The sequence below is a fragment of the Hippopotamus amphibius genome, chromosome 13, assembly GCF_030028045.1.
Source record: "Hippopotamus amphibius kiboko isolate mHipAmp2 chromosome 13, mHipAmp2.hap2, whole genome shotgun sequence".
Taxonomy (NCBI): Eukaryota; Metazoa; Chordata; class Mammalia; order Artiodactyla; family Hippopotamidae; genus Hippopotamus; species Hippopotamus amphibius.
The window spans coordinates 62,012,313-62,084,401 of NC_080198.1; positions in this window are offsets into that span (position 1 = coordinate 62,012,313).

The window sequence follows — 72,089 nt, forward strand, 5'->3', positions numbered from 1 at the left end:
TGATTTTAGCTCAGTGAAGCCTGTTTCAGACCTGTGACCTACAGAAACGTAAGAAAGATGCTGGATCTATGTTGTTTTAGGCCACTAAATTTATGGCACTTTGTTACTGTGGTATTTGGAAACCAGTACAAGTTGGAAACAGAAATATAATGTTTTAAACTGTAAATTGAATTGAATGGTTTCTACATCTGAGGAATGAAGGATCTTGTTAAAGGAAAATTAAGAATAAAAAGGGTATATATGGACTTTGTCTTTTTTAGGGTTCACAAATGAGTTCATTTTCTTTCCCAGTTCTTTCAGGCTGGTGTACATAATTCAGCTGGCAGATTTTTATCCATGATTGGAGAATAGCATACATTTGTTCTGTTGTCTTCTTAAGGTTTCTTTTAGAACCCTTGTGGCCTGGTTTGTTTAAAAACATACAAGTTTCCACTCTATTTCTATCAATTCAGGGTTGTGCCTTAGGAACTTTGTTTCTTTTCTTTCAAAAAAATCTGTGAAATGGGAGTAATGCTACTCATGTCCTAGGTAAAGCTGGGATTTTTCTCTTTGAAGACAATGTGGTAGAAAAATTCATTTGCATGTTTAGTTTTTTTACAATAGAGAGAGCTAATATATAAGAAAATCCTGATGCTTTGATCTTATTCATTGACAAACTGGTTTTCTAGAACTACCTTGTTTTCTTTTTCATTGTTTCTGTTCATACATTAAATTTGCTTTATTTGGGATTATTTGGGTTCACTGCTATTTTCATGACAGCTAAAAGGACTATAGTAGTGACCTGATTCAACTGTGGTTATAATAGCCTCCATCCTTTGTTTCCTGGGTCCCTCTCAGCAGTCATACTGAAAGCAGTTTTATTAAGACCACGCACATTTGATTTCTTGGAAAGATTCCTGGAAACATTGTCCCATGAACATTACCAAAATCTGTAGCTGATACACGAAGGTCTTACTCAGATTCAAGCAACAGGGTAAGCTGGCACAGCTGGCAAACAGGCCAACTGCACACAACAATATGTCCTCTAGTTATTAGCTCTACACAGTGGCTGATTAGTTTTCTTGCAGGAGTTACACCAAATGGTGTCACTATTCTACGGGTGAACTATAGGTGCTTTGTAATTGTGACTTTTTGTCTTTAATGTAACATGATGTGCAGCTTTTAAAATTGAACCTTCATTTTAGTCAAACGAGATGCTTGCCTTCCTTTCACGTCTGACATGAGGATTAGAAACCTTACAAACTATAGAGACTCATTACTGTTATGTTAATGGATAAATTAACAAGTGATAGATTAAATTCCAGTAGTTGGTGCATGGATTTATGACAGTATTTATAAAAAACAACCTAAATTTGTTAATGGCTAGAAATTCTACTCTATAGCATGTCAGTAACTTAACTTTATTTGGATGCCTTTCATCTGGCATCCAAAGATATGTTGAACAGTTTTGTTTAATGCCAGTGTTGTATAATAAAGTGTTTGGCTGACCTTTGTCCCTGGTTCCTGGAATTTCCCAAGCAATAGGAGTATTTTTGCTATTAATGGTGGACACCTGGGACCACACCCAAGTTTGTGCTAACAAGGTGACTCATGGTAGCCCTAGGTAGTTTCAGCATGGGGAATGGCCATGCTGAAAATATCAGCCATGTGACTAGAGGACTGCTGCTTTGAACCACATGATATAGGCCCGACCTGCTGACATCCTAACCTTGGGAGGAAAGGGGAGCTAGAAACTGAGTTTAGTTACACAGCTGATGATGATGCAATCAATCATGCCTCCATAATGAAATTCCAATAAAACTCTGGATGTCTGAAGTTTGGATGAGCTCCCTGGGTGGTGATGCATATCAGTGTGCCAAGAGGACAGCGTGTCTTGAGGATGCAAAAGCTTTGCACTTGGGAACCTCCCAGATCTCACCCTGTGTACATTTTCATTTGGCTGACTCTCATTTATATTTTTTAATAATAAAACTGTAATCGTGAGTATAACATTTTCCTGAGTTCTGTGAGTCATCTCAGCCAAGTATTGAGGTTGAGGAGATAGTGGGAACCCCTGAACTTGTAGACAGTTGGTCAGAAGTGTAGGTAGTCTGGGGACCCCAGAGATGGTAGCTGGTGTCCAAAGTGAGGAGAATTTTGTGAAGGACTGTGCCCTTAACCTGTGAAATTTAACTTAGCTCCAGGTAATTAGTATCAGAATTGGGTTAGAGCCAATTAGAACTTCATACATACAAATAATATATTTATGCATATCTGCATCATAGTGTCAATTTTGCTATTTCAATTTAGAATTTTGATATTTATTTTTTATGCTGATACATAATATACTGACCTAACATGTTTTAAAAACATTTTCATTTCAGTAAATTTTAAATAATTCTTTAGTAAAAAAGCATGTGGCAAGGAATTATCCTAGTCTTTTGATGAAGCTAAAATTGTTTGTTCTTTGATTATTCAAATGTCCGCTTCCATTCACTGCAAAATTTGACTGGGAATTGCTGGGATGGTTGCTTGGTAATCTAATAAGGCACTGATATACATAGTGTTGCTAGGTTAAGGTCAACCACTTACCTCATCATATCCTAAATCAATATCTGTATCTTGGACTCTGGGACTGTTATGATGACAGAATTGTTTGTGCTGTGATTATTATCCAAATGCCTGGTACCATTCATTATAATTGTTAGAATTAAGCACTAAAAATTTGCCTGATATTCTTTTAAATTGAAACAAAATGGTCATGATTCAGATACTAGTACTACCTTTACTATTGAAGAGGAAATTGAGGCATAGGAAATTTATGTAAATTGTGGAAGTTACGTAAGTGGGTGGCACAGCCATTATCAATCCCAGTTTGCCTTGCTGTGTCCTTGACCACTGAACATTTCATTGGCCAGTTGTGTTTACATCTTACATGTATAAGGTGATGCTGATTTTTAGACACTGTTGTAATGAAAATAAAATTGGATACATTGGATTCGGTGTGAGTGATTCATTTTTAGTTTACAGAGCATCTGTCATGTGTCAGATACTGGGCAGGTACTGGGGATACAACTCTAGATAAGCAGACTTGTTTCACTTTACTTCAGGGCAGCTACATGTGGGACTATTTGCACCAGGTGTTCCTGTCAGACCTAGCCTCTTCCAACGCACTCACACATTGAGAAGATCTGGGTTTGGCTTTTTTGTGCCTTTTATGTGTGTGGGGAAAAGGCATGAAAAGTTAAAAGGAGAAGGTGAAAGAAGCAAAATCAATTCAATCAGACTAGAAAAATACAATTAAAAAACTGGGTAAAACTGATGACATTCTTTGTTCACATTCTCATGTCCTATTTTTTTAATCCTTTGCATTAGAAAAGTCAATCAATCAACTTAAATTTAAATGGGATTTTATAGTTCTGAGATTGTGTTACCAGAACATTCTCATATTTGAGTCCTAAGCATTATTTCAGCTTATGTCTTTATTTCTATTTAATTTTTCCCTCACTTGCCCATTTGAGATCATTGAGGCCCCAAATTCTGGCTCTCCCACTACCCCAAATTCCCTAATTACCATAACTTAATAGTTTTGACTTTCTTTCTCTGTCTCTCACCCTCACACAGAAACACACACACACAGACACACAATTGAGGAGAAGCTGATTTTTCAGATAGGGCAGTATATAAAACTACTTCAAACATAAATTGTTTTTGAGTCACTATAGGGACTCAATGTCAAATTTATGTCACAAGAAGACTTGAAAATAAAATCTAGAAAATATTTAGCTATTATGAGTTGCCTCTTTGGTGCAGTGTTATATATACGCTTAAATTTTGTGTCTTCATGAGATTGGAGGTTCTTTTTAATCTAAATGTAATACTTATGTGTGTGATAGTGATTATTGTACATATTTGACCAGTGGGATTATTATATTTTAAATTATTTATTTAGAATTTGTGTAAGTACTCTATATCGGCATAGGGAAATTGGCCCAATAAATTGTCAATTCAAAAAATCCATTTTATGCCATTTGTTTCAAGAAATTATTGTTATTTTGAAATTTATCTGGGATCTGCACATGTTAACTGAAGTGGGTAATTGAAATAGTTAACTGAATTACTCCAGAAGAGTATATCTTAATCAACTTTATATATTTTTATTTGATTTTTTACCTGTTTGGCCCAATTATTTGGATAATATTTTAAGGCATTAGTTTCAATTCCTATATACGTAAACATGACAATGTATTTTTTAACATTTTTTTATACCATGTGGGATTCCATTTAAGGATTATTATTAAAATAAACAAAATAATATTATCTCAAAGCTAAAAGGCAAATATAAAGTACTTTAGTAATATTTAATTTAATGAAATTAATATTATCTCAAAGCCAAAAGATAAATCTGTAGGGCTTTAGCAATAGTCCATTTAAGCTTACTTTTCTAAATGTTCATTAAAAAAAAACTTTGGGAGAGGATCAAAGGAAGATGTATCACACGTTTCTATTCCCTTCAACTTTCCTCTCACGTCAATAAAATACAGGTAGGTGTATGTGCTGTGGGGGAGGCAGGGCACATTGGTGGAACTTAGAAGGCTTGCTTTTCACGGTGTATCTGGGAAGAAACACATTTGGTGGGGGATTTTTCCGTGATGGTGATATACTATTTCTTGAGCTAAGTGATAGAAAAATGTTCACTAGTTTTTCATTATATGTTTATACATTGTTTTCTTTTGTCTTGATGCACTATATCACATAATTTTTAAAAGAAAGCAAAAATGTAATTTTAGTAAAGGGAATAAAACAAAACCAGACAAATAGAGAGATGCTGATGGTGTTTGGTGGGACAACAGTATAAAAATAGCAATTCTTTTATTTTTTTCTGTGTTTGATGCAATTTCAAGCAGAATAGCAGTGGTTTAAAAAATTAGATAAAACTATAAAATTTATATAAAAGAATAAATGTCCTAGAATAATGAAGAAAGGTATGCGAGAGAAGACTATAAAGTGGAATTTGCCTTGCCTGACAGTGAAACTTACTACTGAATCATTATAACCAAAACAGCATGGCATTGGCACAGATCAGTTGAACACAATAGGAATCCAAACAGAAAATCAAGGCATAAGGAGACTAAAAGTAATGGAAAAGTGGTATTACATTTTAGTGGGGAAAGAATAAGTTATTTAAAGAAGAATGCTGACATAGTCGATTATCTATCTGGCAACAACTTGAACAGAGCCAGGGTTTCAGAGCATCAAAGGTAAAAACTCTAATAAAAAAATAAATTGTGTAACTGTTAGCCCAATATAGAGATCTTTCTAAACAAGCTAGGAAACTGAGAAAAGATAAGTGTATTTGAGAATGAAGAATTAAAAATTTGGATGTTAAGACTACACCAAAGCCAAAAGGCGAGCTGGTGTTTGGGAAAGATTACGTTGTCTGTGACGGTCAGTATTTTTAACATGCCAATGCCTCTTGTAAATCGAAAAGATAGAAGTCATAGTTGAAAAAAATGGCTTTAGAATATGTCTGTGTGTAACATTCTGTCTGTATGGAATTATCCCAAAATTATTCACCATATTGGAACTCATATCACCATTCATGGCATTAAATTTATTAAGATAACACATGTGCATATGTATTTCTTTATGATCTAGCCTTTATTTTTATTTAAGCATGATCAGCATATAACGTTATAGTAGTTTCAGGTGTACAACCTGATGATTCTATATTTGTATACATTGTGAAATCATCACCGCCATAAGTCTAGTTACTGTCACCATACATAGTTAGAGAAAAAAAAAAACTTTTTAAAATTTCCTCTTGTGGTAAGGACTTTTACTCTCTGAGCAACTTTCAAATATGTAATACAGTATTATTAGCTATAGTCACCGTGCTGTACACTACATCCCCATAACTTATTTATTTTATAACTGAAAGTGTGTACCTTTTGATCCCTTTCACCCATTTTGCCCAACCCCCAGTCCCCTAACCTCTGGCAACAACAAATCTGTTTTCTGTATCTATGAGCTTGATTCCTTCCTTCCTTTCTTGCCGAGACCAGCTCGGCGACTCGAGGTGAGTGACGGGTGCCGCAAGCTTATGAAGAAGACACAGACTGAAGAGAAAAGTGGGACCGGGGGGCTCAAGACCTCTCGGATCAAGAGCCCTGCTGACTCATCCCAGGTTGCTTTTATTGAGTTCGTGGGCTAACATTCTCAGGTTACACCCATAAACAATCAAAGGCCTCACATGACTGAGGCAATTATCTTTGTTTACTTCCTGGGTCCGAGTTGAGCAGGTGTGGATTTGAGCTGGGGGTGGAGAGCAAAACAGCCCTGGGGGCAGGAGACCTCTCTCAGATATTGGGGGTCTGTGCCCCACCCGTGTTGTCCCCTCTGCGACTGTGCCTGTCTTAGGTTGTTCCTCCCTTGAGGAATCTTACCCGTCTCTGGCTAACCAGTCATCCTCCAGGGCCAAACAGGGTGATATAAGGAAGGTTCTATGCACCACCCCTGTTGGCCCCTCTGCGGCTGTGCCTGTCTTAGGTTGTTCCTCCTCTGAGGAATCTTACCCGTCTTTGGCTAACCAGCCATCCTTCAGGGCCAAACAGGGTGATATTAGTCTCCACGCCCCGCACCCTCAGCTCCTCCACTGCTCAAGCAGGACATTCTGAATCCCATCGCTCGGCCCACATACTTCAACACTTTCAATGCTTCAAAAAGGTTCCAGAATGTCTTCCCACACTTTCTTCCTTCCTTCTTTCCTTCTTTCAACTCCACGTATAAGATATTCGTCTTTCTCTTTCTGACTTATTTCACTTAGCATCATGCCCTCAAAGTCCATTCATGTTGCTGCAAATGGCAGGATTACAGTCTTTTTTATGGCTGAATATTATTCCATTATATATACTTGCAGGTTTCCCCAATATCTGAAAGTAGAATGTTCCTGTTAAAGACCACATAAGTGGAAATGGCATAAAGTGAAACAATTCCTTTTTTTTCATAAAATCGAAAATCCTCTTTGGATATCTTTTGTATAACAAAAAGAAGTACTAATGTAGGTATTTTGTAAAAGTGAAGTGGTGAAAGCAAACTTTCTAAAAGTGGGGGTTACTTATACCACATTTTATTTATTCATTCATCCATCAGTGGGCAGGTAGGCTGTTTCCATATCTTGGCTAATGTAAATGTGGTGAAATAACTTGGAGTGGATATATCTTTTTGAATTGGTGTGTTCATTTTCTTTGGATGAATAAACGGAAGTTGGATTGCTCAGTGATCTGGTACTTCTATTTTTAATTTTTTGAGGCAGCTTTACAGTGTTTTCCATACTGACTGCACTGATTTACATTCCCAATAACAGTGTACAAGAGTTCCCTTTACTCCACATTGTTATTGTCTTTTTGATAATAGCCATTCTAACAGGTGTGAGGTATCACATTGTGGTTTTGATTTTCATTCCCATGATGATTAGTGATGTTGAGCATCTTTTCATGTGCCTGTTTGCCATCTTGTTATCTTTGGGAAAATGTCTATTTAGCTCCTCATTTATTAATCAGATTGTTTTTATTTATTGAGTTGTATCAGTTCTTTACATATTTTGGATATTAACCCCTTATCAGATATATGATTGGCAAATATTTTCTCCCATCCAGTAGGTTGTCTTTTCATTTAGTTGATAATTTCCTTTGCTGTGTAGAAGTTTTTTAGTATTTAGTAGTCCCACTTGTTTGGTTATGTTTTTATTGCCTTTGGTTTGGAGTCAGATCCAAAAAATCATTGCCAAGGTCTTGTCAAGAAGCTTACTGCCTATGTTTTCTTCCAGGAGTTTTATAGTTTCAGGTCTATATTCAAGTTTTTAATCCATTTTAAGTTAATTTTTGTGTATGGCAGAAGATAGTAGTCTAGTTTCATTCTTTTGTATGTGGCAGTTCATTTTCCCCGAGACCATTTTTTGAAAAGATTGTCCTTTTCACAGTGGATATTGTTACCCTCTTTCTTGTAAATTAATAGCACATACATGTGTGTTTTTTTTTCCTATGGTTTTTTCCTCTGTTCCATTGACCTATGTGTTTTTAGGCCAGTACTATACTGTTTTGATTGCTATAGCTTTGTAATATAGTCTGAAAGCAGGATATGAGATGACTCCAGCTTTGTTCTTCTTTCTGAAGATTTCTTTTCTTTGGGGTCTTTTGTGGTTCTGTACAAATTTTAGGGTTGTTTGTTCTATTTCTGTGAAAAATGCCTTTGGAATTTTTCTTTGAACTTATATATTGCTTTGGATAGAATGGACATTTTAACAACGTTAATTCTTCCAATTGATGGGCACAGAATATCTTTCCACTTATTTGCTTCAGTTTCTTTCATGAACATCTTATTGCTTTCATTTTCCAGGTTTTTTATGTCCTTGATTAAATATATTCTTAGGTATTTTGTTCTTTTTATGCAATTGTAAATGAAATTGATTTCTTAATTTATATTTCTGATAGTTCATTTTAGTCTATAGAAATGCAAGATTTTTGTACATTGATTTTGTGCTCTGAAATTTTATTAAATTCATTTGTTCTAACAGTTTTTTGGTGGAGGCTTTAGCATTTTCTATGTTTAAAATTATCTGCAAATAGTGACAATTTTACTTCTTCCTTTTCAACTTGGATATCTTTCATTTCATGCCTAATTACTCTGGCTAGGACTTCCAATATTATCTTGAATAAAGGTGGTGAGAGTGGACATCCTTGTCTTTTATTCTGATCTTAGAAGAAAAGGTTTTATCTTTTCATCTTAGTATGATGTTAGCTGTGGGTTTGTCATACATGGGCTTTATTTTGTTGAGCTACATTCTCTCTATACCCACTTTGTTGAGAATTTTTATCATAAAGGGACATTGAATTTTTTCAAATGTTTTTCAGCATCTGTTGAGAAGGATAAACTATGTTTTTATCCTTCATTTTGTTAATAGGATATATCATAATGATTGATTTGTGGATGTTGATCCACCCTTGCATCCCTAGAAGAAATCCCACTTGATCATGGTGAATGATCCTTTTAATGTTTGTTGAATTTGATTTGCTAATGTTTTGTTGAGGATTTTTGCATCTATATTTCTCAGGGATATTGGCCTGTAATTTCCTTTTCTTGTGGTGTCCTTGTCAGATTTCAGTATCAGGTTAATGCATTATAAAATGAGTTTGGAAACTTTTCCTCCTCTTTTATTTTTTGGAAGAGTTTGAGAAAGATTGGTGTTATTCTTCTTTGAATGTTTGGTAGAATTCACCTGTGATGCTGTATGGCCTGGAATTTTGTTTGTTGGGAGCTTTTAGGTTACTTATGCAATTTCATTACTAGTAATGGATCTATTTGGATTTTCTGTTTTTTCATGATTCATTCTTAGTGGGTTGTATGTTACTGTGAATTTATTCATTTCTTCTAGGCTGCCGATTTTATTGGCATATAATTATTTATAATTCTTATGATCCTTCCCATTTCTATGGTATCATGTATCATTTGTAATCTGTAAACTCTTACATTTCCAGTTTTGTTTATTTGAGCACTCTCTCTTTTTCTCTTGGTCAGTTCAGCTAAATATTTGTCATTTTGTTTATCTTTTCAAAGAGCTAGCTCTTAGTTTCATTGATCTTTTCTATTTCCATTTTAATTTCTATTTCATTTACGTCTGCTCTGACCTCTGTTATTTCCTGCCTTCTAGTAACTTTTGGGTTTTGTTTGTTCTTCTTTTTCTAATTCCTTGAGGTACAAAATTATATTGTTTATTTGAGACTTTTCTTATTTATTGAGGAAGGAATGTAATGCTATGAATTTCCCTCTTAGAACTACTTTTCTTGTACCCCGTAAATTTTGGTATATTATATTTCCATTTTCTTTTGTCTCGATTGCTTTTGATTTCTTCTTTGATTTCTTCAGTAACCCATTCATTGTTCAGTAGTATGTTGTTTAATCTTTGTGTATGTGTGAATTTTCCAGTTGCGATTGACTTCTAGATTTACATCATTGTGGTTGGTAAAGATCTTTGATATGGTTTCAACCTTAAATTTATTGAAACTTATTTTGTGGCTTAACATATTATCTCTCCTGGAGAATATTCCATGGTCGCTTGAGAAGAATGTATATTCTGCTGCTTTTGGATGGAATGTTCTGTATATATTAAGACTGTTAGATATAATGTGTTATTTAAGACTGATGTTTTGTTGGTGATTTTCTCTGGATGATCTATCCATTGCTGTAAGGGGGAATTAGAGTCCTCCATTATTATTGTATTTCTGCCTCTTTCTCTCCTTAGGTTATTTATATATTTAGGTCCTCATATATTGGGTGCATAAATATTTACAAGTGTCATAACCTTTTGTTGCACTGACCCCTTTATTATTATGTAATGCCCATCTTTGTATTTTATTATACTTTTTGTTTTAACTTCTATTTTGTCTGATATAATTATAGCTACCCCAGATGCTTTCTTTTTGTTTTCATTTTCATGGAACATCTTTTTCTGTCCCTTTCAATTTATGTGTGTCCTTACATTTGAAGTGTCTTGTAGGCAGCATATAGATGGGTCATGTTTTTATCCATTTATCTATTCTCTGTTTTTGATTGGAGAATTTAGTTCATTTACATTTAAAGTAATTGTTGATATGTATGTACTTATTGCCATTTAAAAATTGTTTTCTGGTTGTTTTTCAGTTCCTCTCTGTTCCTTTATTCTTCCCTTGCTCTGTTCCTTTGTGGTTTTATGACTTTCATAGGTGGTATGCTTAGATTCATTTCTTATTATGTTTTGTGTATCTAGTATAGATATTTCTGTGTGGTTACCATGAGTTTTACATATAACAACCTATGTTTATATAATGGTCTATTTTAAGTTAGTAACAACTTAAATTTGACACATTCCAAAATGCTACATTTTTACTCTCCTCACCTTCAAGTTTTGATTTTGATGTTACATTTTACATCTTTTTATTTTGTGTACCCCTTAAGTAATTATTGTAGTTTTACACACTTTTATTACTTTTGGTTTTAACTTTAATACTAGCTTTATAAATGATTACTATATATTTATATACGCCTCATATATTTACCTTTACCGGTAAGATTTATACTTTTATATGTTATTACTAATTAGTGCCTCTTTTTTAGCTTAAAAATGTCCCTTTACCTTTTCTTGTAAGGCTGGTTTATTGGTGATAACTCCCTTGGCTTTATCATGTCTGGAAAATTCTTTATCTCTCCTTCAATTTGAATGATAACATTGCCAGGTAGAGTATTCTTGGTTGAAAGATTTTTCTTTCAGCACTTTAAATATATCATGCCACTCTCTTCTGACCTGCAAAGTTTGTGCTGAAAAATCTGATTGTATTCTTATGGAGGTTTTCTTATGAGTAACAAGTTGTTTTTCTCTTACTGCTTTTAAGATTCACTCTTTAGATTCTGACATCTTAATTATAATGTGTCTTGGTGTGGATCTCTTTGTTCATCTAATTAATACGTCTCTGGGCTTCCTTAATCTGGATGTCTGTTTTTTTCCCTAGGTTAGGGAAGTTTTCAGCCATTATTTTTTTCAAATAAATTTTCTCTCTCTCTCTCACTTTGCTGAGTATCCTATAATGCAAGTATTAATCTGATTGATGTTGTCCCATAAGTCCCTTAAGCTATCTTGACTTTTTCAAATTCTTTTTCTCATTTTGCTGCTCTGATTAAGTGAGTTTCAGTGCTAAAGGTCTTGGACACACAAATAAGCCTCTTTCTCAGAACTCTCCAAATGTTACAGTTCATGGGACCCATGGAATGTAAGACTCCCTGGCCTCTAGAGCCTGGCATTTAAGGTGGGGGGGCCCTGGGTTGCAAACTCAGGCAGATATGTATAAAAGCTCCCCTGCAGGAGATACTGTTTCTGTGGAGCGTGGCAGAAGCAGAGTGCAGAGATGGCACATCTCAAGCAAAAAAAGAAAAAAAGGAGAAAAGAAAAAAAAAGAAGAATGTTGTCCACTGGCTTTAGCACGGCTAAGGAGTACACCAAGATGGCACTGCTGGCTGAAGTTTAAAGATGCCAAGGAGAAAGGAAAGTGGTGCCTGCTGCCCACTGGCTTTAGTAAGGTAGAGGGACAATGTGAAAATGGCATCTGCCAGTGCCTCACCCCCTGGAGAGTATCCCAACAGGCCTGTGCCCTGACAGTGAACACTTTAAGGTTAGCAAATGAATCTCTTTCACATGTAGCCTGAGCACTTTTTAAACCGCTGCTTTTGCACCAAGCCCTGGGGTGAGTGGGTCTGCTCTCAAGCCCTTTAAAAGCAGAATCTCAGCTTGCTACAGCCCTTTGGGTCTTGTCGACATGAGCCCAATTTGGTTTTCAGAGCCAGATGTTTTGGGGGCTCATCTTTCATGTTCTGGTCTGGAGTTATGGTGACTGATGTGGAGAATGAACCTTTTTTTCCTCAGGGAGATGATCTGGATTTTTAAATTTCCTCCTGATTATGGGTTGCTGCACCAGAGGTGAGGTTTATGGTAAGATTGTCTCTTGGACTCTCCTAGCCACCTTAACGTAGCCCTTTTCTCATTTGATGTTGAGGAGCTGTTCAGATAGTTTTCAGGTCTTTTTTCAGAGAGAACTATTCCCTATGTGGCTGTAGATTTGGCATGTCCATGGGAACAGGTGAGTTCAGGATTTTCCTACATTGCCATCTTGGGCCATTTCTCTCCATTTATCCATTATTTTAAAATGCCAGATATAGAGAGTATTGATAATATTTCAGTTGAATATTGACAACAGAGTTTATAACTTTTGCCACAACTAAACAGTTACCAACATGATAACCATGCCAATACATATTTTTCCTAATAAAGCAATGAAATAGTCAAGATTAAATCAGTGTTTTAGAAGGAAGCATGGTAATAAAGTTGGAAGATATATAAGATATTTCATTCATCAGAGGGTTAAAGGTAGTCCCTGGTGTGTTTAAAAATCTTCTAATCAGAAGGATGAACACTGTTTCATATGGAATAGCTTGAAGAGTTTCAAAATGCTGTAATTGATACAGTATAAGGGGAAAAATAACCTTTCTATTGAATGACAGAGCTCCAATTACAATAATCTCATCTATTTCATTTATGAGTGGTGTTTGAGTAATATTGTCAAGATGGTGAAAAATATTTAAATATATCCATGTAATGAACTGTAGTTAAGTGAGTTTTCATCCTCATAATGAAGTCTTATTGGTGACATATAAAATGTTCATAAGCATTGAAACAGTCATACAGTAAATGTCTTTCAAAATTATTGATGATGGCAAAAGTGTTACTAATATATAAAATAGTTAAGTTATTTCACATAAAAATTTTTTTTCCAATGTAATCCAATTTCATTGCTTACACTAGAAGCATTATACAAGGTATGATTGCTCACTACGTATGTTTTCAGTCCATTTAGAACACTAGCACCAGGTCTTTTAGGAATTCATCGTATACTTTGACACCTCTTGATCTAAGGAATCTAAGTGAAAGATTCAACAAATTAGTGAATGTTAGTTTTAATTCTATTAAAATATGATTGACTATTTGATTATTTCATATATTGTGCACCAATCTCATTCTGTACATGGTTAGATGGCTCTCCAAAGTAAATTAAAAATTTTAAGAATTTGAGAGAAGGACGTCAAGGTGGCAGAGTAAGAAGATACTGAGCTCACCTACCCCCACAAATACATCAAAAAATAAATCAATAAGTGGAATAATTCTCACTGAAGACAGACTGGAGACTGGCAGAAGGAGTCTTCTACAGTCTGTCACACAGAGTCAGGTAGGAGGGGAAGAGAAATGATGAGGTCGGGACCCATGCCCCTAGGAGGGCACACAGAATAGGAAGCCTGGATATCTCCCTAGGGAGTGAGAGATTCAAACCACATATTGGGCAGCTCTGCTCTGGGGTCCGACCGTGGGAAGATGAATCTTTTTGCTGGATTGAAAACCAGTGGAACTTACAAGACAGCTGTAAGAAACTGGGACTGTGCTCACAAAGAGCTTGCCTACTCCTTGGAATAAGGTGGAGGAAGTAGATTGAACTGCCTATGGCTCTGGCCAGTTTTCTGTGACTGTTTCAATGTGCTCACCCAGACCTCACCAAGCACCTGCCCTGACCCCTCTAGCTTGTGGTGCAGTCCCTCACTAGGGTGACGATTACAATAAAGAGTAAGAATTTATAGGAAAAGGAAAAATCCTGCTAGTAAAGTCAAATATATAATAAAGTCTGTATTTCAGCCACTTAAAATGAGCTAGTATGAAGATTAAAAGACAAAAATTGTAGAATCAGCTATACAATAAACAGTTAAGAGAGAGATATGAAAATGTAAAGGATGACATCAAAATGCAAAATGTGGGGGAGGGGAGCGTAATATGTAGATATTATAGAATGTGTTTGAACTTAAATGACTATCAGTTTCAAACAAGTAGCTATAGTTATAGGTCAACATATGTGAACTCCAGGGTAACTACAAAACTTATAGATATATACATAAACTAGAGAGAAAGGAATACGTGCATACCGCTTAAGAAAATCATCAAATATCAAGGAAAGATACTAAAAGAAGAATAAAAGAACAGAGAAGAACTATAAAAACAACCAGAAAACAAGTAACAAAATGGCAATGAGTACATACTTACCAAGAATCTCTTCAAATGCCAATGGACTAAATGCTTCAATCGTGAGGCATAGGGTGAGTGATTAGATTAAAAAAAAAGAAAAAAGAAAAAACCAAGAAAAAAAGACTTATCTCTATGCTGCTTACAAGCGACTCCCTCCAGAGCTCAAGACACAAATAGATAAAAGTGAGAGGGTAGAAAAAGATATTTCATACAAATGAAATGACAAGAAAGCTGGGGTACCAACACTCATATCAAAGTAGACATTAAAATAAAGTCTGTAACAGAAGACAAAGGCATTATAAAATGAGATAAATTCAAGAAGAGGATATAACATATGATAACATATATGAATCTAATATAGGAACACCTAAATATATAAAGCAAATATTTGCAGACATAAAGGGAAAAAATGACAATAATCCAATAGTAGAGGAGTTTAAAACCCCATTTACATCAATGGACAGATGATCTAAGCAGAAAATCAATAAGGAAACAGTGGCCTTAAATAACATCATTATACCAGTTAAACTACACCACACACACACACACACACACACACACACACACACACACACACACACAGTGCATTCCATCCAAATACAGCAGAATACACAAAACAAGTCTCAACAAATTTAAGAGGATAGAAGTAAAATAAAGCATTTTTCTGACCTCAGTGTTATGAATCTAGAAATCAGTTACAGGAAGAAAAATGGGAAAAGTACAAACACCTGGAGACTAAACAACATGCTACTAAGAAACCAATGGGTCAATGAAGAAACTAAAGAGTTAACTAGAAAATATCTTGAGACAAATGAAAATAAAAATGCAAGTTTCAATAATCTATGGGATGCAGCAAAAGCAGTTTTAAGAGGGAAGTTTATAGTGATACAGGCCTGCCTCAAGAAAGAAGAAAAATATCAACCTAACTTACCATCTAAAGGAATTAGAAAGTGAAGAACAAATGAAGCTTAAAGTCAGCAGGAGAAAGGACATCATAAAGATCAGAGAGAAAATAAATAAAACACAAACCAAGGAAAAAAAGTAGAAAAGATTTTTTTGTTGTTGTCAAACCAAGAGCTGTGTTTTTTTGAAAAGATAAAATTGGTAAGCCTTTTGCAAGGCTCATCAAGAAAAAGAGAGAGAAGATCCACTAAAACAAAATAAGAAATGAAAGGAGAAATTGCAACTGGTATCACATAGATAAAAGATATATAAGGGAATAATGTGAACAGTTATATGCCAACAAATTGGACAACCTAGAAGAAAAGCATAGATTTCTAGAAACACACAATCTTCCAAGACTGAATAAAGAAAAAGTGGACAATCTGAACAGAATAATTACTAGTAGTGATGTTGAATTTGTAATCAAAATCTCCCAGCAAACAAAAGTGCAGGACTGGATGGCTTCAGAGGGGAAATCTTCCAAACATATAAAGAGCTAATACCTATCCTTCTCAAACTATTCCAAAAAATTGAGGAGGAGGAAAGAAAACACTCTTAAATTCATTCTATGAGACCACCATAACTCTGATCCCAAAACCAGCCAAAGAAACTACAAAGAAAAGAAAATTATAAGCCAATACCCTGATTAATGTAGATGCAATATCTTCAGTGAAATATTAGCAAACCAAATTCAACAGTATGTAAAAAGGACTATACACCATGATCAAGTGGGTTTTATTCCAAGGATGCTAGGATGGTTTAATATCCACAAAGTAATCAGTGTGACACACTGCATTAACAAAAAGGTAAACATCACATGATTATCTCAATAGACACAGAAAAAGCATGTGATAAAATTCAACATCTGTTCATGGTAAAAACTCATGGAAGTTCTTATAGAAGGAACATGATAAAGGCCATATACGACAGTCCAACAGCTAACACCATACTCAATGGGAAAAAGCTGAAAGCTTTTCCTCTGAAATAAGAAACAGGAGAAGGATGCCCACTTTTGTCACGTCTATTTAACATAGTGTTGGAAGTCTAGACACAGCATTCAGACAAGAAAATAAATAAAAGGTATTGAAATTGGAAGGGAAGATGTAAAACTATCACTATTTGCAGATGACATGATACAATATATGAAAAAAGCTAGTGTCTTCACCAAAAATTATTAGAACTAATAAATGAAATCAGTAAAGTTTTAGGATACAAGATTAAGGTACAGAAATCTGTTGCTTTTCTATATAGAAGAACTATCAGAAAGAGAAAGCAAGAAAATAATACTGTTTGAAATCATTTCAAAAAAATAAAATACCTAAGACTAAACCTAACCTAGGAGGTGAAAGACCTATACTCTGAAAACTGTAAGACATTGATGAAGGAAATAGAAGATGATACAAAGAAATTGCTATCCCATGTTCATGAATAATTTTGTTGGCATCAATATTACCCAAAGCAATCTATTGAATTAATGCAAGTCCTATCAAAATATCTATGACATTTATCATAGGACTAGGACAAATAATCCTAGAATTTATATTAAACTACAAAATACTTGAATAGCCAAAACAATTTTGAGAAAAAAGAACAAAGGTGGAGGTATCATGCTCCCTGAGTTCAGACTATACTACAAAGTTACAGTCATTAATACAGTATGGCACTGGCAGTTAGATCAATGAAACAGAATAGAGAGCTCAGAAATAAACTCACACACTTATGGCCAATGACTCTATAACAAAGGAGGCAAGAATATACAGTTGGGAAAAGACAATCTTTTCAATAAGTTGTGCTATGAAAACTGGAGAGCTACATGTGTAAGAATGAAGTTAGAACATTTTCTCACCATGTATACAATAATAAACTCAAAATGGATTAAAGACCTAAATGGTACTTCTGTCTTGGTCAATGTTGTTTTCCTCTCTTTAAATCACATACAAATAAAGAGGATTATGTAATTTATCTTTACATTAGTTTTGTTCTACTGTTAACCTTTAATCTTCCCAAACTTTCTGTACAGATGGCTTTTCTTCTTTTCTTATGTTTAAAGTTATTCATTTTAAGTAGGTGCAAGCATGTAACTATCATGGTTTTGTTTAGGATAGCTATTCCCAACATTTTTGTGTTGATATGCATGTTATGTGTTAGAAATACTTTTATTTCTGTATGTGTATTGCAATGTAAAATTATATATGTAAATAGTTGATATTATCTATGACTATAATTTCAAAATGGCAAAAAATTACAGTTAATTTCAGGATGATGAAGGATGCAGTACTACATATTTCTAATAACAGCTGGGTACATATATAAGTTTTAAAACTATTCAGGAAAAAACACAGCAGGAAAAAATTTTTAGGTAGAAATTTAAATGAGGCATTTGAACAAAATAGATCCAAATGCTCTATACTAAAGCACACCACTATATAAAATTATAATCTGAAAGAAGATTGAAAGAACTTTTTGTAACTGAAGAGAAAGGAAAAAATAGAGTTACTCATTTTAAACTAGCACCAAAGTTATGTATTTGGCAGGAAGAAGAATGAGTTGTCAGTTTGAATTCCTGGTTAAAATCGCTGTCATACGTGTATGCCTCATGTGATCATTCTCATTAACAAATATCAGTCCAATTGAAAGAGACACAAAATGCTTGTGAGGTGTAAATATAGGCATAAGTCAGATATTGAGTAGAATATTGGTTATGTCCCCCCTCTGGCAGCCATGAGAGTGGGCCTCATAAAGCTCCAACTGCAGGTGCGTAATTGAAAGAAGGTTTCAGCTGCCCTACTGTGGAATCTGTAAGGCATTTGCACAGAGGTTGTGCTCCCCATGGGCTATTGCTAGTGTGTAACAGCACAGGGGGAATGCTAAGGCAGGCCTGTTCCAGGGCTTCTCTGATGAGTGCCTGTGGCTCGGACTCCCAGATACCCTTGTGGAAGCTTCCTTGAACTACAGGGCAAACACTTCCACCAAACCTTCCTTTTGTCTCTCCTTCACTTAGAGTCAGGCTTGTATCAGGTCTTGGTGTCTCTCCCAGTCTCCCCTGGCTCCCTCCCCATTTCATCACACAGGCATTTTCCTTAATAAAATCCTTGCATGTTTAATCCCATCTTGGATCTGCTTTCTAGGAGGACCAGGACTAATATTTCCCCTTATTTTGATGAAATTGCACATTAAACTGGTCTCATAAAAGTCTAACACAAATAGAATTTTTGAGTATTTTTAATTTCTTTGACCTTTAAAGTAATTATTTCAGGTGGTAGTTTTGAACCTTTTTGTTCATTCTCTGAAGGAATCTAATTACATCCCTGGGATGGCAAATATCACTCATCATTATATGTTTTGGCTCAGCAAAGTAGGTTCTATTGTTACTTCTTTTTTAAAAGTAGGGGGCAATGTCTTTTTTTGGTTAACTACTAAAGCCATTATCACCATTCATTACATATAGTGAAGTTTATGTAGTTTTAAGTTACACTGAGGGTATTGGGAGGTTTTTATGATGATTGCTCTGAAATGGAAGATTGGGCTACAAGATGTTATTATTTTTCTCAAAGCCATGCAGGTTAACAATGCATCTGACGGGACGTCAGGAGTCATCAGTGTGAATTTAGGTAGAAACAAAAGCCTGAATGAGCTAGATATATTTACAAATAAAAATACTATCTTTTCAGTTGGGCAGTTAAAACAATGATCACTTTATTAGTCTGTCTGGAGTTGTCAGGAGAATTTGAACACTTTTAAGACCAAATTCTCTGTTTTATTAATTTTTTCCTCATGATTGATACTCATATTTTTTTCATTGTCAGTGGAATATCCTTATTTCTCCATTCTTCCCAGATTAATATATATGTCAGAAATACAATGATGAATTTAAGTGAGATGGTAAATGTGTGTTTGAGGACATGTAAGTTTAGAAAAGTCCCTAGGGATTCGTAAGGTTCAAGAAAGAGGATGGCCATGGATCAGAAAGAATTCATGGAATCAGTTTTAGTTTTGTAGTTATCTAAAGTGAACTCCTAAATCTATTGTCAGGGAATATGAAAGAGCAAAATCAAGTCTACTATATGGTGTAAAAGAGACGATGGCTTTAACTCCCAACACTTAGCGATTAACCACTCAAGCCTCCTTATGTAATGAGAGATAGTTAAAGGGAGTGAGACTGTGTTTCAGATCCACATGTGAACAATATATTTATGTTATGCTGGAGTAACTCTGACTTATTGAGTATTCTAGCATTGACTTTTATGAGCAGACTCCTTACTGATTTTATAAAATTATGTCCAATATGGAATATAAATTTTAATTATGAAAACTTACATGATTCTTTTTTGAATGGATGGTACCCATTTTCTCTTGCTATTCATGCTTTTTAGTGTCTTAATTATAACATTACTGATATAATGCAAGTATGGGATTGATACCTGCAATTGTGTGCCTCCTTGAATTTTGCATCCTGGGTGCCTTACTTCCTTCACCCTAGTCTCAGCCCTGTCGTTATCCTCTCTGTTATGACACTATTTGGCAGGATTAACTTGCTGAAGGGTAGTTTACCCTATATCATTATATCTCAGTTCCTTGACTTGACAGATGCCTCATCCAGTAACCTTTCTTTTCATTTGCTTGTTTTTATGGTCATACCATAGACTTTGTTACTACCAAAGAGTACACCGCTTCCAAAACATAGATGCCAAGCATCCCATTTTTTATTAACTCTACTAACTTTATAGCTCACTCACTTTCTCTAGTATCCTCACTGGATGAATTCTTATGCCTAATTGAGAAATTTAATATTATTGTCCCCATCATACTTTTTCTCATGTGTTCATTTTCCCCTTTTCCATGCTTAGAGCCATTTGCTAAAATCATTACCTTGCATGTATCTACATTTCTCCATCATCTAAATTTACCAAACCCCTATCATGGTTAAACCTGAGTCGTCTTCTCCAAACTTGTAACCAACAGATGGTCATACTGAAAAAACCTCAACCAACCAATAAACAGAACTCAGTGGAGTGGTCTCATTTTTCACAGATTTCAAGCTTTCTCTCAGCTCTGTCCAGTTGTTCAACTACATTTCCCTAGTCAACTTTTCTCCTATGCTTCAACATTTATTTTACAGTTTCACCTTGTCAAACCTTCAACATCTATTGCTTATTCTTCACTCTCAGCTAATAAAGCAGTCAGAACATAAACCTCATCTTAATTTATTATCCTTAATTTGTCAATTTCCCTTTATTTCTGTTCATATTCTCAGCCTTCTATTATGACGAACTGCTTCAGAATCTATTTAAGACCATTCCTTTGTTGTATTCCCATATCCTTACTTAAGGATTTTACTTTTGAATTACCTCCTCTATGTCTTGTATCATCAGTTTCTTCTTTTGACTGAATCAGTCCATTAGTATACCATATGCCATAATAATTATGATCTTAAAAATTAAAGAAACCTGTCCTTGACTTTACATCTATATCCAGCTGTTTTATATTTATTTCTTCCCCTTTAGAACAAAACTCCTTGAAAAGTTTTATACTTGTACCAATTTTATACTTGTACTCAGTGAGAAAATGAGTATTATATACTAGGGATTAATTATAGGAATTATGGGGAGGGGAGAAACTGGGAAACAAGACTACAAAAAGAGTTGGAAGATCATAGAAAAGTCATTAATCACTCTCCTGAAACACTGGTGTGGGTGAACAAGTCAGAGACTCCTGGAAAGCCAGACATGTCTAACTGCCAGAGTGGGGCCATGGAGCAGAACTAAAGGAGATGTCCATGGAAGGCTGTTGCCTCTGGACCTGGTGGTTGGTCCGAGATTGCTATTGGTCAGCAGGGCTTGCAGTTTAGGAGGAAGAACTACCTGTGGAAAAATAAGAGAGTGAGGACAAGCTGGTATAGGTTGCCAAATTCTGTGTCTGTCTCTCATTACATCTAACTCTGATAACCTTCAGAGAGTAATGGTTACTGCTTCATTTTGCATGCGTTTCTCTTTTGTCCAGCTCTAATGCAGAATCATATAGAGAATGGGTTTTGTAAAGCATAGTTCCAAATTACTCAAGTCACCACAGTACAAAAGCTCCATAGCACTCATTGTATCAACTTTCCTCCTTTCCATTATTGCTTATTCATATCAACATTTTATTTCCATTGTGTCATTAAGTTTTTATTAAGTTTACCTGTGAATTCATATCATAAAATTCAATGATCATTTCTCTCTCTTTTTAAATGATGATCTTTTTTTTTTAAATTAATTAATTTATTTATTTATTGGCTGCATTGGGTCTTTGTTGCTGCACACAGGCTTTCTCTAGCTGCGGTGAGTGTGGGCTACTCTTCATTGTGGTGCATGGGCTCCTCATTGTGGTGGCTTCTCTTGTTACAGAGCACAGGCTCTAGGTGTGCCGGGCTTCAGTAGTTGTGGCACTAGGGCTCAAGAGTTGTGGCTCATGGGCTCTAGAGCGCAAGCTCAATAGTTGTGGCGCATGGGCTTAGTTGCTCCACTGCATGTGGAATCTTCCTGGGGCAGGGATCGAACCCATGTCCCCTGAATTGGCAGGCAGATTCTTAACCACTGCGCCACGTAGGAAGCCCTCAATGATAATTTCTTCTTTTTTTAAATTTTTTAAATTTTTTAACTTTTTATTTTTTTATTTTTTAAAATAATCTGCATATATTTAGAGTGTACAATTTGGTATCCCAATCTCCCAATTCATTCCCCCCCCAACCCTCCCTGCTTTCCCCACTTGGTGTTCATATGTTTGTTCTCTACATCTGTGTCTCTATTTCTGCCTTGCAAACCAGTTGATTTGTACCATTTTTCTATACTCCACATATATGTGTTAATATACAATATTTGTTTTTCTTTTTCTGACTCACTTCACTCTGTATGACAGTCTCTAGGTCCATCCATGTCTCTAGAAATGTCCCAGTTTCATTGCTTTTTACAGCTGAGTAATATTCCATTGTATGTATGTACCACATCTTCTTTATCCATTCATCTGTTGATGGACATTTAGGTTGCTTCCATGTCCTGGCTATTGTAAATAGTGCTGCAATGAACATTGGAGTGCATGTGTCTTTTTGAATTATGGTGTTCTCTGGGTATATGCCCAGCAGTGGGATTGCTGGGTCATATGGTGTTCTATTTTTAGTTTTTCAAGGAACCTCCATACTGTTCTCCATAGTGGCTGTATCAATTTACATTCCCACCAGCAATGCAACAGCGTTCCTTTGTCTCCACACCCTTTCCAGCATTTCCTGTTTGTCGGTTTTCTGATGATGCCCATTCTAGTAGTTTTGATTTGCATTTCTTTAATAATTAGTGATGTTGCGCAGCTTTTCATGTGCCTCTTGGCCATCCATATGTCTTTTTTGGAGAAATGCCTATTTAGGTCTTCTGCCCATTTTTTGATTGGGTTGTTTGTTTTTTTGATATTGAGCTGGGTGAACTGTTTATATATCTTGGAGATTAATCATTTGTCTGTTGATTCATTTGCAAATATTTTTTCCCATTGTGAAGGTTGTCTTGTGGTCTTGCTTATACTTTCCTTTGCTGTGCAGAAGCTTTGAAGTTTCATTAGGTCCCACTTATTTATTTTTGTTTTTATTTCCATTATTCTAGGGGGTGGATTAAAAAAGATCTTGCTGTTATTTACATTGAAGAGTGTTCTTCCTATGTTTTCCTCTAAGAGTTTTATAGTGTCTGGCCTTACATGTAGGTCTTTAATCCATTTGGAGTTTATTTTTGTGTATGGTGTTAGGAAGTGTCCTAATTTCATTCTTTTCCATGTAGCTGTCCAGTTTTCCCAGCACCACTTATTGAAGAGGCTGCCTTTTCTCCATTGTATATCCTTGCCTACTTTGTCATAGATTAGTTGACCATAATTTATCTCTGGGCTTTCTATTCTGTTCCATTGATCTATATTTCTGTTTTTGTGCCAGTACCATACTGTCTTGATCACGGTAGCCTTGTTGTATAGCCTGAAGTTGGGAAGCCTGATTCCACCAACTCTGTCATTCCTTCTCAAGATTGCTTTAGCTATTCGGGGTCTTATGCATTTCCATATAAATCATAAAATTTCTTATTCTAGTTCTGTGAAAAATGCCATTGGTAATTTGATCGGGATTGCATTGAATCTGTAAATTGCTTTGGGTAGTATAGTCATTTTCACAATGTTGATTCTTCCAATCCAAAAACATGGTATGTCCCTCCATCTGTTTGTGTCGTCTTTGATTTCTTTCATGAGTGTCTTATAGTTTTCTGAATACAGGTCTTTTACCTCCTTGGTTAGGTTTATTCTTGGTATTTTATTCTTTCTGTTGCAATGTTGAATGGGATTGTTTCCTTAATTTCTCTTGCTGATCTTTCATTGTTGGTGTATAGAAATGCAAGAGATTTCTGTGTGTTAATTTTGTATCCTGCAGCTTTACCAAATTCATTGATTAGCTCGAGTAGTTTTCTGGTGGCATCTTTAGGATTTTCTATGTATAGTATCATGTCATCTGCAAACAGTGACAGTTTTACTTCTTCTTTTCCAATTTGGATTCCTTTTATTTCTTTTTCTTCTCTGATGGCTGTGGCAAGGACTTCCAAAACTATGTTGAATAGTAGTGGCGAGAGTGGACATCCTTGTCTTGTTCCTGATCTTAGAGGGAATGCTTCCAGTTTTTCCCCATTGAGAATGATGTTTGCTGTGTGTTTGTCATATATGGCCTTTATTATGTTGAGGTAGGTTCCCTTTATGCCCACCTTCTGGAAAGTTTTTTATCCTAAATGGGTGTTGAATGTTGTCAAAAGCTTTTTCTGCATCTATTGAGATGATCATGTGGTTTTTATCCTTCAATTTGTTAATATCGTGTATCACAATGATTGATTTGCGTATCTTGAAGAATCCTTGCATTCTAGGGGTAAACCCCACTTGATCATGGTGTATAATTTTTTTTTAAGAACTTTTATTGAGATACAGTTAGCAGACAATAAACAGCATATATTTAGAGTGTACAATTTGGTATCCCAATCTCCCAGTTCACTCCCCCCCAACCCTCCCCGCTTTCCCCACTTGGTATCCATGTGTTTGTTCTCTACACCTGTCTCTCTGTTTCTGCCTTGCATTTCCTCTTTCATAGCTGTTAGCATTTGCCTTATGTATTGAGGTGCTCCTATATTGGGTGCATATATATTTATAATTATCTCCTCTTCTTGGATTGATCCCTTGATCTTTATGTAATATCCTTTCTTGTCTCTTGTAATACTTTTTATTTTAAAGTCTATTTTATATGGTATGAGTATCACTACTCCAGCTTTCTTTTGATTTCCATTTGCATGGAATATCTTTTTCCATCCCCTCACTTTCAGTCTGTATGTGTCCCTAGGTCTGAAGTGGAGACAGCATATATATGGGTCTTGTTTTTGTATCCATTCAGCCAGTCTGTGTCTTCTGGTTGGGGCATTAAGTCCATTTACATTCAAGGTGATTATCAATATGTATGTTCCTATTACCATTTTCTTAATTGTTTTGTGTTTGTTTTTGTAGGTCCTTTTCTTCTCTTATGTTTCCCACTTAGAGAAGTTCCTTTAGCATTTGTTGTAGGGCTGGTTTGGTGGTGCTGAATTCTCTTAGCTGTTGCTTGTCTGTAAAGCTTTTGATTTCTCTGTCAAATCTGAATGAGATCCTTGCTGGCTAGAGTATTCTTGGTTGTAGCTTCTTCCCTTTCATCACTTGAAATGTATCGTGCCACTCCCTTCTGGCTTGCAGAGTTTTTGCTGAGAAATCAGCTGTTAACCTTATGGGAGTTCCCTTGTATGTTATTTGCCGTTTTTCCCTTGTTGCTTTTAATAACTTTTCTCTGTCTTTAATTTTTGTCAATTTGACTACTATATGTCTTGGTGTGTTTCTCCTTGGGTTTCTCCTGCCTGGGACTCTCTGCGCTTCCTGGACTTGGGTAGCTGTTTCCTTTCCCATGTTAGGGAAGTTTCAACTATAATCTCTTCCAGTATTTTCTCAGGTCCTTTCTCTCTCTCTTCTCCTTCTGGAACCCCTATATTGCGAATGTTGGTGCGTTTAACGTTGTCCCAGAGGTCTCTTAGGCTGTCTTCAGTTCTTTTCATTCTTTTTTCCTTATTCTTTTCCGCATCAGTGATTATCACCATTCTGTCTTCTAGGTCACTTATTTGCCCTTCTGCCTCAGTTAATCTGCTATTGGTTCCTTCTAGTGTATTTTTCTTTTCAGTTATTCTGTTGCATATCTCTGTTTGTTTGTTCTTTACTTCTTCTAGGTCTTTGGTAAAGTTTTCGATCTTTGCATTCAGTCTTTTTTCAAAGTCCTGGATCATCTTCACTATCATTATTCTGAATTCTTTTTCTGGAAGGGTGCCTATCTCTCCTCTTCATTTAGTTGTTTTTCTGGTGTTTTATCTTGTCCCTTCATCTGGTACAAAGTCTTTTGCCTTTTCATTTTCTCTGTCTTTCTGTGGCTGTGATTTTCAGTTCCACAAGTGAAATACTGCTGAGACTGCTTGATTCTGCTGTCTGCCCTCTTGTGGAGGAAGCTGTCTAGGAGGTTCGTGGGTGCTTCCTGATGGGAGGGACTGATGGTGGGTAGGGCTGGGTGGGTGTAGTTCAGTAAAGCTTTAATCCGATTTGGTGGGTGGAGCTCAGTGACACTTTAATCTGCTTGTCTGTGAATGTGTGGAACTGTGTTCCCACCCTGGTGGTTGTTTGGCCTGAGGCGACCCAGCCCTGGAGCTTACAGGCTCTTTGGTGGAGCTAATGGTGAACTCTGGAAGGGCTCACACCAGTGAGCTCTTCTCAGAACCCCTGCTGTCAGTGCCCCTGTCTCCTTGGTGAGCCACAGCTGCCCCCAACCTCTGCAGGCAACCCTCCAACACCAGCAGGTAGGTCTGGTTCAGTCTCGTATGGGGTCACTGCTCCTTCCCCCTGGGTCCTGGTGAGCACACTTTTTAGTGTGCCCTTCTAGAGTGGAGTCTCTGTTTTCCCCAGTCCTGTGGAGATCCTGCAGTCAAATCCCGCTGGCTTTCAAAGTCTGATTCTCTGGGGATTCCTCCTTCCATTGCTGTACCCCCAGGTTAGGAAGCCTGACATGAGGCTCAGAACCCTGATGACTTCTGCAGTATAACTGTTCTCCAACTTGTGGGTCACCCACCTAGCATTTATGGGATTTGATTTTAATGTGATTGCGCCCCTCCTGCCATCTCATTGCGGCTTCTCCTTTGTCCCTCAATGATAATTTCTTAAACATTTTGTTCATTAACCTTCCAGCTGCGCAGCTGGATATAATCTTCCAAGATGCAGTTCTTGAAATAATCCTTTCCTTTGATTCACGGATATATAGTATCCTGTATTTCTTCTTCCTCATTAGTTGGACCCTTCCATTCTTCTTCGCAGGTGTTTTTCCTCTCCTGACCTCTGTCTGTTGGAATGTCCTATGCTTACTTAGTCCACACCTTCTTTTCTACCTGCTATCACTCTACAAATGATCTTTCTAATTCCCATTGTTTAAATATCATGTATATCCTGATAAACACTCATATTTATAGTTAGTTTAACTACTTGTTGCTTCTCAAGTATATCAAGATCATGATTATATTTTGGGTTTTATCCTTTTTGAACTCTGATACTCTTGCTCAACTTACCCTTCTTGAAACTTTTTCTTTCTTTGGATTCTGGGATTCCATTTCTTCTAGTTTACCTTTTTTTTTTTTTTTTTTTTGGCCACTCTTCTAAAATTTCTTGTGGTCCCTTGGGTATGCCTGTAGTGGGCCTAGTGCAGAAGATGCTGAAATTGGGTCCATCTGTGACAAGATAGACCCTTTCTTAACACTGGGGGCATTACTTTAATATAGTAGGTTTGGATTGGTGAGGAAAGGCACAAAAGTAAATTAAGTTTTGAGAAGTTATTTTAATATCGTGAATGCTCTCTCCCATTTATATTGGTTTAGCTGATATTAATTATGGTAGGAATAGTGCAATATCAGAAATCATGAGAAATCTTGGGTAACCTACTAAATTTCTGCTCCAGAACTGTGCGTGATGAGTAGAATATGATCCAGGAAATGCACCTTAAGCTTTTATGATATTCTTATCCAAATCAGTTACCAATGTGCCAGGAAAGTTCTCTTGCTCTTTATTCAATAAAAGCTATCATCACTACTGCAAACTTTCATGGGATATACAGTTTGGTAAAATAGTTTAACCTAAGGTATTGTAGTCTGGATAATGGTAAAATACATTAGTATTAACCCAACTAGGCAACAGTCTTAAGTTCTTCTTAAGTTTTATAATATACTTTCAGTACTCAGCAGCAAGAAGTGAATGATATGAGGATTTCATTCACTGTGGCAAGATTTATAGAGGAGGTAATTAAAAATGCTTTTTATTATGGAAGTTTGTGTGTCTAAGGTTGATCTTTTTAATTTTTTCTTTTATTTTTTTTCGGTTCCCACAACTAAGAGTATTATGACATTTGGCAGTCTATGGAAATAAATTTGAGTTTGGAATTAGAGAAGGGGAACCTCCATATTAGCAGTAATAGTCTTGGTAATGAGATACTCAGGTGTAAATGAGATTAATTTTGTTTTCATATAGCATTAGTAAATATTGTTTCTCATAAACAAAGTTAGTAACATGTTTTAAAAGATACAATATCATGCCCTTAAAGGATGGTTGCATCTCGGAAGACCATTCAATAGACTATCATAATGTGAACTGTCAGCAATTATATTCTAAACAAAGCAGAATTCTTATTGAAAACGCATCTCCTGCAGCATTTTCCTAAGCTCTGTGAGAGTAGAGCAGCTGTCTCTTACAAACTCTCCAGTCATTCCAGAAACAATGGTGTATGCTTTGGCTTCTTAAACTCAAGTTGTTTCTGTATCAGATTACTGCTTTGCAAATGAGCAGCATTTTTTCTGCTGAGTTCTTGCGGTCTAATATTAATACATTTTCAAAATGGGAACCCGATGGATTAGATCATTTTCCTAGGTTTGTATCCCAAGGGATATCTAACCTATGTTGCTTGTTTTAATTAAATTACCACTTTTTCCATATGATTAAATGCCTGAATAATGAAGACTTATGGGACTAAATTTTAATGCACCATATATTAACATGAGCAATGGTGGGGGGGGGGGCATGTGATTTTACTTTAAATAAAATATTTCAGTAGCAAATGTTTCACCTCTTCTCTTTATTTTCCAAAAGCAAATGAGAGTTTCAGCACTGCAGAGCACCAACCAGTGGAGCCTTCTGCAGTGGCATTCAGTGAATGGGAAAGAGCATCTTTGAGATTTTCTTTTAGACCTTGGAATATGAAAGGAGATTCTGGGTATGGGCCAGTGTTTTTGGAGTAATAAAAAGGCTGACTCCTTTTCCTACTGGAATAGGACAACGTGCCTTTTTTTTTCTTGCCACATGTCAGGTATGTTTTACATCAGCTGTGTAGACCTATCAGCCCATTAGTAGTCATGGGGTATCTAATAAGAAAATTGTATACAACCACTCTAAATTTCAACAAAAGTTTGTACAATCTTTTTTTTCTTTGCTAGTATCATCATGATAGCCTCAAAGTCAAAAATATTTAGGCGAAAAGGGAAAAATATATCTTGATTTGTACTTCAGAAACATTCCCTAAACTGTGGTTATTAGGCTAAAAATAAATCCTTTGAAACTGTAGTAAATTCTGTGCATACTTTTGCCAGGAGTTATTACATTTAGTTACATCTGAGATCACTTAGGTGTTTTATTTTCTATTTTACTGTTAAATGATAATTCTGATATAAAATGTTATATGTTTGTTACCTTAACCTGAGTTTAATTTAGTAGAATATGAGAAGGAATGTAATATATTGACAAAGTGTTGTTTCTGTAGGCCACACTTAAAAAGAAAATGAAATTCTATCATCTTTGAATTCTAACACAGTAATGGTTTTTGTTTTTATTTGTTTGATTTCTACTTTGGGCCTCTCTGAGAAAAAAATCAACAATTTTTTTTTTTTTTTTGCAGTTTTTAAAAAGTAACTTTGAGGTTAGAATTGGGATATAGTGTAGACTTTTGGGTTTCAAATTCTGGTATTTGCTAGCTGTATAGGTTGAGCATCAGTTTCTTCATCTGTACTATATGATTATCAGCACTTATCTCACAGGATTATTCTCATTAAATGAAATAGTAGTAAATGCTCAGTAAATGTGAAGTCCCCTTTCTTTTTTCTCTCCCTCTGGAAACTTCCACCATGTGTAAGTGAGAAGGGAAAAAAAGAGAAAATTCTTTTATTTTTTGATTTTTCTCTCCTTTTAAAGCCATAAAGTATTTAAGGAAAATACTACAGTAGATTTTGAAATGAATAAAACATATGCATTTGGTTTATTAACTTTCTAGTTAAGAGATTTATTCCCTAGCTCGTTTAAATATTTTGAGAAACATACTGTTACATTTAAACATGAAATCTGTATCCTCTACAGTTCAAGAAGCTTTTCCAGTTTCCTGTCTTCAACTTAGAAAATGATGAGGTTGAAAGCATTCTGGCCTCAAGACACCGACATTTCTGAGTCGACCACGAAAGTTCATTCAGCTTCTCATAAATGCCTCAAGACCTTCAAACGCAAAACATTTGGGCAATAGACTTAGTCAGGGGACATGATACCAGCCTCCTTTATTGTGCCATTTGTCAGACCTTGATTTGTAGAGTACTAGGTTTCAAAGCTTGACTTTTCTTCTCAGACGCTACATACCATTCAGAGTATCTCATTCCCTGATGTTTGTATTCCTTTTTGCCCATGATTCACTTCCTATTCTGCCCAGCTTCATACTGTCGTAGTTATTTTGCATGTGGTTTTTTTCCTCCTTTAAAGGAGACATTTTTTAGATTTTAGAATTGTAAGAAGGAAATATAAGATCTGACTCATTTAAGCGAGCTTCAATTTATATTTTTGACAAATATTTGCCCAAAATAATATCGGTAGAGTACCATTATCTTAGCATGTCTCTGGTTGGTAATAGCCCCAGTCTTGACCTCTCAGTATAAATAAATAGGATCTCATAGTTTGTAACCATGGAGAAAGCAAGAGTTTACAAACATTTATACACAGTTTTAAAGCTTCCCTGGAGGAAAATGGATGCAACTGAAGGGAAAATAAATTATCTTTAAAGATGTTTCTCAGATTGGATTGTTCTTAATAAATACTTCATTCTACACATTTCTTTCTTGGAGCCAAATTCTGCCTTTGGTTTGTTGGCTTGTTCTGTTTGTTCACAGAGGGAGGTCCACATGGGAAAGTGTGGTTGCCTCAACTTTAAAGAATTTAGGAAAAGGAAAAACATGCATTGCTGTGAAGATTTACTCATTTCAGTCAATGAGTATTTATTGAGTGCCTACTCTGTGATCTTCACTGGTAGCTTATTGCATGGATAGATACATGGAAAATTAATCAGTGACACAGGACAGCAGACATCAAAGTACCAAGTGACTACACATAACTGTAGAACAGTGGTTCTCAGTTGGGATGATTTTGCCCTCCAGAGGCATTTGGCAATGTCTGGAGACATTTTTAATTGTCACAACTAGGTGCTACTGACATCTTAATGGGGGCAGCCTTTGTAGAATGTTTAGTAGCATCCTACCATGCACAGCACGACCCCCAAAACAAAGAATTCTCTGGTCCAATAATGCAGAGGTTGAGAAACCTTGTTATAGAAATGTCATGGGAGAGAGAGTGTCCATTGAATGGAAGCCTTTGTTTTGAAAAATTCTGTTAGAATATGATAATATAAATAACCCTTTAAAATGTTCTTTCTTCTTTTTTGAAGAAGCTACAATATACATATTGATTAATATCCTTATTTTTGAGTAATTGAAGTGCTTTCTAGTTGTTAGCTGGGCACCAGAGTGGTACTTCTTGTCTGCTTCTGAGTGTCAGGGGTTTCCTGGAAAATGCTCCTTGAGTTTTGGCTTACAGTTTTTCCCTCTCTTGGGCTCAGATAGGGGTCCAGGAGACTTGGTGAAGTAACCAGCATCCATGACGCACAGAATTTTGTGTTTCTCCAAGTTTTCCTCTACTCATTCCAAAACTATCACCTAAATAATCTCCTGGAAGGTGTCCCCACCAAGCCATCATACCTGCCAAGACACACTTGAATACCACTAGAGGATAGAGTTAAGGCCAAAGCTGGGATTCTTGCCGCTTAGTTTGGTGCTTTGTAATCAGACAGAGAATAAAATGGGGTGAGATAGAGGGGAGGAGTAGGGTGTGGAGGGTGGCCGGGGGAGAGAGAGAAGGAGGGGAGGGGGGGAGGATGGGAAGAGAGGAGAGGAGAAGGGAAGAGAGAGAAGGCAGGCAAAAGGGATGGCACTTCAGACATCAGTTCATAACTGTTCTAATGGCCCAGATCCTTTGGGAGGTCTTTGATTGGGCCATGTTCTCCCTCAGCTTTCCTTCCCTTCCTCTTCAGAGAAGACTTCCCTGAACTTCATGGAGGTTTAGGGGGCCTCTTACATTCTCCCACACAGTCTCTGCATATAGCTAACTGAGCACTTATTTTATAGTTGTCTCTTTAGGTGTTCATCTTCTGTAACAGCCTGAAAACAGCTTGAGGGCAAGTGCTATGTAAGCTCCCCGTTCCTCAGACAGTGCCGGCCTAGACATAAACACCTGTGGAATTAGTAAAGAGGCCAGTACCTACTACAGTGCTTAGCTGAACGTCAAACAAGGAGAATACTTACGAAGTGTTCCGTATTCTGTGTTTGCTAGGGCTCCAGTTCTGCCTGACACCCTTTTCTTGGTGGAAGGTAAAGGGAGATTTGGTATAGTTTCTTCTTCTTTGTTTTACCTATCAGTACAGGCACCGTGCAGGATTTATATTCTCTCTCTCTTAATCTTGCAATCTCTCATTCTAAGTCTCTTTTCATAATTATTGTCTCTGTTTATGTTGACTGTGTGTTTTACCTCCTCACTGAATTGTTGGCTTCTAGATAACAGAGACTATGTCATATGTTTGGTTTTTATATAAAAATATTTCATTTCCAGTAAGGCACATGAAAATGCCTGAAGTTGCAGTATGCAAAGCATCTCTTTACTTCCATTGCCTCATGTGCTGGGTGGTGGTTTTTGCTAAGAAGATATCCTTTCTCAGTAATATAGGAAAGTTTTCTTGCTTTTGAATTTTAGCTTGTCACGGCTAGAAGATGTGAGGGTAGTTACATTTGAGTTCATTTCATTTTACAATTGACTTACATTGTGGAGTGAAGAAGTAGCTCTTTGGTGTAAATCCTCACATAACACCTAAGTAAATATATGAAGAAAGATGACAACAGCTAATATTCAACTGTTGTCTCCTGATACAGAGTGCCATGAACTAATAGATTTTTCCATCATTCTGTGTAGAAAGGCAGAGGAAAATGAAAATGGGGAGGATTGGAAGTGAAATAGACATTTAAGTGGAAAGGGAAAGAACAATAGTTTAAAGCTCCTGATAAAAGATTGATGTAAGGGGCATAGTGAGAGATGCCGAAAGTGAGAATGGAGATTAACTGCCAAGAAGTATAGGTCCTCAACCTGAGTTCGTGCAGGAAATCTTAGGTTTCTGTTCACTTTTAATTTTTGTAACAGAAAGATGAGTAGTACACTAAAATAGATACCATTTTAAAGGGCAGTTATCTCAAGTGTTTAGTCTCATTGCTACTCTGATGGAGAAACGATTTCATGTAGAGAAAGGAATGCCATTTTTCATCCTCATCTCTGTAGTACTGAGTTATATTTGCTCAGGCAGGATTGATTTTTTCTCAGTTACAGTGGGGAATCCTAAGTGTGGGGTTTACAAATCTGTTGCTCATGTGCTCATTTTATGATAAGCTTAGTTATCATGAGGTAAACGTAGCAATGACTAACCTTTTTCTCTTCTCTCCCCTTTCCTTCTCTTGCTTCCCCTGCCTCTCTTATTTTCTTCCTCTCTCTCTCTCTCCATTTATATGTGTGTGTACAAAATTTATCAGTTATTATATAATTATATAATATTATTATATAATTGTTCACTTGGCAATTAGAGTGAACATAAGCCATCTGATTTCAAGTGAAATTTTAAAGGCACGCAGACTGTTTTCTGGCTTTGCTCTTGCATTATACATTGGTAGACATGTTCTCTTTCCCATTGCAGAATTGAGAATTGTGAATTGTAAAATATATGCAACATACTTATACAGTTTATGATGAGCAACTGACAAGAGGGATTAAATCAGAAGGCAAGATGCTCTGCTGGAATTGACTGGAGTCACTGCTGTTGAAATGCCAGAGCGCAGTATGTGCATTTTCCCCTCTTCTCTCACTGCCTAATTGAGAGAGGCGTTAATGCAGTGAAGAGTGCTGAGAGCAAAATGCCAGCTTTGTGAAACAGGAAACAGATATATTCAATTATTTTTTTGGTTGGACTACCATCTACGATAAAGCAGAACAAATGTGGTTGCTGCCTTGCTTGTATTGAAGTTATGAACAAGAGAGAACAAGTGGGAAATTTGGCATGAATTCAGCACTTGATAGCAGCCCCCCCTCAAAAACACAAGGAAATTCAAGCCCTGGTTATTTAGATGATAAGGGCCTTATTTGATAAGTGTAAGAGTTGAATAAAAATATTCAGTATACTTTTAGTTTTATGCATTGAGGGATACTTTTTGAAGGACAAGAAATATTGATCCTCACATTTCAATAGTGCCTTTAGAATTAGGAGGGTGAGTTTTTCTCATTGTGTCAAACTGCTTTGGGTGAACTCTCTAAAAGAATAAATTGCAATTATGGAATAGTGTTTAGTGTTAGCATGAAAGAAGATTGGATAGGCCAAAGTATCATCATTAAATACGATGCACGTAACATACTGGCTCATGTTAATTAGTCTGTCAGTGAAAAGCAAGGAGTTCCAAGTGACTGTGGGAAAGTGACTTGGTGATTTGCTATTGCTGGTCAGTCTCACAAAAGGAGAATTGTCTGTTGTGAAAACAAGAATCTGTTAGAATTTGGATATGGTGGTAGTAAGAGCAGTGAGTAGGAGGAAATCTAAAACCTATGAAATTGATTTCCTGAAAATATAATTTAAATGTATCTCTGAGGTTCCAAAGAAGACTAATGGTTAGAAGATTGGTATCATGTAAAGTGTTCTTTTATACTTATTCACACTGTTCAGGTGAGCAAATTTAAGATGTGGTGAAAAAGGAAAGAACCCACACTTTAGATACAGGAATCTATTTTCAATACAGCACACAAAAATAGAATGCAGAGCAGAATCACAAGAAACTGAACTTACTATGCAAATCCTTTATTTGCTTGCAATTTCTAGGAGCTGTTGCTGCATGCACATTACTTCCTTGGTTTGGAGACATGTAGAAGTCATAATCACAGAATAAACATTTAAATTATCCTAAAGAATAGAAACCATACTCAGATAGTATATTCTGACTTTTAGTAATAGTATAAAAAAGCTTAGGTGAGAAAATGGTAGATTGGAATTCCCACACAAAGATCTGCCACAGACAAAGTTTAAGTTAATTGCGCAGGTTTTATGTTTTAGTACAGTTAATGTCCATTCAATGGCTGATGACCAAGATGTAAAGAAAGAAGTAGAGCCCAACTTTGAGCAAATATGAATATTTTACTGTGAAGCAAAGAGCAAAGTACTTTATTCTGTCAGTTATTTTTATCCTCTAGCGTGTTTATGCTCCAAACAGCTCAAAATAAATGAGTTGCTGAATTCTTCGTTGGGTCAAATTATTCCATTTCTTACCCTCCTTTCCTTTCTTCCTCTCTCTCTCCTTTCTTTCTTTTCTTCTTTCCATATTTATTGAGCAGCTAACTAATTGTAGGCATTTGGGTGTGTGCTAGTGACATAATGATTAAAATTATTCCCCATCTTCATCTTTTTGGATGAGTATAATGTAGCTGGTGTTTAGCTAGAAATCTCTTGGTCTGATGGGACTCTCTCAGTCCCTGGGTTACAGGTTCTCTGAGTACCACTGACACAGACTCATGAATAAGCTAAAAAAATTTTCACTATGACTGTGAATGTTATAGTCTTTCCATCACATTGAATTTTCCTCATATATTGTTTAAATAATAGCAGAATGTTCTTTTAAAATCAAACAATGTGAAAGTCTTGGGTGTAACCTTGTAAAAGGGTTTTTTTTTTTTTTTTTTAAAGGAGTATTTGCTGGGGTCATATTGTAAGCTAGAGGAGCAGTCAAACTGAATATAAATTATTGATCTCACTTTTGAAGTGCATAGAATTCCTTCAAGATATAATGTGTCTGTTCTATGAGCCAACTTTTCGGCTACCAAAATGGGCTGTGGGATGTTAGATAGGGTGTTAGGTGGTAACTTGGAAATGCATTTGGTATTGAGAGTAGAGTTGCATCTGCCTCATTCAATGATCTAATAGACTGTGTTTCAAAACTTGCTTATTTTGGTTATAATGACCAATTTTTAACTAGACACAGTGCTTGGATGGATGAGAATGGGAGAAAATACCTTTTCTTTTTTATTATTTTACCACTTTTGTGTGAGGTCTCAACATTTCTTTCCAAAATATTTCTCTAGTTCTGTCTTCGTTATCATTCTACCCTCGTATTTTTCCTTCTTTTCTTTCAATCCTTAGATTCCAACCATTGCTCATCTTCCTTAAAAGTGGAAACAAATAAAGCTTTAATGTCTCTTTAGCTTAGAATCTCTTCACTTTTTAAAACATATATGTCTGGGCGTATTTAATGGATACAGAATCAAGATTTTTGTCTATAAGTGTAATACAGACTCTTCATCTAAAAACAACAAACATCTCAACTTGATAACAAGTTAAGACCACCCCCACCACACTCAAGAAATGGGGTTGGTCTCTGTCCTTGTTGGGAGTTACTGTGGCTGCTATTTAGGAAGCAATAAAAATTTTATGGATGGAGCATACAACTTTTAAAGAAATTCACTTTTAGTTTTAAAGGTTTTTTAATGCCATGTTTAAGAAACCAAGCCTGTGAACTGCAGAAAGAGTAAAGGGGAAGTCGTGAATGTGCTTGAGTAATGGTAAATGACATGAATGTTCTACTCTAGGCCCCCACGTATTCTGAGGAACAAGATTAGATGAAGTGGATGAATACAGTTTGATTCTTTTTTCTGTTTCTTACTGCAAGTATTTTGTTTTGTTTTGGGGATTTAGGGGAGGGCACTTTAGACAATGGAGTAACCTAAGGACTGAATGACTCTTTTAAGTACTGCTCTGTGAAGTTTGTGCTGCTTGGGTGGGTGTGAGGGAACGGAGGGACTGGCTCCTTACTGTGCGGAAGTTCTCTCCAAGAGCTGGCAGAGTGAGCAGTTGGGGCTGTCTGAATGGAGGGCTGGACTGCCCTGGTTTTCAGTGTAGTCAGCTGGGTTGGAGTCTTACATTTTCGTATTGTTCTAGTCTGCCGTTATGGGAACAATGCGGATACAAGCACATATATTTGCTCGGGGAAATGTGATGCTTCCCAAACACAGAGTAGACCTGGGATCTTTGTGTTAAACTATAGTCAGAGAGAAAAATTATTTATGGGTCATACCTTCAGGGGCATGGAGTAATGGAGTAGGCTTAGTCTCAGAACTGCAAGGAGAAAGGAGCATTCAGTAGTTAGGCTAACTGGATTATCTAACAGTTGTATTTTTGATTAATAAATGGGCATACTAGTATTTAAAAAAAGGGAAACAGAAATCAGGCTTCATATGTAACTTTCCAGCCAGGATATCATGGCTGGCTTAAAGATGTGACCTTCTGAAAGACATAATGATTTTGAAAGTTAGAAACATTGACTTGAGCACGAAGAAGCTATCCAACCCGTGGCACTTTTTCCCTCTGTGATCTATAATTAGATGACTACATTCAAGATAATCTTAAAAGAATTAGTAGAATTATAATAGCAACACCAAAAATAATGCTCTTTATTGAGAGTCTTCATTCTAAACAGCTGAAAATATTTTCACATCTATCCTGTACTTCCTCCTTATAAAAGAGACAGGGCAAGATTGAGGCAATTTAGGAAAAAATAATTTAAAGAGTAATGGAAGAGGTAAGGAATCACCTAAAACTAGATTGGTCTGGAATAGGATGGGCCCAGTCCAAATTAGGAGGGAGGAAGCTTTCTTTGGGCCACTTTTGTCCTTTTCATAGTTTCCTTTGTGCTTTCAATACTTCTTCCTACAAGGCAATGAGTTCTCTTGCAGTCTCTTAGATGGCCAAGGAATTTTTGTGTTGTTCCTTATGGCTAACTCACTGTGTTTGAGAAATTTATGACCTTTCCTGACCTTAGTCTCATTTATCTCATTTCTCTGAAACCCAGTGTTTGACTCAGTGATGAATAAGGTGTAACCTTCTTCTGAACAATGCCTTCACATGAAGGCATAAGTCCTGTGAAATTTTAGATACTCTAGTATTATTATGTTCTGTATATAGTGGGCTTGGGCTACATTATGGTAAGAAATCTGCTGATTATATTTCAAATCATACTTCAGCTTACTATACTCTGGTTTAGTTGTTTGCAAGGTAAGAATTGGCTTCAACCAAAGTGTTTATTGAATTGTGTCTAATTCTCCTAGTATATGTTGGCCTGGTACATTCTTCAATAGACCTGATGAGATCCTTTAAGTAATGAGGATGTAGAAATACAAATGTAGCTTTTGTAGGACCATCTTAACCACCCATGTCACATTGTACTGATCAAATAATTGGTTCCATTTTCTATCAAGTGGTGGCCTTATAAACAATGAATTAATTAGTTTTGAAATAGTTTGTTAATTCTTGTTGATTTATTTGGTCACTTTACTGTTTTAAAGCCATTTCCAACAACAATATCAAAGAAGACATACTGTGCAAACCATTCAATTTTGCTTATTTGATTTTGTGGTACAAGATGATGTCAACGGTAGGGTTCTGATATTTTATGAGGGTTTCTAGTACCCAGGTTATTCTTATCAAGCCCATTTAAAAGAATAAATGATATGTACTATATCATATGTGTTAATACTTGTTTGAACATATTTTTCAGGTACACATAATCTATGCTTTGTAGAGTAGTGATTTATGTGGTTGGATTAAGAAAAGGAGGTTGTTCAGGGCTTAAATGCTCCTGTGGGTTTATTATGCATAAAATCCTGAGATTTAAACATTTTACTGAAGTGGTTCCATGATCATGCAAAGCAAGTTATTCTTGGCTGCCTAAAAAGAAAGTAAACCACATTCTTGGTCTTATTTCTGTCTTTTATTCCCACCTGATGTCATCCTCAAATCGTGCAATATCCTCAAACAGGGAGGTTACAACTAATTCCAAACAAACTTTATTAGGGACTTTCCTTCCTGCAGACATTTCCTAACACAGAATATTCTATAAACATTTTCAGAGCTCCCAGACAGGAGACGCTTCTAATGTTTGGTTCTCCCTGTAAGCCCTCAGCCTTGGTCTACTACCCATGATTGTCAGGCAGAAGCCTTCCTTCCCCCAGCAGAACGTTGCATGGCATACTGAAAGACTGCCACTAAAGCAGGCTCAAACAGGTGAATGCTGATATACTGGAGAAATAAACAGAAGGAAAAATGGCACATTTTCTGAGAGGCAGTCAAAAGCAGTTGGGTTGCTAGGCAGTAGGAAAGCATATAAACAATTTTAGATCCCAAATTCTGTTTGGATATCCAAATGAATACAGTTGAATTCATAGCAAAATTTTAAAATAAAAGAAGAAAAATTTTTAAAAGAAAGAAGAAATTATTATGCACGTTAACACCCCCTCCCAAGTTTTGCTTTCTTTTGGTTTCCGAGTTTCCATTCTCCTAAATCAAACTATATAATCGCTTCAGATAGTTTGCATTTGAGATTTGTTTTTGGTCTTTGTGAATAGTTATAATTTACATGAAAAGAAGCTGCAGTTGCATTTTAAACTGTCTTTCCAATAAGGATTTAATTTAGATTTAATAGGACAGTTATCATATGTTAATTAAATACTGATGGATTATGAGAAACATATTTACTCTGGTTTACCAACAAGGTACAAAAATATGTTTTTAATCTAAGTTTGGCACTTAGCTAGTTTGCAGATTCTGTCGTAGAGAGACAGAGTTCTTCCTAGTTAATAAAACGTTTGTTTTCCTGAGATTAAATTGCACGTGACAGTTAAAGTATTTGTATCTGCTATCAGGGTTTATAGGTATGTTGCAGCAATGTATGTGGATTTATTTTGGATGAGTGAACACTGAATTTTCCAACATCAATTATATATTTAAAACTCAATTGATCTTTCTTATAGCTACATTACATTTTTGGAATTTATCTCTAACAGGTAGTTATGAAACTTTGCCAGATAGAATTCTCTTCTTTTTTTCATTTTTTCAATATAATATTTATTAAAAAATGATGTATGTTAAGAGTGTTTTCTTCATATCAACACTTGTGATCTATCGGACCAATTGTATTCTCTCTAATTGAGCTTGTTTTCCCTCACTGTGGTTATGAACACGTTTGATTGAATCCATTTTTTTGTCAGAGCCCATATTCCTCCTCATCTCTCTCTCTCTCTTTTGTATGAGTGATTATAGCTCTCTTTTTTCTGTCTCCTCTTCTATCATTTTATTCTTAAAGCCTCCGCTAAGGACTTAAAACCTGGCTTTCCACCAAAGTACATTGTCTGGAGTCGGAGATCTTAAGAGTGCTGAGTTAACTTATCTCCTGAGTTTCTAGGCACTTTATAAAGACTACACAGTAAAACAATGGGAGCCAGTAAAACGAGAGAGTTGAAGAATTATCCGAAAAATGTGCCTAGTATGCACAGCAAATCTGGATCATTTCATCTCTAATTTTTTCCCGTCAATAACAGGATTATGTGAGTCTTGACACTTGCATTAAATTTCCACTTCTTTGTGCATAGAGACATGCAGCCAAAGGCAAGAGGTGATTTTGAGTTTTCCTTTTATTAAAGCAAAATATCTGAAATCCTTGACACATGAGCTCTCATAACGTCTCATTGTACTTAAAAAAAAAAAAGGTAAAATTACTTGTGTGCTTAGGAAGAGAACACAAGGTGGCAGGGCCACAGCAGAAATAGCATTACTAGTGTCAGAATACACATACAGTGTAGGTCAGAGATATGAACAGCTTTAAAGTTTTTGTGAAGTGCGTTTTTTTCATCAAAATTTTACATAATGTATTATTATTATTATTATTATTATTATTATTATTATTATTATTATTATTTTTACCACTAGCAAATCTCTAATTCCTTTTGAGGCACAATAGATCTTGGTTTATTATGTTGAAATGCATAAGGACAGCAAACAGACACACTTAACATTGTAAACTATTTGAAGTGTGTTGCTTTATTTTTCTTAGCTTTTTATGACATAGCTTTTTAATTAAAATATGCTTTAGAAGTAATTCTGTACAATAAAATAATATATTTTCAATGATCTAGATAATTTGAATATTCTTTGTTACATTTTAGAGTGTTTTGGTTCTTTGGGAATGATTGATATTTTTGTTAAGTAATGAAATAGAGTGAAAGTCATTGAATTTATCTCTGTGCTTTTCAGCTGAGAGAAGTAAACAATAGTGATGGGTATTTCAAGCCTTTGTTGGTAATAAACTGAAATATTTATGTTATGGAAAAAATGAAAGCGCTTGTGCTAGTTGAGGTACCAGAATTTATGTAAAACACTAATAAAACAATTTCAGTAATTTAATACAATGTAGGTTTTTTTCAGTTTTTATTTTATATTGGAGTATAGTTGATTTACAATGTTGTATTAGTTTTAGGTACACAGCAAAGTGATTCAGTTATACATATACATGTATCTATTCTTTTTCAAATTCTTTTCCCATTTAGGTTGTTACAGAGTATTAAGCAGAGTTCCCTGTGCTATAAAGTAAGTCCTTGTTGGTTATCTATTTTAAATATAGCAGTGTTTACATGTCAACATGTAATACAATGTAAGTTTAATTTTTGCTGATGAAAGGCCCCCAAAACAGGCAATCCTGAGTGGCAGGCCGTGTTTGTGGAAACATTGATTGAGTAAGCCATTTTCCCCTCCATCTGTTGGCTCAGTGATCTTCAATGCCTGACTTCTAAAATTACCACAGAAGGGGAAAAGTCATTGGGGACTGCAAATGTTATGTTGTATAGGCAAACCTGGAAATAGTGTTTACCACTTCTACTCACATTGCATTGGCCAGAACTCCGCCACATGGCCACACTGAACTGTAAAGGATTCTGGGAGGTATTGTCTATATGGATGTCCAGGAGGAAGAAGAAGTATGTTTGGTGACCAGCTAGCTAGTCTCTGCCATAGTGCTCTTGGTGATTTTAAATAAATTACCACAGATGCAAGGTTAAGAATTAAGATTGAGCTATTTTGAGAAGATATCTATGTATCTACGTATCTGTCTATCTACCATCTATCTATCTATATCAATTGGGATTCAACCAGGGAAACAGAACCAGTAGGAGATATATATTATGAGAAGTGACTTGTATGATATGAAGCCTGGCTAGGCAAGTCTGAAATCCTTAGTGCAGACCATCAGGAAGGGCAGGCTAAACTCTCAGGTTCGGTTAAAGTTGCAGTCCATAAGTGGAATACCCTCCTCTTTGTGGAATCCTCAACTCCACTCTAAAGGCCTTTCAAGTGATTGAATCGAGCCTACCCAGATGAGGTAGGATAATCTTACTTAGTCAACTGATTATGAACTTTAATCACAACTACCAAATACATCAGTAACAGTGCCTAGATTAGTGTTTATTGAATAACTAGGGACTGTAGTCTAGCCAGGTTGACACAAAATAATGACCATCACAATATTTATATATGTGTGTGTATGTATGTATGCTTATAATATTTGACTATTAATATAACTCAAAATCATTTTTCACTTCTTTGTCTTTTGACATTTAGTATGACTATACAGGTACATTTCCATGTGTACTGTATTTTGGAAGTGAAAATATTTTTCCTCTTTGTATTAATATATTTAATTAGGAAATAAGTAAAATGCAGCATGACAGTAAGATAAACCCTAGCTTTGAAATGAAACCGAGGTGAGTTTGAAATCTTTTTCCACTATTTACAAGTAATTCTGTGACTCTGGACAGTGTTACTCAATCACTTTGAGGCCAGTTTCTTTTTCTGTTGTATAAGGTAATGGTGACCACATCTGTGTGGTCAGTATACGGTAACAGTCCTTGGTTTGGGATTGCTGCTCAATAAATGATTTATATTATTAAATGAGATAGGAGATAGCCCACGGGCAAGGTTGAACTCTCTCCTAGAATGCTAACAAGACTCAGAAAGCAGGAAAAATTTCTATAACATTGTCTCCCTACTTCAGGGTAGAAGTTGCAGGATGTACCATGCCCGAGATAGTGATTCTTTACAAGGAACGTGATGGTAGGAGAGGCAGTGTTCAGGGGCAATGTCAGTGTCATGAAGAGTGGTTTCTAAGACCATGAAAGTCTTACCTTAAATCATTCAGTATGAATGTCTGAAGTCTGCTTATTATATTCGTTTATTTTGTTTCCACTCAACAAGTACTTATTGAGTTTCTACTGACTCCTTGACATCATTCTAGATGAGAGTAACAGAAACATTGAGACTTGTGGAGAGGTGGACTTTAGAGTAATAGTTTGTGTATTGGAAGTATGGGGTGAGTAATTAAATATTTCATTAACAATGTCCCTGGTCGATGTGGGATTGCCTTCTGCTGGTACAATAATGGCTGATGTAATAGCTTGGGTTTTTTTGGTGTTAATTCTTCTTCTAACCTTAGCGTATTATGTTTTTTCCTTAAAAATTTCTGAAACTCTAAATTTTTCACTTGATGTTTATGTAATTTATGTATTTTCTTACAAGAAAAGTAATTTAAAAAACAATCAAGCTAGTTGCTATTTTCTGCATATGAACTTTGATAAAAATATCAATATCTCGGGGTCAATTTCTTAGGTCCTAAGAAATATCTGCATATGAGCAGTAGATGGAAGATAACTCTTTTTACTTTCTGTTCATTGGGGATATATATATGTTAATATATGAGTTCAGTAGTCAAATTCTCAAAGTTAGTTATGTACCACATGAAAAACAGTGACTGTCTCAGGCAGCATCTAACAGTGTTCATGAAGTCTGGGTATATGTCTGGCAAACTCTGCTTTGGAATGTTAATAATGTATAATTGTGTGTGATATAGAAAAATATTTTATATTATAAACTATTAAATGTTTCATTACAAGGATCATATTATATATATGCAGAATCTCTTATTTTCCCACTTAAGTGTCATGTGCTATTTAATTAACTCAGTTTTCAGAAAGGCATAACTTGTCAACAAACACATTTTCAAATGACAAATTTCATGTTTGGTTTAGGGACTGAATGTGTACTAAATATCAACTAGAACATAAAACTACATTTTTTAATATTAAAAATAGACCAAAAGAGCAATAATCCTGAAAAGTATTTGCCTGGTTTATTTATATAATATTGTTACTTGTTTCTATATGAAGGTTGTACATACAGTGCAGAAGTGGATAAATCTTTTTTCCTCAATAAAGAAAAAAATAACTTTTTATTTTTTTTCACATTTAGATACTTCTTGGTGTGCTATATAAAGATATTGACTGTATATGTACAATTTATAAATAATCCAGAGAGATTATTTTTGACTATTTTGGATATTTTATAGCAAAGAAATCTGAGGTTTAGAGATAATTAGCACTGCAGAAGGTCAAGTATGAAGCTGGCCTTTGTAGATAAATCCCAAAATGTGTCTGTACGTATATATGTGTTATAGAAAGATTTGATAGCTAAATGTTTTCCTTCCTCCCTTTCTTCTTTCCTTCCTTCCTTGTTTCCTCCCTCCCTCCTTTCTTCCCTCCCTCCCTTCTTTCCTTTTCTTTTTTCTTTGAACAATTGATTTTTTAAAAGCTGATAGAAATGTGTATGACTTTTAATATATTTATATCAGTTTCCTTTCTTTCACAAAATTATAAATGGTATCTACTTTGGATTTTCACTGATTGTTTCACTGAATTGGCTTTTGGCCAGTGGTAACACTGATTTTATTTAAAGAAAGCAATAACAAAGTAGATATGAATAGTGGCCTTTTGGCTTGGTCTTGTAAAGTTTATCATGGCTCTATGATCTCAGAAGATTTTTACTAGGATTGCCACTTGCTTCTTATTACTGACTGGTTTTAGTTGTACTCCTCTCTGCCAGACAGTACCTCATCCTTACCGCTGGGACTTGAAAAACACTTTTTTCATTTATTTTATAGTTTTAAAATGCCCAAATGAATTTTGCTTCTTTTGGTTATAATGATGTTAAAGTTAACTTAGTGGCATCCAAGTTCATTGGATAATTCTTTTTAAGGTGTATTTAATAAAGGAATCAAAAGGAGTTAACACCTGTAAACTTCATGGAAGAGATAGCTCAGAAACTGGTAAAGTTTTAACAGTCTGAGTAATTTGTGAGATTCTAGGTATTGAAGAGTTATAGTGAATGTGCCAGTGATTAGTACTGGTTTATAATAATGAATGCTATTTTAAAATTATTATTTCCACACTGTCACTTTTAGTATCAGGAACAATTTGGGCATTTTTAGTGTAACTTTTTAGACACCATATAGCCCTGATTGATTTTAGGACATTCAGCATGTCCTGAGAACTCTCTTGATGTTAATTTTTATAGTGCATGTACCAAAAATATGCTAAATGCTTTCAATGTTCCAATCCTAAAAATCACATTTTGCAACCAGATGATCCTTATAAATTTGTTTCCCAGAAGATCGTAATACAGTATTGAAAAATATGTATTTTAATATCAGATGTTCTCTTAGCATCTGTTTTGTAAGGTTCATAATTCAGTAAAATGTCACATTTCAAAGTACAGAGTATTTTTAAATAATTAGGAATGGGTAAGCCAATTTGGAAATATGACAAATTCTGGCTCTGTGAATATTAAGAATGCACTGGTAGAAAGAGCAGAAAGAGAATCTGGGATAGGGTCTGCTCTGATATTGGAGGTATGAGAAAATAATTCCACCAGAAGGAGCCAAATGAGGTATATAGTTATGCGTAAATCAATACACAGCTGTGGAGCAGGCACCTCCAGTTGGATTCATCAGACAGCTGGTACAAAAAGCAGTTTTGGGAAGTAGAGGAGGGACTAATCAAGAGCAGGTAAGAATCCCATTATAATGGATTCCATGAGACAACTAAGTTGTTTTGTAGTGACCGGATATGTTGTTGTAAATATTTCCATTCTGCAGGAGGGAGATAAAGCTTAAGTATAGCTTATCCAAAGCAAATTAAGAAGAAAGAAAAGTATTTTGAATGTAGAATTAAAAATGGAGTGGTGAGTAATATACCATATCCTCCCAGCTCAGTAGTTTGTTTTGTTGTTCTGTTTGGAAAGTTCATAGATATTTAGAGGGTAGAGTGTTGGTTTACATGAAGAAGGAAAATATGAGGGACACCGAACCTAGTACTGTTGATGTAGGAAGTTCACAAAATATTGAATGAAGGAATAAAACATGAAAGATAATTGCTGCTTGAGGCAGGGCTGTGGCGGCAATGTGAATACCACTGCCCTAGTCTCATTCAGATTCAGCTTTGGCATGCCCTTCCTTGTCCTTTGTTGTAGAAAGAATGCACAGAGGGCTGCAATCCTCTTCTTCCCTGATCCTCTTTGATACTCTTCACGGAAACTTGAAAATAAAAGGAGCTGGGCTCTTGCATTTGCTCAGGAGGTTTCCAAGTGGTATAAGTACTTTTCAGTGTGGATCCAGCAAACTCTTCAAAAAAAAATTTTCTCGCATAAAAGATATAAGCTCTTGACATAAAAATGTTTTTGCAACAATAGTGGATCATGTGGAACATTATGGTAGCAAAATAACTGCAGTTCTCTTCCGTGGGCAATCTCTTCAACTCTGTGCATCCAGGATCTGTAGAATGCATCTCTTCGCAGTTATGGCCCCTCAACTCTATTGTTCCTATAGTACTAGAGACTAATTCGCTTTTTATGTCCTGACTGCACTGATAAAATAAGCGGTCATTGCCGTCCTAATTACCCATTGCAAACACTCACGATGTGACGTCTTGAAAACACTGAATTTTGGAGTCAGAAGCGTCATTATGGGTTATTTTATGAATAAAGCAAATGAAGATCAGCGCAGTTAGTGTTTGAGCACGTACTAGGCCTCAGGTATCCTTACTGCTTATATTTGCTTTACTTTCCTCTCTACATTTTCACTACTTCCCAGTTCCCGAAATGCAAGGGTCTAGACCTGTTCTGCCCTAGGATTCCAGTGTCCTTCTTTCAGTTAATAGTAATTAAGCACTTGCTGAGTGCAAGAGGTATGGCTAGGCAAAGGATCTAGCTGTGATGCTCAAGCTAGTTTGATCATCAGAAGTACTTGAGAAGTTGTGTAGGAATATAAATTCTCTGGCCCCACATCAGAGCTACTGAAACAAAATCTATATGTGAATGTCTCAGGACTTTATATTTTTAAAAAAATCCCAAGGTAAGTAAAATGATGAGATGTGTTTGGTATTTTGCTTTAATAATAGTATATATAACATAGAATGTAGTCTTACTATTTTGGGGCTGTGCCTTGATCTTACCCTACAACCCTTTCCTCCTGAAGTCCCTCCCATCTCAGTCAGTGACAGCTGTCACCTACTGAGGTGTCACTGACTGAGGTGCTCTCAGTCAGTGACAGCTGTCACCGACTGAGGAAGCCTTCAGCTATCTTTGATTCCTCCTGCTCCCTCATCTGTTCTATTAGTGTGTTCTACTCCCACTGCTTCCAGTATTTCCTCCCTCCTGTTTTCCACAAATATAGATGAAGTGATCGGTTACCAGAGTGAACATGTTTATTCCCCCTCCTTTGTAAAGCCTTTTTTTTTTTTTTTTTGTAAAGCCTTTTAAGTCTATTGCAATATTGCCAAAGTGTGCTCTCTGTAACTGTATAATAGATATAATATAAAAATGGGGGGAAAAAAGGCCCTATATTAGTCTGTTCAATAAAACACTACAGCCTGGCATTTATTTTTCACAGTTCTGGAGGCTGGGAGGTGTGCGATCAGGGTGCCGGTATGGTTGGGTCCTTTCTGGTGAGGGCCGTCTTCCTGGCTTGCAGACTGATGCCTTTTTGCTATATGCTCACATGGCAGAGAGAGGAAGGCTTGTTTTCTCTTCTTCCTCTCATAATGGTGCTGATCCTGTCATGGCAGCTCAACCCTCATGACCTCACCTAAAACTAATTACTTCCCAAAGGCCCTACCTCCTAATACCATCACATTGGGGTTAGGACTTCAACATGTGACTTTTTTAGTGGGGATACAAACATTCAGCTCATAGCAATCCCCACAGTCAAATCGGTTCTGGAAATGTTGAGTTAACTAAAAGATTTTAAGTGTTGTTGTTTTTATAGCATGATTTTGGCTCTTATATGCATTGTATAACTTCAGTAGAGTGGGGTATATTGTAGGCACTATTTTCCAGCCATGTTCAACTGTAGAACTTTTTCTACACAGTATCCACAGGAACTAATGTCTAGGAAATGCACTATGATGGGCTGCCTTTTGACAATGGGCATCTCTAGGTGTCTTTGGAAAAAAACCTTTGATCCTGTTTTGAAATTGTAGTACCATTGCTTCCTACCTTTCCTCCTAATTGTTCTCGTTACTGAATGCGGATAGAAAAGCTTTCCTGAATAATTTCTGTTGCTCTCTTATTCTTTAAAGTTACCTATACAAGTGAGAAATGGTTTTGCAAAGCCTGGAAGAGGAAGTTTCAAGTTTCTAGGTATAGGCATAGAGGAGATATAAGTAGATTGCCCTTAGGGAGAGTATAAAAGAAACACATTGCATCTGACTGAATCACTGCAGAGGCCTTTCTCTTTCGTCCATTACTAGCTTGGTATATGTACAGGGACCATAACTCAAAGGGGCCATTTCATATGTTACTGTGTCTCTTGGGGCTAGGGGATAAGAAATGTTTTCTATGTGTTTTCTCCTGCCTTGTCTCCTGCTCTTGGGAAACTGTAATTTTTAAAACTTAGTGACCCCAAAATGTTATAAGTATTTTGAAAACTGTCTTAAAAATGTGAACGGGTTCAGTGCCCTACAGTAGCCAATATAGTCAAATAGATTCTTTGATAAGGTTGAAAACCTCCATGGGAAAAAAAATATGATAAATCTGATTCCCTGTGGACACAAAAAATCAGAAAACTAAACCAAATCTTTTAATTTTCTCATCAGCTTCCTGATTTGATGTCACAAAGATACTACTTATAATTTCTGGCTATTAATGAGTCAAGCAAGAAGTCAGTTGTACACACTGAAATCTTAAACATCATTTTTTTTCTTTTTTAAATGTTATTTTTATTGAAATATAGTTGATTCACAGTGTTGTGCCAATCTCTGCTGTACAGCAAAGTGACTCAGTTATACACATATTGACAGTGGTTTTTTAAAATATTCTTTTCCATTATGTTTTATCACAGAATATTGAATAGAGTTCCCTGTGCTATACAGTGGGACCTTGTTGTTTATCCATCCTATATATAAAAGTTTATATCTGCTTATCCCAAACTCCCAGTCCCTCCCTCCCCACTCTCACTTGGCAACCACAAGTCTGTTCTCTATGTCTGTGAGTCTGTTTCTGTTTTGTAGATAGGTTCATTTGTGCCATAGTTTAGATTCTACATATAAGTGATATCATATGATGTTTGTCTTTCTCTTTTGGACTTACTTCACTTAGTATGATAATCTCTAGTTGCATCCATGTTGCTGCAGATGGCATTATTTCATTCTTTTTTATGGCTGAGTAGTATTCCATTGTATATATATATCACATCTTCTTTATCCATTCATCTTTTGATGGACATTTAGGTTGCTTCCATGTTTTGGGTATTGTGAATAGTGCTGCTATGAACCTAGGGGTGCATGGATCTTTTTGAATTATAGTTTTGTCAGGGTATGTGCTCAGGAGTGGGGTTGCTCAATCCTATGGTAATTCTATTTTTAGTATTCTGAGGCACCTCTGCACTGTTTTCCATAATGGCTGCACCAACTTACTTTCCTACCAACAGTGTAGAAGGGTTCCCTTTTCTCCACACCCTCTCCAGAGTTTATTGTCTGTAGATTTTCTGCTGATGGCCATTCTGACTGGTGTGAGGTGACACCTCATAATTTTGATTTGCATATCTTTAATAATTAGTGATGATGAGCATATTTTCATGTGCTTTTTGGCCATCTGTATGTCTTCTTTGAAGAAATGTCTACTAAGGGCTTCTAAGCCCATTTTTCAATTGGGTTGTTTGTTTTGTTGTTGTTGAGTTGTATAAGCTGTTTTTATGTTTTGGAGATTAAGCCCTTGTCTGTCTCATCATTTGCAAATATTTTCTCCCATTCTGTATGCTGTCTTGTCTTTTCTTTTCTTTTTTTTTTTCCTTTGGTTTCCTTTGCTGTGTAAAAACTTGTAAATTTGATTAGGTCCCATTTATTTATTTTTGACTTCACTTAAATAAGCCCACATCAGACTTTTAAGTTGTATCTTTATTTTAATAACTCTTTAATGTCTCCTAGGTGAAAATATGTAGTTTTCATAATATGAAATCTTTTTTTTGGATTTTTCTATTTGCATAGTTCATAATCATGGAAAAATTGATTTTTTAAAGTAGTGTATAAAATATAATAATAATAGTATTTTTAATGATAAAAGTTATCTTAAAAATAATAATGGAAAATGGGAAAATTGATTTTCCCATTTACTTACCACATAATATTTTCAAACTTTCGGTGCTAAATATTTGAATATTTTAAAAATCTACAGGCCTTTGTTTTACCAGACAGTCTTTGACATTTTTGCTTATTTTATAACCAGGAGGGAAGAAAGATGCAGGCCAGGATGTTAGATATTTGCATGTCATGTCAAAATAGGTCATCTTTCAAAGGAGTATAGAACACATAACCATTAGCATACTTTGTTGCTACTTGTGGTGACAGTGTTCTCTGGAGCTAAGATAAATGAGAGGTGGAGGACAATCAATCTAATTCAAGAATTTAAAAACAATCTCCACTTATTTGTGGGTGTTTTTTCTTTCTTGAGTCTTATCTATACTTAAAGACTGTACAATTTATTTGAAAACATTGCATAAACTTATTTTTAAGTATATTTGTTACATTCCCAATAATATCCTCAATATGTGTTTTTGTTCATCCTCATGGCACTTTTTTAGGTGAAGTATCTCTAATAAGCAATGAATCCAAATGTCAATCTAAGAAAAGTACAAAAATACACTGTTTCCTGTTTTTTTATATTTGTAGATGCTCTGTATTGTATTTGTTATATTTATTACACAAGTTTTCTTGTTTACTTTTTGTTACATATAAAAAATTATGAATCCTATAGCAAGCAAATCATAAATATCTGCCAATGAAGCAGATTTAGCTATGTTAAGTCACTGTGTTTTATTAATAATATAGGAGTTCCAAGTTAGATCTGGAAGGATTTAAATGGAGAAATGGAAAAAATTATATCCATTGCAAAGAAACACTGATTAAACATGATGTCAAAAAATCAAGATGATTTTGTATACTTGACTTATAAAATGTATGAAAAAATTACATGAAGTCATAAAGATTGTTTTACCTGTTGCAAAGTGACGTTTTACTGAATTTATCCTGATTCCAATTGTCTATACACAACACTGTGTGTGTCACCTTGATTTTATAAATTTTTTGGTGCATTTTGAATAATGAATAATTTTCTCTTGTTTTGTAAAATGAAGGCCAATGTAGTAATAATGTACACATTTTATTGTCACATTATAAACTAAAACATTTGTTTTTCAAAGTAGACAGAAATTGTTTCTAGAGGGGAATTACTGACTGTATCATAGAGCCTTTAGAAAATTCTAATTTTTTTTTTAGGATGGAACCACCCTTTATTTTTAGACACTTTCACAAAGGGGTTTTCAGTACATGTAAAGCAAGCACATGTGCCCCCCCAATCCCCCAAATCCATATATTGCTTTTTTAAATGCATAATAGCTAAAGTATGTCATCTTTACAGCTGAAGTTTTAATTAAATTCAGCAGTTTTGTTTTTGCACTTCACCTACAGCATCTCTCATTATGCCTATTGCATAATTGCCACTCGATTGACACTTCGTATTTGGAAATGAGTGAACAGATGGAAGCATTTTGTTAGCTGAAACAAGTAATATATAAAGGTATATAAATATTACTTGTTCTCAAGATTCTTTCAATTAGGTGAGGATTCAAACAAGTAAAGACAGAAAAGAAGTCTTTCATGGATAAAGAACTGAATGAGGAAGAGCAAGGAAATGAGAAAGCTCAGGAAGTGCTTGGGCACAGTACGTGGTCCCGTGTGCTTGGAGCTTAGTGCTCTGTACTTAGGGTGAAATGAGAACTAAAGCTGACAGAGTGAGTTGACCTCCCATTTTGGAGAGATTTTTAACCTAGACTATATTTGTACTTACATGCTTAGGAAATGGACACATCTTGGAAATGTTTTGATTGCAGAGATGACATGGAATTAGGAATTATTTTGATGGTAGTTTACTAAGTGACCTGTAGGCCTGAAAAAAAAGGGGTTGCCAGAAGTGGTATGGCCAAGAGCCAAAACAGGCCATTTGGCTATACTTTGGGCTATGTTTCTCAAATTATTATTTTTATTCTTTGAATTCTCATAGGCTAGCCTTCTAATGTTTACTGGCAACTCCAGAACACTGTTCCTCTTAGCTTATTTTAGCTAATGCTCTCTTAAATCCATATCATAATACCTTTACTTTCTTTCTTAGGTAGGATATTTAGCTATAGTGAGCTTCTCAAAATATGGCCTTAGTTAAGATCGTGTGTGTGTGTGTGTGTGTGTGTGTGTGTGTGTGTGTGTGTGTAGCATTGGCTGCTATTGCTGTTCATCCTCCTTATCATTAAAAATTCCAAATATACGTTGGTCATAATTGGCAAAGATGAAAAGCACTATAATTGCCCTTAAGGTAAATTATCCTCCTATTTATCATATTTAAATTCAACTAAGACTTTTAGAACATGAATTATTCTCCAAGTGATTTCTTTTGCTGGTGATAATTTTGTAGTATATAATAAGGTGTCATTGTGCTAACATATTACATATATTATCCTATGTAATAATTGTAATCCTGTGATTTGTATGTTATCTTACCCATTTCTTAGAAGAATAAATTGAGGTTTAGAGACAGTAAATATATTTCATATGTCAGGCAGTGATAGAAGAAGTACCCAAATTAGTCTGGTTTCAAATAATGCTACTTTTTCATCAATTAATGTAACTGAATCCTTGCAAATATAGCTTTATACAGTCTTTATTACCATTTGTTTTTAGACTAGGAAACAGACTCATTTATCCAGATAGAAAATGGCTAAGCTGAGATTTAACTTAGGGTTTCCTGATCCAAATTTCATGACCTGCATGTTGTATTAACTTCCTTTTCAAGTTTAGGATTAAGAAACAAAGTAAAATATAAATAATTTGGGGTCCTAAGTTCCCTGTTAATCAGTGACTTCTCTAAAATATTACTAGATTTTTGGGATTTTTTTTTTTTTTTTTTTGGTTTTCGTCATTCATACCCCCAGCTTTGTTTCTATTAATCAGTCTTGGATTCATTGGTTTCTGGTATCAATTTTATCTGCAAATTTGTATTTTTAGTAAGTTTTATTTCTATTATTGTCTAACATTGAAATCTTAAAACTCCATGTTCTTCCCCAGAGCTTTATTTTATGTTGCTTTTAGTCATCTACAGGGAACAGGATGTATGACCCTAGGCATCTTCATGGTAGCTTTTCCTGCTGCTTTCTTCTGTCTATTCTATACAGCTGCCTAATGAGTCATTTCAATGTCCACTTCTTATTTCCCAGCTGCATTTCATTTAGTTACCCAATGCACTACACATGCATGAAGAAACACTTCTTATAAGGTTTGTGTTCAAGAATGCTTAGATTAGTGGGTGGCTTTGAGGGGAGGAGAAGAAGATGACAGAATGAAATTAATGGACTCCCCACAGAAAGGTAATTTTTTAAAATGCACTGTAAAGAATTTCTTATAACTCAAATCACCCGACAACATAATACAGTTTGAGCATATACTTAACTTTTGAAACAGCTCTTAATTTATTAAAGTGAAAGTGCCTGTTAGCATTTGCTTCAGCTTGCACAAAAGAGGTAAATGATTGGTTTTAAATTGTTTCATAATATGGTGTTAATTAAGAATCTTAAGGGCTTTAGATTCTTATGAATGATTTTTAAAAATCTATAATACAAGCTTTAAAGCACCACCTGCAAAATGAACAAGTCTTCTGGTGCTTGAAATTTATTGATACGTGCTAAAGTGAAGCTCATAAATTTTTTTGTTCCGTTTCTCTTCTGAAGCAACAGAGCTTAGGGTTATATAGTGCATTTCTGGGGTGGTCTTGGTCATTGTTCTGTCAAAAATCAGTTTGCTGTGTTGTTTCAGAAATATAGATGTGATACATTATATACTGGAAAGAGATTTTTGTAATATTCCAGCATTATTCTCCTTGCCTTTAGGTACATCTTACTGCTTTTTTAAAAATTGGGGTAAAATATGTATAGCATAAAATTTATCATTTTAAGCATTTTTAAGTATATAGTTCAGTGGCATTAGGTACATTCACATCGCTGTGCAACCATTGCCACCATCCATCGTCTGAACTTTATCTTCCCAAACTGAAGATCCATACCTGTTAAGCAGTAATTCCCCATTGACCCTGCCCATCAGCCCTTGGCAACCACCACTCTACTCTGTCTCTACATATTTGATTACTCTATATGCTTCATATAAGTAGAATCATACAATATTTGTCCTTTTGTGCCCCCATAAGCATTTAGTTTACTGTATTACTCCTGTTTCATTTACCCCCCTCCAACATTACAGCTGGACAGAACTAAGGCTCAAAGAGATGAGAGAGTTCTCACCTAGTCACATAATTAATGGATGGTAAACCTAGTCCGGAACAAATTTTTTTTCTCCTAGAGCTGTGTTCTTTGCATTACAACATGTTGATTTACTTATTTTCTCATTCACAGAAAGTGATATTCTAAATTTCTAAGCCAAGGATGAGAGATAAAACATCACATTCAAACAAAATTCAGCTTAAACCTAGGTCATGGTTCAAAATTTGGAAAAAATCACTGAGCATGTGTAGTGTTTCAAAATTCACGCTTACAAAATTATTAATAAATAATATGTGTTAAAATACCCATAATATATCCTGTGTTGACTTCTCTGATTGCATATGGCTGTGTTCTGGGCTGCCCATTGAAGGTAATGTACAAGGGTATAAGCATAGAGACAAATGTCCTAAAATGTTTCAAACACATGCTTTAAATCCATCCAGCAGCCTCAATAGATTGGAATTGGTGCCAGAACACCATGCCAGTGGCTGATGTGATATAACCTATCTATGCATTTATCCTTAGAAAAGGTTAAAAGTGATTACTTTTTTTTTTTTTTAGAAAATCACTTTAGGTTTAGACTAATTTAAACTGTGTTTGAGTGAATCCCTTTTCTTTTGGTTGAGACTGAAGATCTGCCTAACAACCTTTTCGGGTTGGCCTTGGCCCACAAAGAGTGGAATCTCTGCAAGGTACTGTGGCATAACAAATACACATTTGACTCCTAGGGAAGCCCTAAACTTCTCTTCCGAGGAGAGGTATAAAGAACTTCTCCTATGTCCATTCTTGTGTGATGTCCTCCTTGTACAAGAATCCGAGGCCAGCCTTCATCTTCAGGTCCTCTTTGATCATAAGCCACCTGCTTTTCCAGAATCATCACATTTTATCCTAGATTTCATAGAGTTCTCTATTGTTGCTAATACACTACAACTGTGGGGTGTTTGTCATTATTTCACACAAAAAATTATGTAGTTAAGTAACTTTAGGAAACACCAAGCTAATACAATTTAATTATTTTTTTTCCTTTACTTTGTTTTAGAACCTTTAATAATGCTAAGATGTGAATTTATAAAAGGGGTATATAGAATTATTTCCCAGAGTTTTTTTGACCAACAAGTTCCATATTAATAGCTTTGAGTCTGGAGTTCATGTTAGAGTGTATTCTCTAGGCAATAAATGTTAAAAAAAAAATGTTCCTGGGTCACTTTTTATATTAATTCAAAAACATTTTAGATAAGGAATTAAGCTCAGTAATATGTGATTTGGAAACATTTCAGTCTCTGTTATCAAGGACCCCCTGGCCTCAAGTGGGGAAGAGGCTAGTCAGACCTACGGAGATAGACTCTGTGGTAAAAAACAAGGTGCTGTGGGGGCTCATTGAAGGGGCACAACACAGAGATCAGAGAAGATTCCCCAAAAGGATGAAACTTGAAGAGAGACTAGAAGGATGAATAGAGAGTAAAAGAAAAAGTATGTTGTTCTCCAAAGGTGGAGGTTAAGCAGACAGGATGATTTTGATGGTTGTTGATGTGTGTGGATAAAATGATTCAAAAATGGTGTTCACGGAGACAGCATTATGAGAACAGAAAGGATCTGCAAATGGAAATAAATACATGGCAATGAAGCAAAATGAAGGTGACGTGTCATAAGTGGAGAGCTTTCAACAAGTCTCAGAAGCTGGAAAGCAGATATGAGCTGGGGAGTGGATTCAACACAGTACCAAAAAAAAAAAAAATCACTAGTTAAGAGGAGTATGCGCTACGAAGCTTTTAGAGGTATTAGCGGGTGACTCTCTCAGGTGGAACACCAGCGAGGCAGGTACTAAGAGTAGATGTGAGAAGAGCAACTGAAATAGGGAGATAATTAAAGACTTGTCATGGAATCCTTGTGCCAGGTGCTGTCCCTTTGTACCCCACGCACAGAACAACTCTTTGGTGTTTATACCCAGGCAAGAGAATCAGAGGGGTCTTCTGTAAAGAGAATGACTAACATTCTTGGGCAGAGCTGAGGTTATCAAAGTGGACATTGGCACTCCAAAACAGTTGTTTACATCCTGACAATTGTGGGACTTCCACAATACATGCACCCCCAGAAAGGTCAGTCCCTACCCCTAAGTCATGTACACAGAGCTCCCAGTAAACTCCTCAGCTGAGAGAAGCCTGATGGAGATGACTGTCTGCCAGAAACCCCTGAATCAACATAATCCTTTCCTCCATCCAACATGAAAAAGGAAATCACAATCACTAGCTGTGTAAGGAAAACCAGGGAGAAGAGACCATGAGGCAGGTTAATAATAAAAGCAGGGAAGGAAGAGTCAAACAGAAGAGAATGCAAGCCTCAGGGAATAAGTAATTTATGGCCTCTTTTACAGAGATCCTGCCATAAACAGCCCAGACATCTGAGTCAAGGAGATAAGGGAAAACCTAACTTCTGCACTCTGGCCTCTGTACCTTGCCCCTGCCTAGATAAACATAGCTATAGGCTCCCAAAAAGCACGGGAACTGGTTTATAAAAGGGGAAACTTTTCTTTGTTTCGGGGCTCAGTCGTTGGATGTGAGTCCACTGGGCCTGTACCGGTACAATAAACATTGCTTCCTGTATTACAAGCCTCGGTGTCCTGCCTACCTCTACTGATTCCTTCAACAACCAAGATACCCAAAAGTAACAATTGATTGTAGGAAACAGGCAATTTAAGAATAAGATAACTTAAAAAATTTTTGTTAGTAACTTCAAAAGTACAAGAAGAATTGTGTCCGTAAAGAAAGGAAGTCAATGAGGGAAAAAGGAACAGTTAAAGGAAAAAACAATGTTCTTTGATTTAGAAAATCTAGAACATAAATTGGAGAATAACTTTTAGAACATAAAGTTAAAAAGCAAAAAAGATGAAAACTGTGAGAGAAAAAATTACACAGGGAAGCCAACAAGTTACTAATTAGCAGGTAACTGAATAGAAGAATTAGAGAGGAACATAGTACTTAGAGTTGTGGGAATAACAAACAAAAGCAGGAAATACTTAAAAATTATTGCCTCTGGCTAGTGGGACCAGGCCTTGTGTTGAGGGGGAGGGGTAGGGAAGAAGCTGTTGCTTTTCATTACAAATTTTATAAGGTAACATATATATGTATTAATTGTTAAAAATAAAACAAAGTATAGAATATATTATATTCAATGAAAAACAAACCCAAGATACAGTTAATGTATCATTGTTGAATTCTCCACAAATTGTATGTTTCTCAGATTTAATCATAGTTGCAAGATTTTGAGGCTTTTTTGTCTTTGACTTAAACATTCTTCCAAAACTTTTCCTGAAATACCAACTCATGTATCATATTTACTTTGTGATGGTTCAGATTTTACAATCACATAATTTCATATTTAGAATATGGTTTATACATGAAATCTCTTTCTAGAAAGACTCATCTAAATCATTGTATAATTTTTTATTTAATTTGTAATAATTTGGTGGGAAGAAAATTGGCCACTGGTGAACATTTAAGCACAATTTAAGAAGCCATAGATGGAAGATACCTTTATTTTCCTAAATTACGTTTAGAAATACACTAACCTAATGAATCTAATTATATTGAGATTTTATCTTTAAAAAGAAATTTCTTCTTGCCCAACCTCTCTTTGTCTGTCAATTCATTTTCTCTTAACAGTCTGGAGTGCAGGTATCATTTGCTTATTTTAGGAAACTGTGGTTTAATAAGGTTAGGTGGCTTACTAGAATTTCAACCCAGGTTTCCTGATTAGTTCACTGTTCTTTCACTGCACCAGGCATTCATAATTGCAGGGACTTTTCAAAATCATTCAAAACCCATAATTTAAAAATGTTTGGGGGAAATATATAGGTTGTGCATTTACTTTTTTTTCAATGATGAAAGAACTCTAGAATTATATCTTAACATCTCAGCCTAGCCTGGTGACACTCAAACCTCTTGGTATGACAATTCTTTGGATTTGTGTTTAACTAACCAGTGAAGTTAAGCATATGTAAGACAGCTGTTGTGTAATGGAGGAAGAGGTTCATAAATCTTGTTAAGGAATAATCAGTTAAGATCAGAAACAATATAGATATTTATTGTTAGGGACACCACACATGAAAAGTCAAAGTTTTCTAAAACAATGAGGCATTTTGCTCTGACAACAAAACAGTGGAATTAAGTTCTACATACCACATATTTTACAGTTGAGGTCATGTGAGGTCATCTAATATTCTGTTCTCTTTTCTTTTTTCCTCTCTATGATTTTGTCTCCCACCCTTTTTTTACTTTTGGTTGAAGAATGGACTTGGAAAGCCTCGTGTTGGTGTTTCTTGCTCAGGCCTAGTCAATTCTCAGTATAGGTTTGTTGCATTAGTTAAACTGTATGTTATTAACATCTCTAAAGACATATAATAGGTTTAAATGCTAAAGAATGTGATGATATTAAAGGAATTTAAGTTGTTCATTATTATGTTTCATTTCAAACAAATGAGTAATTCTGTTCTTCTTAGATTATAATACTTAATGAGTCCAGTGTTTCAGCCAGCTTCTTTTGGGAAAAGGCACTTTTATATCAGATGTTATTAGTGATGAGGCCAGTATTCAAGCTCACCGTGTCCTTATAGATACAATACACGTTTCCTAAGCTATGCCCTTTTACTGTGTGGTTGCAGCTTGCTTATTATTTCTACTTATTAGTCCTGTGAAATTTCTGATTAGTTATTTTATCTGATTAGTCTTGTGAAATTTCAATCTTTGTATTCTCTGAACTGTCTTATTAGCACTTTGTTGATTTGTTTGATTAACTTTGTTTTAATTCTTTTTTACCTTTGAAAATACTTAAACTTTTTACCAAGTAAATACATGCTTAAAATGCATATACTTGCTTAATAAACCCATGGAACAGTGCTGTATATATTGTAAATTATCCCCAAAGTGGATCATCTTATAATATTCTTTATGTAACAAAATTATTTTTAGTAATAATGAGGAAATGAAACAGATACTCACAGTAGTAATGACAGAAAAAGAAATGCAGAGAAATTTTCTTGTGTTAAATTTTGTATATATAATTATGCCAGTAAAAAGCAAAATAGAAAACAAAAAAAGTAATGGATTAATACTTCTTAATTTATTTTTTTGAAAAATAGGGAAGAAACACATAAAGGATGCCTTCAAAAATAGATTCTGCATGATTCAGAGTGATTTGTGCATAGAATTACAATATTAAAATAAGCCAAATACTCTTTATCTTTACAGTCACTGTGCTATCATTGCTTATTTTGAATTTATAGATGCAGTAATAGCCATAGTGGTTCGAGTTGTGAACTGTATCCCAGCTGAGCTCAGTTATTTTAAACTATATTGAAGTTACTCTTGAAATGCATGTGGGAAGCTAGGGTAGCTGAGTTTGTGTGTGTCAGGGCTGACTGGGTAACTCAGAGTTTTCCAAATTAACTTGCCCATTAGAATATTATTTTTTATTAAAGGTCAATAACAAACATGCTAATTTGGAACATATATATATTTTATTAAAATTCAACAATAACAGAAGCAATGTTAAGAACATAGGGCAGAGATCTGCAAACTAGAGCCTGTGGGCCAAATCCCACATCATCTTAACTGCAGTATTTTTGGGGAGAGCAATAGGGAGAACAGGAAAAATCTCAAATGCCATTTCTGACCATGTGCATACACAACGGGGCTAAAGTCTTTGTGTATGTGAGTGATGCTCTTATTAGGCTATATTAAAAGCAAACAGGGACTGTGGCATTTCATTTCCTAGTCGCTGTGCATCTTTGGTGTTGACTTTCTCAGCAATAAATGTGGTTAACTTGAGTGTGGTTGAGAACATATATCTCATGTGTCTGAACCTCTGTTACTTCTTTGAGGAGATAGTCCAAACTACAGATTTAAATCAAAACCTTTGAGGGATTATATTTCTTCAAAGCAGTTTGAACTTGATATAGGTTTCTCTCTTGTATTTTTATTAAAAATAGTTTAATGACTGGAAAACTGTCTACATAAATATCTGCAAGCAATGTCTTTGAAATAATTTTTTCCCTTTTATCTAACCTTATTCAAATAAATGCTTGTTAATTATGTAATTAAATTTCCTTGACTTTTTCTTTAAAGTGCGTTACATTACTTACAGTGTCTCATAAAAACTTGTACATTAAAAAAATTAACCTGTCATATTTTAGCAGTCCAGAAATATAACCTGTAAGCAAAATCCCTTTTGTGCTATCATTCACTTTAGTTATATAGACCAGCACATTGTTAGTCTCTCTGAGGATCTGCACCCAAATGGAATAGTCGTTGCTTCTTTCTGTGGTAATTATTCATAGATAGTCCTGAATTTATGTTGCAGTGACTACAAATTTTACAGCATAGTCTACTGACTATGATATTTCAATCATGCTGGTTATTTTAGTTATTTCTCCATTTTATGTGTATCATGCAAAGTAAAACACACGTAGGAAATACCAGTTTTATACTGTAAAACTGTGTAATTGTATATGTGACCAATAACGAGATATGACCATATATTTCATGCTCTTTAAGTTTCCAAAGCTTTGAGAAATTAAAAAAAAGAAAAAAAAAACCAAAAAACCATGTCTAGATACATAATTTAGAAAAGTGAAGGCCTGAGAGCTGGCTTGTATTTATTCTCAGACATAGGACCAAGAAGGCCCTAAGGCTAGCACTCTTCAGTGCATTGTGCCCATGTGGAATACAGGTATAACCAGTCAACCACTTTATCTCTAAGAGAATGAGACTATAGTCTCTATGGAAAATGTAACTCAAGGAAGAACTGAATTCTGATGAAACTCAACAAGAATTAGTTGTAAAATGTTTCTTAAAATGGTTAACCGAGTTGCTGTGTTAGAGGGGTTAGTAGTGGTCCAGAGTGCTGCCTAATAACCACCAGATTCCAAAAATAATTAAGTAAAAATATGGTCATTAATTCTGAGTTTTACTTTATGTTAGTAAGTACTCAACTGTTCAAACTCAACTGTTTTAAAATTCCTTACTTTGAAAGAATTGGGCCACATAATGAACTGGTTGATTTATAATTTGAAAGTAATAAAGGATTTCCCTCTGTTAGGACAGTAGAGATCAATTTTGATGCCCATCCTAAAGTCAGTTTACCAAAGTAGTTAAAGAGACTGGTGAGAATCAGGAATCCAGTATTTAGGAGAGTCTGTTACCAACCAAACTTGGGTCCACTCACCAGCCTGCAGTAAAACTGGGTTGTGGTGAAAGAAAGTACAGCATTTATTGCCATATGCCCAATGGGGACAAAGCAAGGAGAATGGACAGCTTATGCTCAAAAGACCTGAACTCCCTGATGGCTTTGGGGGAGGGTTTTTAAAGACAGTGTGATGGAGAGGGTCACAAGGTATGTGATCAGCTTGTGCTTAATTCTTTTATTAGTTGATGGTAAGGTAGCAGTTGTATGTTTTTGGAGTCTCAGTCATCAACCTTCTGGTTCCAGTTTGTCTGACTGACATCTGTGTGCTGGTGGTTGGCATGCAGTTAACTTTTCCCACCGGATGGGGGTTTTACTATCAGTAAAACAACTCAAGGATATGGCTCAGGATGTTATCTGTAGACCTAGAGGAGGAACTAAAGGTTCTTGACTTTGTTTTATGGCTAAACTATTGTTTTGCTTAACTGTTTTCCTTTGTTTCTGCATTATCTCACTTCTCTGATTAAGTTTGCTCTTTGAGACTCAGAAAAGGCCTTCTAAGCTAAAGCTTTTCTGTAAACAAGAGCCGGGGGAACAGAGAGCTCTGGCCCTTGCGGGGTCCTGCTTGGTTTCAAGTCAATGGAAAGAATGAGAGGTGGCTACTTCTTTACCTTCTCTCCTCCTCTTGCTCCTTTTACCTCTTCTTGCTTCTTCTTCTCTTTCATCTTCTTCTAATTTTAGTGAATTATTGTAAAGGATATGTATCATTTATAATATATATTCTTATTTATAAGTTATGCAAATAACAAATCAATAAGGAAAAGGTCAATAACATACTGGAAAACTTTGTAAAAGACATGAACAGACCAGTGAAGTTCCTTCCTGGCTTCTCTTCAGGACGAGAGAACTATTGCTGCCCTATTACACATAATGGGGGAAGCATGTGCTGTAAATCTGCAAGGAAGTCTTTGCCAACTGCTGTTATATCCTTTATCTGCATTTTATAATAAGGTCTGCTTTTTCTTAAAGGTACCTGGGCTCTTTTCAACTTAATATTTTAAAGCCAACAAACACAAAATAATGTCTTAAGATAATTACAGTGTTGTTTTTACATTATTGGTTCAACCTGACAAATACTTAAAACAGAAATAGAACTCTCAACCATGCTGTTCACAAGGACATAGCACAGCTTTGATAGACTTTCAAGGTAGTGACAAGAACATAATGCAAGAATCTCTCCAAAAAAGGACAAATCTGAAGAATGGAAAATGAATTGTGACCATGAAATGTATATGTGTATAGTTTTAAATGTGATTTTTTAATATTGGGTAACCAAACCACCCAATAGAAATGCAAGTGGACTACCTTCCCACTGAACTGCATAATCTTACTCATAATTAAAGAAATGAGAATTAAGATAATAATAACTTGATTTTCACTTATTTTCTTAAAGACTAAAATATCAATTAATAAATACAGTGTGTTAAGTGTATCGAATGGAGAAGTAATAATTCTCAGTCAGAGGTGGTGAAGTTGAAATTATTTTAATCTCTTTTAATGGCAGTTTGACAATACCTATAAAATATAAATGTACATTACTTTGACCCAGAAATTTCACTACTAGAAATTTGTCATGTGATGTATTTATACATGTGTGCAAGGACATATCTACAGAGATGGTTTCTGCTGCCCTGCTTATGATAACAAAAATTGGCAACTACCTTAATATCTTACATTAATTATCCAATACCTATACCAGGGAATATTATGCAACCATTAAAAAGAAGAGTTGGTCTTTGTGTTTACATAGAAAAGATCTCTTAAATATACTTTTAGTAGAAAAATCAATTCCCAGAACAATATTAAAATGTATGTGAATTTATGTTAAAATGACAAATACATAGGTCACATGGACACTTTTTGGAATGATGCAGAGTAACAGGAGTGATTCTCATGGTCAGGAAAGTGGGGACTAGAAAAATTCTTTTCACTGTATTAACTATAGTGTTTGAATATGTAACATGAGTTTCAACTTATTTTCTCAATAAAATAAAAAATCTAGTAAATGGAGCAAATGGCATTTTACAAATACTAATGTCAGACATCTCATTGGGATGACTTATCTAATTTGGTTGTGTTTGAGAAAATTTGTGAAGTATTTAAAGATACATCAGAAGTAATAATATTTCTGCAAGGAAGATACAGCATCAATACTTTTTATACTACCTTATCACTGCAAATCCATCACTCTATTAGCAGAATTCTTGATCATCTCAATGGATACAGAAAAGGCATTCAATACCATTCAATATTGTACACACATATGGGTGTCTATGTGTGTTTGTGTATGTGTGTATATTAAGAGTAGAAGAGAACCTTACTTAACCTACTTGTATCTACCAAAACTTAATGCAAACAATAGTGCTTAATTTTTAACATTTTAGCATTTAAAAGGTGATGTCCACTATCGCCACTCCTACTCAAATCATTAATTACTGGAGGTCCTGGTCAGTGTAATATGATTTTCTTTTCTTAACTCATGGATTACTTGGATGTGGATGTGATTTTTATGGCTTTCAAATAGCTGTTATTCTTTTTCCTTTTTGATTTGTTTTAGTTCTTTTAATTTCTGTTTTCTAACTTCATAGGACTGTGATGAGAGAAGACAGAATATCAATTACTTGGAGTTTATGGAAGCTTTATTTCTGCGGCTTATTACATAGTCAGTATCTCCTTGATGAAATATGCCCTCTCTATATTTTTATTTCAGTGAGGAACTGACTAAAATTTGTGTCTTTGATTTATAAAAATGTCTTTAATTCATTCTAACTCTTGAGTGATAGTCTGACAAAGCATGTTATGAATACGAGGTACTTTTCCCACAGCCATCTGAATATATTTATTGTCTGATTTCTGTCATATCTTCCTGGGACTAAGAAGTCTGCCATCAATCTAATTGGTGAAGTTTCTTTACAGAAAATTAAAAATTATTTCATTGCTGCTAAAAGTAACAAAGTTCATTATGATGTGTAGAGATGTAGATTAGGCATTTGGTGGATTTTTTTTTTAACCTGAAGATTCACATCATTAGTTCTGGGAAAATTTCAACTCTCGTATCTTCAAACATTACCTTTTTGTGGTCTTTCTATTTTTATTTTCTTTCTGGAATTAGGCAGGTATATGAGCTCCTCAAATTGTTCCTCATGTCTATTAATCTCTCTCTCTCTCTTTCTTTCTCTCTCTCTCTCCCTCTCCCCGCACCCTTCTCTCCCTTCCTCTCCTCTCCCTCCCTCTGTTAATTTCTGGGAGATTCCCGTAGTTCTGTCTTCTAACTTATTAATTTTGTGTTTAAGTTTCTTTAAGTGAGATTTAGCCTGTAATTTGAAGGATTTTAAAATTTCGCTAGTGACTATATTTTTTCCATCCCCAAATTTCTAATTTGTTCTTTTTTCCTGTGTGCTGTTTTATAACCATATATTATTCCTATTCTTACCTAAAAAGCTTTTCTCTTTTTATTTCTTTGAGATATTTAAGCGTAGTTCTTTTAACATTTTCTTAAATTACTTTATTAATTTAATTTTCTTGGTTCAAATTCTCTCCTGTTGGAGGCAGTGAACCGTCTTATGTTTCATCAGTTTATTGTTTGTTTGATTTTACTTCTACTGGTGCATAATGTTTGCTCCATGAAGGCGTTAATTTGTTACCTACTTTTTAAAAAACTGTTGTTTCCTCAGCAGTTGGCAGAGTTCCTGGCATATAGTAGGTACTTAATAAATATTTGTTGCATCAGTAATACATGTACTTTTGTTCTTTTAAAATATTGTCTGTAAACTTACCCTATATGGGTTTGTGACTGTCTATATAACTGCTTACGTTTATTGCAATTGTTTATTTCTGCTCTGGGCTTATAAGCTACGTGGCTTGAACATGGTAAATGTTTGGTTTAAGACTCTTGATCTTTGTGATGCCTCATATTCATGCCACATACAACTAACTTTTCCTCTGTGCTGGACAACAGTCTGGTAGTTTCTTTCCCCTTTCCTGGGAAGACAGTATAGATCTGGCTCCCAGGTTCATATAGGTCTAGCCCATGACCACATAGCCTGTATTTGGCTCTATATTCATAGGCTACATGACTAGATTTTCAGTTGCTTTCTTTCTCTTACTTCTTCTAAGTTATCTTTTCCTGCTTCGTGAATATATACCTGTTTAGTTTATTAGCTTTGTCTTTATATTTTAAACAAAAAAAGAAGCCATTATCTATCATTTCTATATTTTGGGAACAGAAGAGAGAATTTTTATATGCTTTACCCTCTACAACTAGAAAAAAATGTTTGTTTTTGCCCATGAAATCCAGAATTATTAATAAATCCCCTTATTTCAGCCCCAAAGAGAGACAAATACTTTTCTAGGTGGTAGCATGGAGCTATAACAGATAAATTCAAACTTTGCATGAAAGGCAGCCAACATGCTTAAACTTTAGAATTTGCATATATCTGTGTAATAAATAGAAGCAATAAATATCACCTTAAAATAGAGTTTATGAAAATTAAGTACTTTAGCTAGCACTAATTGATGAGTTTAGTAAAGTAGCAGGATACAAAATTAATACACAGAAATCTCTTGCATTCCTATACACTAACAATGGAAGAGCAGAAAGAGAAATTAAGGAAACTCTCCCATTCACCATTGCAACCAAAAGAGTCAAATACCTAGGAATAAACCTGCCTAAGGAGGCAAAAGATCTGTATGCAGAAAACTTTAAGACATTGATGAAAGAAATCAAAGACGACACAAACAGATGGAGGGACATACCATGTTCCTGGATTGGAATAATCAACATTGTGAAAATGTCTGTACTACCCGAAGCAATTTACAGATTCAATGCAATCCCGATCAAATTACCAATGGCATTTTTCACAGAACTAGAGCAAGACATCTTACGATTTGTATGGAAACGCAAAAGACCCCGAATAGCCAAAGCCATCTTGAGAAGGAAAAATGGAGTTGGTGGAATCAGGCTTCCTGACTTCAAACTATACTACAAGGCCATAGTGATCAAGACAGTATGGTACTGGCACAAAAATAGAAAGGACGATCAATGGAATAGAATAGAGAACTCAGAAGTAAGCGCAAACACATATGGGTTGTTTATTTTTTTGATATTGAGCTGGATAAACTGTTTATATATTTTGGAGATGAATCCTTTGTCTGTTAATTCATTTGCAAATATTTTTTCCCATTCTGAGGGTTGTCTTGTGGTCTTGCTTATACTTTCCTTTGCTGTGCAGAAGCTTTGAAGTTTCATTAGGTCCCACTTATTTATTTTTGTTTTTATTTCCATTATTCTAGGGGGTGGTTTAAAAAAGATCTTGCTGTTATTTACGTCGAAGAGTGTTCTTCCTATGTTTTCCTCTAGGAGTTTTATAGTGTCTGGCCTTACATTTAGGTCTTTAATCCATTTGGAGTTTATTTTTGTGTATGGTGTTAGGAAGTGTTCTAATTTCATTCTTCTCCACGTAGCTGTCCAATTTTCCCAGCACCACTTATTGAAGAGGCTGCCTTTTCTCCATTGTATATCCTTGGCTCCTTTGTCATAGATTAGTTGACCATAGTTTATCTCTGGGCTTTCTATCCTGTTCCATTGATCTATATTTCTGTTTTTGTGCCAGTACCATACTGTCTTGATCACTATGGCCTTGTAGTATAGTTTGAAGTCAGGAAGCCTGATTCCCCCAACTCCATTTTTCCTTCTCAAGATTGCTTTGGCTATTCGGGGTCTTTTGCGTTTCCATACGAATCGTAAAATTTCTTGTTCTAGTTCTGTGAAAAATGCCATTGGTAATTTGATGGGGATTGCATTGAATCTGTAAATTGCTTTGGGTAGTATAGTCATTTTCACAATGTTGATTCTTCCAATCCAAGAACATGGTATGTCCCTCCGTCTGTTTGTGCCTTCTTTGACTTCTTTCATGAGTGTCTTATAGTTTTCTGAGTAGAGGTCTTTTACCTCCTTGGTTAGGTTTATTCCTAGGTATTTTATTCTTTTTGTTGCAATGTTGAATGGGATTGTTTCCTTAATTTCTCTTGCTGATCTTTCATTGTTGGTGTATAGAAATGCAAGAGATTTCTGTGTGTTAATTTTGTATCCTGCAGCATTACCAAATTCATTGATTAGCTCGAGTAGTTTTCTGGTGGCATCTTTAGGATTTTCTATGTATAGTATCATGTCATCTGCAAACAGTGACAGTTTTACTTCTTTTCCAATTTGGATTCCTTTTATTTCTTTTTCTTCTCTGATGGCTGTGGCAAGGACTTCCAAAACTATGTTGAATAGTAGTGGCGAGAGTGGACATCCTTGTCTTTTTCCTGATCTTAGAGGGAATGCTTCCAGTTTTTCCCCATTGAGAATGATGTTTGCTGTGTGTTTGTCATATATGGCCTTTATTATGTTGAGGTAGGTTCCCTTTATGCCCACCTTCTGGAAAGTTTTTTATCCTAAATGGGTGTTGAATGTTGTCAAAAGCTTTTTCTGCATCTATTGAGATGATCATGTGGTTTTTATCCTTCAATTTGTTAATGTGGTGTATCACATTGATTAATTTGCATATCTTAAAGAATTCTTGCATTCCAGGGATAAACCCCACTTGATCATGGTGTATGATCCTTTTAATATGTTGTTGGATTCTGTTGGCTAGTATTTTGTTGAGGATTTTTGCATCTAAATTCATCAGTGATATTGGTCTGTAGTTTTCTTTTTTTGTAGTATCTTTGTCTGGTTTTGGTATCAGGGTGATGGTGGCTTCATAAAATGAGTTTGGGATTGTGCCTTCCTCTGCAATGTTTTGGAAGAGTTTGAGAAGGATGGGAGTTAGCTCTTCTCTAAATGTTTTATACAATTCACCTGGGAATCCATCAGGTCCTGGACTTTTGTTTGCTGGGAGATTTTTAATCACAGTTTCAATTTCATTACTCATGATTGGTCTATTCATATTTTCTATGTCTTCCTGATTCAGTCTTGGAAGGTTATACTTTTCTAAGAATCTGTCCATTTCATCCAGGTTGTCCATTTTATTGGCATATAGTTGCTTGTAGTAATCTCTTATGGTGCTTTTTCTTTCTGTGGTGTGCGTTGTAACTTCTCCTGTTTTATTTCTAATTTTATTGATTTGAGTCTTCTCCCTCTTTTTCTTGATGAGTCTTGCTAGAGGTTTATCGATTTTATTTATCTTCTCAAAGAACCAGCTTTTAGTTTTACTGATTTTTGCTATTGTTTTGTCTCTATTTCATTTATTTCTGCTCTGATCTTTATGATTTCTCTGCATCTACTAACTTTGTGTTTTGTTTGCTCTTCTTTCTCTAGTTTCTTTAGATGTAAGGTTGGATAGTTTATTTGGGATGTTTCTTGATTCTTGAGGTAGGATTGTATTGCTATAAAATTCCCTCTTAGAACTGCCTTTGCTGCATCCCATAGGTTTTGGATCATTGTGTTTTCATTGTCATTTGTCTCTAGGTATTTTTTGATTTCCTCTTTGATTTCTTCAGTGATCTGTTGGTTATTTAGTAGCATATTGTTTAGCCTCCATGTGTTTCTGTTTTTTACAGTTTTTTTTTCCTGTAATTGATTTCTAATCTCATAGCATTGTGGTCAGAAAAGATGCTTGATACAATTTCAATTTTCTTGAATTTACCAAGGCTTGATTTCTGACCCAAAATGTGATCTATCCTGGAGAATGTTCCATGTGCACTTGAGAAGAATGTGTAATCTGCTGTTTTTGGATGTAATGTCCTAAAGATATGTATTAAATCCAGCTGATTTATTGTGTCATTTAAAGCTTGTGTTTCCTTATTAATTTTCTTTGTGGATGATCTGTGCATTGGTGTAAGTGGGGTGTTAAAGTCCCCCACTATGATTGTGTTCCTGTCAATTTCCTCTTTCATAGTTGTTAGCATTTGCCTTATGTATTGAAGTGCTCCTGTATTGGGTGCATATATATTTATAATTGTTATCTCCTCTTCTTGGATGGATCCCTCAATCTTTATTTAGTGTCCTTTATTGTCTCTTGTAACATTTTTTATTTTAAAGTCTATTTTATCTGATATGAGTATTGCTACTCCAGCTTTCTTTTGATTTCCATTTGCATGGAATAGCTTTTTTTTTTTTTTGCATGGAATATCTTTTTCCATCCCCTCACTTTCAGTCTGTATGTGTCCCTAGGTGTGAAGTGGGTCTCTTGTAGACAGCATATATATGGGTCTTGTTTTTGTATCCATTCAGCCAGTCTGTGTCTTTTGGTTGGTGCATTTAGTCCATTTACATTCAAGGTGATTATCGATATGTATGTTCCTATTACCATTTTCTTAATTGTTTTGTTTTTGTTTTTGTAGGTCCTTTTCTTCTCTTATGTTTCCCACTTAGAGAAGTTCCTTTAGCGTTTGTTGTAGGGCTGGTTTGCTGGTGCTGAATTCTCTTAGCTGTTGCTTGTCTGTAAAGCTTTTGATTTCTCCCTCGAATCTGAAAGAGATCCTTGCTGGGTAGAGTATTCTTGGTTGTAGGTTATTCTCAGTCATCACTTTAAATATATTGTGCCACTCCCTTCTGGCTTGTAGAGTTTCACCTGAGAAATCAGCTGTTAACTTGATGGGAGTTCCCTTGTATGTTATTTGTCATTTTTCCCTTGTTGCTTTTAATAACATTTCTCTCTCTTTAATTTTTGTCAATTTGACTACTATATGTCTTGGAGTGTTTCTTCTTGGGTTTGTCCTGCCTGGGACTCTCTGTGCTTCCTGGACTTGGGGAGCTATTTCCTTTCCCATGTTAGGGAAGTTTTCAACTATAATCTCTTCCAGTATTTTCTCAGGTCCTTTCTCTCTCTCTTCTCCTTCTGGGACCCCTATAATGCGAATGTTGGTGTGATTAACATTGTCCCAGAGGTCTCTTAGGCTGTCTTCAGTTCTTTTCATTGTTTTTTCTTTATTCTTTTCCGCATCAGTGATTATCACCATTCTGTCTTCCAGGTCACTTATTTGTCCTTCTGCCTCAGTTAATCTGCTATTGGTTCCTTCTAGTGTATTTTTCATTTCAGTTATTCTGTTGCATATCTCTGTTTGTTTGTTCTTTAATTCTTCTAGGTCTTTGGTAAACTTTTCTTGCAACTTTTGGATCTTTGCATCCAATCTTTTTTCAAAGTCCTGGATCATCTTCACCATCATTATTCTGAATTCTTTTTCTGGAAGCATGCCTATCTCCTCTTCATTTAGTTGTTTTTCTGGGGTTTTATCTTGTCCCTTCATCTGGTACAAAGTCTTTTGCCTTTTCATTTTCTCTGTCTTTCTGTGGCTGTGATTTTCAGTTCCACAAGTGAAATACTGCTGAGACTGCTTGATTCTGCTGTCTGTCCTCTTGTGGAGGAAGCTGTCTAGGAGGCTTGTGGGTGCTTCCTGATGGGAGGGACTGATTGTGGGTTGGGCTGGGTGGGTGGAGCTTAGTGACACTTTAATCTGCTTGTCTGCCAATGGTTGGGGCTGTGTTCCCACCCTGGTGGTCTTTTGGCCTGAGGCAACCTAGCCCTGGAGCTTACAGGCTGTTTGGTGGAGCTAATGGTGGACTCTGGAAGGGCTCACGCCAATGAGCACTTCTCAGAACCCCTGCTGCCAGTGGTCTCCTCAGCGAGCCACAGCTGCCCCGCAGCTCTGCAGGCAACCCTCCAACACCAGCAGGTAGGTCTGGTTCAGTCTCCTATGGGGTCACTGCTCCTTCCCCCTGGGTCCTGGTGAGCACACTTTTTTGTGTGCCCTCCAAGAGTGGAGTCTCTGTTTTCCCCAGTCCTATGGAGGTCCTGCAATCAAATCCTGCTGGCTCTCAGTCTGATTCTCTGGGGATTCCTCCTTCCATTGCTGGACCGCCAGGTTAGGAAGCCTGATGTGGGGCTCAGAACCCTCACGTCTTCTGTGATATAACTGTTCTCCAGCTTGTGAGTCACCCACCCAGCATTTATGGGATTTGATTTTAACACGATTGCGCCCCTCCTACTGTCTCATTGTGGCTTCTCCTTTGTCTCTGGATGTGGGGTGGTATTTTTTGGCAATTCCAGTGTCTTTCTGTCGATGGTTGTTCAGCAGTTAGTTGTAATTCCTGTGCTCTTGCAAGAGGGAGTGAGTGCACGTCCTCCTACTCCACCATCTTGATCAGCAGACAATAACCATTTATTTTTAAAGTAATATATGTTTACCTATTGTGCAAGTAATTCAAGCAATACAGAATGTGCAAAAAATTATAATACTATTGCTTTGCTCTGCTGGTTCTAATTGTCTGA